A 72,089-nucleotide genomic window follows, 5' to 3' on the forward strand; every position below is an offset into this window, starting at 1 on the left:
TAATTCATCCATTAGTGCCTGTCTAGAATATTCTCATAATTCTTTTGACTTTTATCTCAAGACTTTAGAAAGAACCAGCCCAGCCATACACCACTCTTTATTAATGACATAGCTGTGGAGTCAGTTAGTAGCATCAAGTATCTGGGGGTGCAGATAACAAACAGTCTGACTTGGTCTCTTAATACTGTATCTTTGGTAAAACGAGCACAGCAGCATCTGTATTTTTTGCACCAGATGAGGAAGGCACATCTTCCACCTCCCATCCTTCTTACTTTCTATAGAGGCACTATAGAGAGTATATTGACCAACTGTATTTCTATCTGGTTTGGAGGTTATAGTGCCTTGGATAAGAAGTCTGTGCAGAAGGTGGTGAGGGCAGCAGAGAAGATAATTGGGATCTCGCTTCCTCTCATTCAGGACACAGCGCATACACACTGCCTGTCCAGAGCCCGAAATATTGTCTGGGAACACATGCTGGGTGTAGGACTGATATTTATTAGGGATAAAGATTAGAGGAGTGGAATGGGTAAAGCATGTATATTACATATTGTAGTAACTATGGTATTCTTATTTTATTGCTTGAGCCAATGCAACAAAATTTCATTTTAATGTACACTTTGGTGTATAGTGAAATGATAATAAGAGTTTATCTTATCTTAGTTCTTCCAACTACAGCTGGAAGAGGGGATTCATTCATAAGACCACATGATTAAAACATTCTGTATCCTGGAATGCAAAGGCTGATGTTCTGGACCACACTTCTATATTCATTTTTGGTGGGAGAAGTACACAATATGGAGAGTCAGTTTGGTCTAGTGGCTAAGGTGCTCAGCTAGAAACCAGGAGGCTGTGAGTTGTAGTCCCGCCTTAGGCATGAAAGCTGGCTGGGTGACCTTGGGCCAGTCACTCTCTCTCAGCCCACCCCACCCCACAGGGTTGTTGCTGTGGGGAAAATAGGAGGAGGAAGGAGTATTAGGTATGTTTGCCGCCTTGAGTTATTTATAAAAATAGTAAAGGTGGGAAATAAATAAATATTAACACAAATGCTTAAATAAATAAATATTCAGTTGGACAGAGCTGTCCCTGATCCCCAGCCCACTTTGACAGTCTAAAGTTGAATAAGTGGATACTGCTAGGGGCAAAATAAAGCTATGCCAAGAGCATTATGAAAAATATATCTTTTGGCAAGCAGATAGTAGCAACAGAAAAATGTAGTGGTTGGCATATAAAACAGTAAACTTGGCTTATTCTGAATTGCTATGGCTTTGAACACTCATAGACAGAGTTTTCATTTCGATAAGGAGAACTGCTTGGGGAAACTAATTTAAGGCATAAGGCTAGAAACCAGGAGAGTGTGAGTTCTAGTCCTGCCACACAAAACCAACTGGGTGACCTTGGGCCAGTCGTTCTCTCTCTGGGAAGAAGGCAATGGCAACCACTTCCAAAATCTTGCCAAGAAAACTGCAGGGACTTGTCCAGGCAATTGCCAGAATTCAACAATGATTCTAAGGCCCACAAAAGCAAAGTAGTGCCAATGAGCATGAGTATCAATATTCCTTTGGTATTTATCTGCTTTTCTAACTTAATTTTTGAAAGATTTAAAAATCATATTTAATATACAATACTTGAAAACCCATCATGATATAAAGCAAAGCACCACCCTCTACTATAATCGTTATTTCCAAGAATGCCTCAAGGCACCATATTTAGGCATATTTAGGGGATAAAAATGGTGGTTGACTGAAGCCTAATATTTTGTTTGGGCCAGAAATAAGAAAAAGATAAGCTGAGGTGGCAGGGAGCATCCTAACCAATCCCAAACAGTTGCCTTCCTATGGTTTAAAAGCTTTTTTTTTTTTGCTTAACATGCTTTGCCCATTCTAAAAATGTGTTTCTTCTCAGGTCACTGCTGTTGATTCACTGTGTAGGCTAGTCTTTCCCAATGTGATGTGTTACAAATATGCAGGAACTACAGCAGCTATTCTGGTTGAGAATTTTGGGACTTCTAGCCCCAATACCTCTGGAGAATACAAGGTTGGAGAACCCTGGTCTATATTGGGCTTCTGTTTGGGTTCTTTGTCTGTTTGTTAACTGTGAGATAGCCTCCAGTTTTGTGCATTTTTCACATGTATCCTTCTACAAGTACCCTTCTCCAGTATGGCACCAAGATATGTGGCCAGTAAGGCACCGAAATGTTGGACCTTGCCAGAAAAATCTGAAGAGCACCAGTTTGGGAAGGGCTGCCCTGTAGATTCATGTTTACAACTTTTGCACAAGCTCTTCAGCAGGATTCAGGGTTTGTGTGCTATTATATATTATACCAGGGCGGTCCTCCTGCTACTATCTCTGCTGCTTTTGACAGCACCCTCCTTCGCAAGAAATTAGCAGATGTTAGCTTTTCCTATCTTCTTGTTTTCCTGTCACGTGCTTCATTAAATATTTGCTTGAGATCAGAGCCAATTTAAAGAGAAGATATTGGCAACCATGAAAATATGAAAATTCTCACTGAAGAAGCTTCTGGACTATTTTTGTCTGCAAGGTCTGCTATCCACACTCTCCTTAAAAACATCAGCAGGACCACTTTAAATATCTCCATGATAATCTGCAGTCCACAAAGCAAGGCAGCATTTACATCATTAATGCTTTTTGGAAAAACAGAGCTGCAATTAGATCAGGTTGCTGTAGTGCTATCATGCAGTGAGCAACATTGCCACAACAACAACAACAACAAATATTATCCTTCCACTTTACCCCAAGCTGATATGTTCCAGAAATGTTGGGACATTCCCAGAATTTCCAGCCAATATTTATTTATTTATTTATTTACTATCCCGTCTTTATTTTATAAATAACTCAAGGCGGCGAACATACCTAATGCTCCTTCCTCCTCCTACTTTCCCCACAACAGCAACCCTGTGAGGTGGGTTGGGCTGAGAGAGAGTGACTGGCCCAAGGTCACCCAGCCGGCTTTCATGCCTAAGGCAGGACTAGAACTCTCTGACTCCTGGTTTCTAGCCCTTTGCCTTAACCACTAGACCAAACTGGCTCTCAGTATGGCTATTGGCAGGAAATTCTTGGAGTAGGGGACTCAGTTCATTATCATCATAATCACCTTCTGCATTTCTGTCCAGAAGGTGCTGTGAAGAAATAATAATCTTATATTTCCTGCTTGTAATGACAGCTTGCATAAAGTTTTGGTTCATTCGTCATCATAGCATCGGCAGATCTCAATTTTTCTGAACACTGAATGTAAGAAAAAAAATCATAATAGCAAGAGAAGTTCAGCAATAGAACCAACTACCTAGAGAAGTCATGGGCTCTTCATCACTGCAAATGTTCAGACAGAGGTTGGATAGCATTCAGTGGTAGATGCTCTAATTCAGATTCCTGTGTATAGAAAGGGGTTGGTCTTGATGGCCTAAATAGGCCCTTCCATTTCTATGAATCCAAAACTGCCAAATGATGTTGAATAAATAGATACAGAATGTGTAAAGTTCCCATTGTCTGTCCTCTGTCCTGTTTATGGACAATGTAAAATAAGGAAAAGTGGAAAGAAAAATCAGGACAGAATTCTCTGTTGCCAGTGCTGGAGACCTTTATTTGTTATGGTATGTTTTTGGTAGACAGGAGATTTGCAAGACAAAATGCAAATCCTTGTGCCGTACTTGGCCATGCAACAACAAACAGGCTTGTTTCTTTTGCCAGTTCTGGTACAGAAGTGGTGGTTTCTTCTCACTGTCTGCATTTAATGCTGTATTTAAAAGTGCACCCATGTATTTGTCTCTACGTGCAGTGGAGGTTTTTAGTAGCTTGTCCTTTAATAACAGACTGGGCTAGATAGACAGTTCAAACTGACAGAATTATATGGGTGTAGGCAGGCTAATACACTCTGCATGTGAGCAATGAGCCCTGATTTTTTAGATACTATCTCTTAGCTCTGAGAGATTCACTTCAACAAAGGACCTGGAAGATAAGGAAGTGCATTCTTCGGGAGGGGGAGCTGTTCTTTCTTTCTGTGTTTACCAACAGCTGTTTTCCTTTCTCTTATATTTTATCCTCTGCCTTCATGATCAAAATCTGCCAAGGTTAGTGCAGATTTTAAAAATCATTATGTTAGATGTGCTGTACTGAGAATATAGAATAGATACAAACCCAGCCTGAAAACACCTTTGTGGCTCTCAGCACAAGAAGCATTTTATAGACGACACATCATAAGCAAACGCAAATGGCTAACTTATCAAGAGGTACTAGAATTTTGTCAAGGGGAATGTAAAATAATATCAAGAGAAGAACTTGTGGCAGAGGGATATAGTTGTCAATGGTTCTCTTATTTAAAATTATTGGAAAGATTCAAAGTAAACAAAATAATTCAAGGTTTTGAACATTGTGTACAAATGATGAACATGTATTTGCTAAAATGTATAAACTTTTACTGAATTTTGAAACAGAAGAAGAAGAAGTAAAAGAATGTATCATAAAGTGGGCTAAATTTTTGGTTATAATATACAGATGGAACAATGGGAAAATATGTGGCTGAAAGGATTGAAATTTACACTATGTTTTAATCTTAAAGCGAATTTTTATAAAATGATGTACTGTTGATATATGTCACCAGAGAAACTATCTAGAATGTACAAAGGCACTTCAAATTTATACTGGAAATATGAACAACATGAAGGAACATTTTATCATGTTTGGTAGACATGTAAAAAAGCTAGAAAAGTCTGGATTCAAATACACTCACTGATTCAGAGGATTTTAAAATACAGTTGAGACCAGAGGTGTTTCTTTTGGGATTGATGGACAAAGAGTTAGAAAAAAGTCATGGAACTTTGCTCTTGTACATGATAACAGCAGCAAATATTTGGCATTACCCATAATGGAGGAATGGTTGGTGAAGATGATAGAATTTGCTGAGATGGCTAAATTAAATTCTATGATTAGAGAAAAGACAATATGTTTATTGCTGACTGGAAACCTCTTACGGACTTTTTGTGCAAAACAGAAAAAATGAACTTATGATTTATGGTATGATGATTAGGCAGGACAGATTATAGAAAGAAGAGAGTTGTTACCATAGAGTAAGAGGTAAATTTGTAATTGTACCTATAACTTCTGTAAAGAAGATCAGAAGGTTCTTCTTTGTATCTTTTTTCTTTCTGTTCTGTTTTTCTTTTACTTTTTTCCCTTTCTTGCACACTTAGCTTTCTCTTTGATTTTTCTTTTTCTTACTTTATATTAGTTTGTATTAGTTTGTATCTTCCTTCTTAAAAATCTTTAATAGTGTTTGTGTGTGTGTGTCACAAAAATCTGCCCAGGTTAGATGCCTTCTGGCATCTATTTTGTGGTTTATTTCCATCCCTTTTTTAAAAAGATGAGATTGTACCTGGGGAGCACCAGGTTGGCAGAGGATGCTGTAAGACAACATTTATTGGACCACCAAATTAGTCTTATTTCTCCTGTGAAAAATGCTTTTATTAGGTGACATCTATTCTACAGGCTTAGTCCATCAAGTTGTTAAATGATGGATTATATCATTATTATTCTAATATCACAATAATTGGGAGAGAGTGGGGGGGAAAGTTCACATATTGGTCAATGCTATCATACCTGTTCTTTGCAATTGTGTTTTAGAACTTTCTCGGAAATTCTGATGTAATTCTGCAAAATTTTGTCGTAGTGCCTGAACTGCTATACTGAGAAAATCTGGCATCAGTGATCAGAAAAACAAGGATAAGAAAAGCCAAGAGGAAGGCATGCAAAGGTCATCTAAGCAAGGCCTTTGGGAACAGTACAATCTACATACTACAACAATACAATATATATACAGAGAAAATCAAGATAAGAAAGAATATCCTTGAAAATAGCAAAATCAGAATTAGCCCATTTATAGAATTCTAGTTATACTGCATCATAGTATGTTTGGAAACTAGAAAAGGCCATTTTATATTCCAATTTAGTATAGGAATCCAAAATATAATATTCCCAACCAATGACTGCCTAGCTTTTTGTTAAAAAGTCGATGTATTGAAATTAATTCCTAGCTTATGATTTTCTTTGCCTTTTGCATGCTGGTATTGAGGTTTCTTCATATAACATCCTTGCTGCAGTTATCAAGGGCAATCCTTGATATTAAATGTTAGCATGGTGAAATCATATGTCAAAAATATGACATCCTCAGCAAAACATGATATGCGAATGCTAGACAGAGAAATAGTAAAAGCCCAAGGTCATTCAGTGACCTTGGTTGAGTCAGAAATTGAGCCAAGAATGCCTGTTTCATATCTGACATTGTTTCCACTATGCAATACTAGAGTGTTCACCTACTGCTTTTCCCAATATGGTGTTTCCTGGCTATACTGGCTAGGAATTCTGGAAATCAAAGGTGAACTCATCTGGAGGGCACCAGGTTTGGGAAGTCTGATCTGTTGTCTCTCTAGGCCAGTGTTTCTCAACCTCCACAACTTTAAGATGTATGGACTTCAACTCCCAGCATGCTGGCTGAGGAATTCTCGGAGTTGAAGTCCACACATCTTAAAGTTGCCAGGGTTGAGAAACACTGCTCTAGAGTGTTGTTTGCTGTTTATTTACTAGGGAAATTTGTACTATTTTTTTTGCTTCAGGGAAGGTTGATCTTTATAAAGAGTGACGTCTCTAGTGCAATCAGCTTTTCTTTTGGTAAAAAGAAAATCTGGAGCTCTCCAAATCTGTTGAACCAGAACTTCTACAATCCATAGCCAGCGTGACTGAACAAAATGTTCTTAAGTCTTCCCATCTAGAAAAGGGTGGCATTGGTGAAAGGGCATAACCTCCTATTCCCCAGAAGTGTACTACTGACCTTGTCTTCATTTGACTAGCCAGTGTTTTTTTTTCCCCTTTGCAATATGATGATAAATAAATAAATGGAACATAATTTGGGATAAATACTATATCACTTGTATCAGCCTCTGGGAAAGTTCAAAGGTGGACCTACTTCACTTGATACCTCATTACACAGTTATTCAGCATTTGTGGATTTGCAGCTGAATGAAAATGAGATGATAGGGAATTGTATCTGTGATGGTTCCATTCACATATACAAGCCCCAATTTGATGCTATAGCCATCAAGTGATGAGCAAGATTGTATGAAAGAAGCATTGCTCTTTGTCCTGACCAGAAATTATTTCCTCTTTTCAGGACTACTGTGAGCTAATGTTCTGTTTCGCCAACTGAGCTGTTAGTTGTGTCTCAATGAGATATGGTGAGATAGTGATGATACCGACTTTCTGTCCGCCTTTCATCTCTCCTTGATTTCACATTGAGAAGCTGCAAGCAAAAGCAGTGTGGCAATTCACTTGATCCAAATTCTACTCAGTATTATTCATGCATTTCCTTCTCAATATACACATTTGTTCACTTTCATTTAGCTAAAAACCTGTAAACTGCTGTGGTTCTTTCAGTTTTTCCTACTTTATTTTCATCCCCTTTTTTGTTTTTTTTTAGAAGGATGTATGGGGGGCGGTCATTTGTTAAAGAGGACTATTTTCTCCTATTTCTGCTCAGAACTAATCAATATGTATCTTATCTCTTCAGGGAAGTGTATGACAAAGTGCAAAGGAAAGGACAGTACAGTAGACAGAAGAGGGGGGCAAGGAAGGGAAACCCTGAGTTATTTGAGCCAGCTCCCTCAGAGCCATTTTAGCATGCAGCATTTTACCTGCAAAGGAAAGCTATAGGGGAGATGCTCATGGCTTTGCATGTTAAAAAAAAACCTCAGTGCATTTTTTTTGTGTGAACTGCACTCAAAGGAAAAAGTAGATACATTCTTTTGGTGGGATCACTAAGCCACCTGATTTTTAATGTGTGCCTGTGATAATAATGACACCATATAATCCAATGTGCCAAGTGAGTTCTACCTTAGCTTCCCCCTCCAAAACAAAGAGGTATAGATTTGGGGAGGTGAGGCAGGGAGGAGGTGTTGTTTTGTGAGCTCTATAGTTTCTAGTTATTTTGCAGGAAATGGAGAGGGCTGCCAATTTGCCGTTTCTTTCTCTGGTATTAAATTGTAAAGCCCCCCTGGGTGTTCCAATGGGCCTGGCTTCTGTCTTCATCACTGGAGCAGTGATACTGCACTGCCAAGGGGGGTGGGGAAACAGCCTCCTCAGTCCCCGGGGGAACAAACTGCTCATCAGAAGGACCGGTATCCAGGCAACCAGCCTCCCCTGCTTGAGACAAGCAGGAACAGCTGGGAGGTTGGAAATGAGGAGACACTCCTGCAAATGAGCGAGAAGGGAGGAGGGGAAATGGGGGGGGGAGAAGGTTGCTATTTCTGGCTACCTCTTTCTGCCCCATCACTCGTGCAATGTTTGCCCCAGCTATGAATGCCCAACACTTAACTGGGGGTGGGGTGGGGTGGGGTGGGGGTGGGGTAATATTGCTGTTGCTGTGATTCTGGTGAGCTACAACAGTTTCACACTCCTGGAAACATGCACCATTAAGTGTCTTTTTTTCAGGAAAGGAGACCTATCTGTGAGCTGGGGGGGTGCCTCCTAGGACTCTGAGAATAAATTCATAACAGTTTTAAATTCCATACACAAGAGAAACAAAAAAAACCATATTTCCAGCAAAGGAAGTTCATATTTCCAGCAAGGGAAAGTGCCCTTGAGCAAAGTGCATTGTTCTTCCTCTTCAGCCAAGTATTCCCATCAGGAAAAGACATTCAGATCAGAAGCCCCAGTTTATCTCCCCCACGTGAAAAATAACTGTTTTGTAACCTTATGGAAAGACTAGGGGGTTGAGGTGGGGGGGAGGCAGGGAGAGAAGAAGAGATGGAATAAACATCCATGTTGTCATCTACATATCAAATTCTTTGCTTTTGTATCATCCTACAAGGCACACTTAATAAGGAGACAAATGACATGGACAGCACACACGTAGCCATTGTATCTTTTGGTACCCAAATATAAATATTGCTTTTAAAATTAATCCCATGACTGAAAATGCCTGACTCTTATACTTCATGCAGAATATACTCTCATATTCTCCATGCAGTTTTTGCCACATAAACCCAAGCATACATTACCATTTGACGAAATAGTTTTAACTTTTATTTTTTTTTGTAAAGTATTTTGTAATGCTACGCAATAAAACTTGAAGGAATTAGCAGGATTTTTCATGTCAATAAATAAAATTTAATCTGTTATACAAGTTTTACTAGAGTAATCCAGACTGGTATTAGCTTTTAGGTGATACATGGGTATATACAGGTATCATATTATCTCATCGTAAAAGAACCACTGTTTGTGTGCATAAGAAAACATGGGTTTTGGCATATGATGTTGTGAAAAGCATTTGTATTAAAGAGATGATGATTTGTGTAGAATTTTCAAATGTTCGAAGCTTACCAGATCTAGTTCTAAATGTAATATCATATAGTATAATATAGTAATATAATAATATAAATATAGAATCAATTATTGTTGTATTATTTGGAGAGGGTGAGTAAATGGCTTATCTGGAGCCATCTAGTGAGGTCATAGCAGAGGCAAGATTTGAAATGAAAACATTCTAATGTATAACTCAATTACTTTTTTTAACCAATTAAACAAACATGTTTTCAATTACTAAATATAACAACACTAATATACAACAAGGCTTCTCCTAACACAATGTTCCTCAGATGTGTTGTGCTGCAAGTTCTATAATTCTCAATCGGCATGACCAGACAGTTGAGCAAAATCCTCATGTGTGTCACAGTACCTCATCTTTTTTTAAACTGATTGTTAGGTGTATCAAACAATCAACAAATCGTCACAACCAGTGGATCAACATTCGGATGATCTGAAAAAAAACAGACCCTGCACTTGCGGAAAAACACTAGGAAGAAAAAAAAGCTAGGCGTATCAAGCAAGTTTTTTGAAGGAATAACAAAACTGGATAAAAATGACACAGATTTCTCTACAACAGTTATATAGGGGGAGTGAAATTGCAAATATATTGTCATCTTGCAAACGTCTATGGCACATGTTGGATGGAATTTATAAAAACTGAAGCCCACTAGTTTTGCATGGTCATGCCCATGAAGTCACCAAGAGCTGAGCTGACATGAAGGAGATGTTATTTTACATCAATATTCTAAAGGCCTGAGGTAGAAGGGAAGGGAATACAGTAAGTTAAGGATTAGATTTAACAAAGACATGACTTAATGGGAGATGGAACTTAAATGTGGAAGAAAGACATGAACATTGTTCCCCACCTCCTTGCATGCACAGTATAGGAGTGCTATTAAGAATGACATGGATACTGCACCAGTGACTGGCCATTGTGTGGCTAATGAGGGTGTGGGAGTGCTTATCATTTTCACTGCATAGCTGCTCTCCCTGCCCGCCCCCCTTTGATTGTGCTATTGACACTGTTGCCAGGGAACTTTGTGCTCCTTAACTTTGGTCTTCTTAAATGGGTGATATTGAGGAAACATCTGCTATACTACCTGCACTTTCTCCTCAGTTTTCCTCCTTCCCCATCCCCCACCCGTAACTTTGTGTGGATGTGTCCTTGTGTATGGATATGCCCTTATATGAGTCAGAATGAATGATTATGGATAAACACAGGAGGAAGAGAAAGGGTTCAAGAGTTATTCCATTTCTTATACTATTGTTAGATTTTTGTTTAGTATAAGTAGTAAAAAGCAAAAGAAAGCAAATAATATCACGATAAGATCTGGCACACAGGGCTATCTTAATAAAACCAGGTTTTTGTTAGTCATTTTTTTCATAATTTGTTCATTTCTTTACTGAATTTTAAGTGCACATTTCTGAATCCCCCCCTCTCCTGGAAAATATGCCCATTCCTCTCAAGATCATATGTAGCGGATATGCAGAAGCACACTAGTGTTCTCCATGTGTTTCCACCACTTCTTCCTACTGGCTATACTGTGCAGGTACTGGCAGATCTGGTAGGGAAGTCTTTGTGGGGGGGATATTCCCCTGTTCTAGCATCTCTTGCCTCTTTCCTGGTGACTCTCTTGCATGCCCTACCTCTTCAAACATCTCGCCCACATAAAAGTGCCCTTCTAGACTTTTCTGGTGAAATTCTACTGACAAATCCACCAACTGCCTTTGCCAAGAGATAAGCAATAGATTGACAGGCTCTGGCAGAAACATTCCAGCACTAAAAATAAAAGTATGGCTCAACTATGAACAAGCCAGAGGCCTTTCCCGCACCCCCTCTTCTTTCTGCATTTTACCATCCCCCTGCCACACACACACACACACAAACACATACACATGCCTCGGGTGCTGCAATCACCAAGAGGACAAACATTCCCATGAGAAGTCCCATTGTAGCTCCTCGCCGTTCCCCTGTGGTCCTCTGCTGCCAGGAGCTGCAGCTGCTGAAAAACAATGGCAGAGAAAACAGATACCACACCTACCCCAGAAGCAACCCAAGAGCAGCTCTTTGAAATGGGTTGGATTCTGGATGAAAGTCAGTGACTGAATCCTGCCCTGTATTAATCAAATGTATTTCATTTTAGTGTTCTTTCCTTGATTGCTTTATGCAGAATAGCTTTGCCAATGTGGTACTCTCTGGCTGTGTTGGGCTGGATCTCCTCTCATCCCCATGAAGACTTGCCCAGTGGCCACAATGGTTAGGGATAGTGGCAGTTGTAGGCCAACATATATGGAGGGCTCTAGTTTGATAAATGGTGATTTAAATGGTCCTGTTTTTATCCAAAAGGAAAATTACTGTGAATTTAAGATGACTTCTACCAGAGAAAGATGAGACAGAAAAAAAGTATCTGCTTCCACAATGATATTCTCAGTTAATCCAAACTAACACTTACTTTAAAGGTAAATTATTTGCCCCATCACTACCACTCAGCCTTTTTTCAGATAATTTCAGTGTTCAAGCATCTTCCTTACAACAGTTTTTTTGTAGTGGCATGAGAAGTCCTTCACAGCTCATCTCTACTTTCAAAAGGCCTCGTGTTTGCTAGGCAATGATGATATCCAGCATCCACATAAAATGCCCCAGGTTTGTGGTGTACAAGGGTATGTAATGGGTGATCAAGCTTTGGTTGATAAAAAACACTGAGGGTTGAGCAGCAAGTGTTAGATGGCAGTTAAGACATCATCAGCATTTGATACTGTTATTTTAGCAAATACTAGGAAAATTGAGACTCACTGATTTCAACACAATGGAGTTTAAGACTGGAACCCTATGCTTACATATTCTGCACTCTGGTACGGTGGTAAATTCTCATGTCTGAGTAAACATTCCCAGGCTTACAGTATAGGCCACTTTAAATCTTAACATATTAAAAGACCTAGAAAGTTTAAAAAAAAAAAACAAGCAAACAAACATATACATCATTAACCAAATTCAGCAAAAACATTTTACAGAAGTCCTTTTAATATGACTGGTTCAGATAGTCTCAGAATAACTGTAGAACACATCTGGAAAATTCTAAAGGGTTCTTCTGCCTAGTGGCACACTTGCTAACTTAGAGATTCTGTTTCCACCATCATCTTCCAAACTTCAGCATCCCACAAAGACAGCAAGGGCATATTAGTTTCCTGCAAGGGAGTGGGCAATTCAAACTTTCCATAATGTCTTACAGTATTTGCACCCTTTTGAGAGTGCATCACCAAAACTGAGCTGCAGAATAACTGATTTCAGTCTTAATCCCACCATTACCTCCAAAGCTAAGTGTTGTCTAAAGACCCCCAACCTACAAGAAGTTCCCCACCCCTATCCTACAGAGGTGATTTAAAATATAGCACAATAATATTCTATCAAAAATTTGTCATTTTCTGAAAAGTTGAATGCTATATCTGGAAATTTTCTGTAGGCTTTGTCTTTCTGAATGGTCCCACTAAATATCTCGGAAAAGCTGCCACCAGTGAACAATATGAGGGATTTCCTTAACAAGTTCCTATTTTGCAAGTTTTCAGTTTTGTGTGAAGCCCAACATTCAGAAAGCAGTATCTGGCAAACAAAACCAACCAAATAATAAAAACAGACTTACTGTATATGGACTTTTATTGCAAGTCATTCACTAGACTATTTCACTATTAATAATGATCCCTGTAGCTACATTTCCACTGTTATAGGTGGTGATCAGTGCAGTCCCTTACATGTCTTAGGTACTGAATGAGCACATTTGAATCCTAAAAATTGCTGTTGTTTGGAAGTCGTCTGAAGATACATTCTTACAGAAGTCACTATCGTTTCTACCCACTGGCTGGAAGCTGCTTTCGCCATGTAGTTTGCCTGTCCTGAGCATAATCCTTTAGTGGCACAGTACACACAACCCATATCTGCTGGCATCAGAAGAGCTGGGAACAGAGTGAACACGCTTGTTCTTCTGTGCCCACATTTGTACTGCCACAGACGATGCAGATCTCTTAAACTGCTTCTGTCTGCATGGCATTTGTAAGGCAGAGCCCCAAGAAACTATCTGTTGCAGCCAAACATGGCGTTAGTGATGATTCTGTAGCAGGTAATTTGGAGCAGATTGTGACTTCATACAGGAGCCGAACATCCGTAAAGAGAGGCTGTAGCTGCAGTAAATTGGCAAAATTCCACAACCTAATGTTTTATTTTGAAGTGCAACAAAATGAACATCAGTGGAATAGGGTAATATATCTCTCCTCTTTAGGAAAGTGAAATATAAAAATTCATTATTTACGGAGTGCCATCTGTATGCTAGGCACACAGAACTGACAGAAAGAGAGAGAGAATCTCTACAGCCTTGACTGCAGGAGGCCATTTATTCCTTGCAATTTTTCCGGCACTGAAGTTAAAGATAGTTTTACAATTTCCTCTTAAGAATTATATAGGACACTTTTGCTATGGAATGCCTTGTAGAATAAACCTGTGAAACGGAATGCATTTAATGCTCACTGATTTGGCAAATCCTCCAAATAATAGGAGCCAAATTCTGTAAGATTAGGCATTACAGCATTAAGACTATAAAGTCTCCTAATCATCCTGTAGTAGACTGCAAGGGAGTGCCAGTGCATTGAGGAAGGACATGCTTCATGTTCTTTCCAGTATGGCGGGGAAGGGTGAATATTGCACATTTGAGCATATAATGTTTATGAATTCGTAAGTGCACACACATACACAGACACCAATGTCTGTGCACATGTGACCTCTGTTCCACAAATGGACACTGCACATGCTGCTCGGGATGAAAAATGCTTATCCATCTGTGCTCCATCCTAATCTCACCCAGCTTGAGGCTATAGATGCAGCAAAGGTCACCAAGATTTGGTTCCAACACAAGCTTTGGAAGCTGGTGAACATTTGCCTCAAAGAAGAAACAAACAATACTGGTCCTGGAGAGATTCTCCACCTCCAAAACTGAGATTTCTCAGTTATCCTTCTATTGAAGAGCTAACCTCAGAAAAATTGGATTTAGAGCGCAAAAGTCTATATCCAGCAGTGCAGTCTCTTACAGAACTCAAGAGTCCTCTACTGCAGCTGTTTGCATTCTTGGGGAGGGGTGGAGGTGAGTTTTCAAAGCAGTCCTTGATCTGAGGCTTTTCCCCCCTTGTTCCTTTGCTGCTATGGAGAATCACCTCTGAAGAAAAGCTTATTTTGTCTTGAGTTGCTCAGAAAATAATCTAAATTCTTCTGGACTTTTGGCAAAGAACCTGGATCATTTTAAACTTAATTGGGGTAAAAAATGGGGAGCTCATCCATCTCCAACTATAACCTGCCAAGGTACACACAGCCATGTCACTACTGATAAACTTAATATTCCTCTCCCCTGTTATTTTTCTGTTCCAGACAAGCAGCAAAATCAGGAAATATTATTGAATCCCTCTCTCTCTCTCTCTCTCTCTCTCTCTCTCTCTCTCTCTCTCTCTCTCTCTCTCTCTCTGTGTGTGTGTGTGCATGCACTTGTACACAGTAGGTGTACAGAATTTGGCTCCCATGTTGTGCAGTTGTTGATTCTTCAGTCAAGAATTAGATGAAATCTGACTGAAGTCAACAAAGTTGAGTTCTGTAGCAAAGCTGTAGAAAAGCAGAAGAAGAAAGATTTTCTTAAAAATGAGACTACTTCAAGCTGTGAAAGAAGCAGAAGAAAACATCACTTTGTACAGAATTATGTTGGACGTGTACATTTATCACTTGAGAAGATTAGCATCAGTGGTTGTCTTTTGTATCTAAAGGCTCATTCACGCATCCTGCTCATCATGGCAAAAATATGCCTTACTAACTTTTTAGGGGACACATCATGATGTCCCTTTCAATTCATCCCCTCTCACTGCAGAGGCAGCTTAAATTCATACATATTTAGCTATTCCAGTTTCAAAGTAAAGTTTCCCCTTTATTCTGAAAGAAGTTTTGCCATAGGAATGTTCTGCTACACTTTTTAACAAGGTTAGTGATCTTATCATGGTCTAAGACAGTGTTTCTCAACCTTGGCAGCTTGAAGATGTGTGGACTTCATCTCCCAGAATTCCCTAGCCAGTATAGGATCTCAGTCTAGGATCTGCCCAGTTCCTATTGGCTGTTCTAGGCTGCTGCAGGCATGTCCCCTTTCCTCTCATTGCTGGGCTCTGCTTCCCATTGTCATCTTGGCTTAGGCCTGGATGCCTGGCTCCTGCAGATGCGTCTGCCCTCAAAAGCACTTCAGCATTATGCAGCCTCCTTTTATACACAGATTGAGTGTACTAGATCTGTTTTTAAACACACAGTCTTGGTAATTGCACTAGACTCCAGAGTTTACTCGAGTGGGTGGCCATAAAAAAATAATTAATAACAATAATAAATAATGATAGACCTGTCTTTTAAAACATGGACTGGTGCTCAGTGTTCCCTCTAATTCCTGACATGCTGTCTGTGGAAAAAAATTGTTTTGTGCAGCCTTTTGCAAACCACCTATAAATGTGTCTGCCACATTATGAGTATAGGAGGAAATTGCAAATACAAATATGACAGCATAATAATTTTAGTTCTGCTTAATTTCCAATGTGTGCGTGTGTGTTTGTTTATTTATTACACTTATATGGTCACCTATCTTAAATACAATAATCCTAGGAGGCTCACAACGAAACCTGTAAAAACAATGATAAAACAATCATACCATTGTGTTCCAACTGATAATCGCAATCAATATTTTGTAAGCATTTAAAAATGTCTTGGGGGGGAGGAGAATTTGAGATTCTAATGAAAAAAATATTTTTTAAGAGAAAGAGAAAGAGGTCCAGATTTCAACTCCCAGAATTCCCCAGCCAACCATGCTGGCTGGGGAATTCTGGGAGTTGGTCCAGACCTCTTAAAGTTGCTAAGGTTGAGAAACAGTGGTATAGATAATATGGAAGATGAGCTTGATGGAGATATGCAGAAATGGTTATCTAAGCCAAAGGGTCTGAAGCATTTTTAAATCTCAGAACAAGATAACATTTGGAAGTGGCACAGGCAAATGCCTCTCTGAATCACTGAACTGTAAGAAGGAATCTTGCTGTCAGACTTGCATTATTCTGTTGTTATAGCCAATCTCAGTAAAACTAGTTTTAGCTTTCCTGTGGAGCTGATTTCTCGGTCTGCTCTACTTAGTGGCACTGACATGTGCTCAGGACACATGGTCCTTCTGGTTTTACTACTTTGGGGAAGGCAGCGGCCATCTCTGGTGCCTAACAGCCTTTACCCAATCTCACCCAACCACACATTATGGTAATGATTGGTGATTCCCTGCTGGAAGATGATGCTGGATGGGAAAGGACGAGTCACAAGCTTCTCCATTATTAGTGAAAAGACCTTTCTCTTTGCCAGGTCATAGGAAGGTTGTTAGAAAAAAAAATCTGAAAGTATTCATGGTCATATATTGATTCTAAATGGGAAATAGTTCAGTTGCTGGAATTTTTGCAGTCGAGTCCTTCTTCTCAATAAATCTCACAAGAGGTTCTGTGAGAATCATGTTTGGAAAGAATTGCTTTTAGTTTTGGGCAGCTGCCAAAGCAACCGAAAAAACTGCAAAGATAGCATCCATCCCCAGCCTTGTCACTAACATAGCCTGGTTTTCAGGGCAGCACAATTTTTGTCGCCATACTTTTCTGCTGACTCCAGGAGGAGGAAGACAGGTTAACGCTGCTCTGAGGAAAGGGCCTTTCTAAGCCATTGCTAGAGCTACAAGATCTAAGTTGTGAAAATCCTACAATCACTCAACAGCGGTGGAGTACAGAAATTTCTCCAACACTTTGCTTCCACGTAGTGGTTTTCTACTGACTGAATATTTTCCCACATCTCCTGAAACAGCATTTTTCAGCTGAATATATTCACACAATCAGTTGCCAATAATCAAGCACTGTTTCATAATGTGATGCGCATGTATGAACTAGCTCCATATTTTGCGATCAGATTAAAATAGATTGCTATGAAGAGGTTCCAGAGTCATCTGCTTACAGTATTATCATTTAAAATATGCCTTCTTGACTGAAGAAAATAAAAGTTGCAGGTGTCAAAACAAATGATATGGCTAGCACCAAAATCTAGGAATAGATCTGTGGGATCATTATGTGCTCAAAAGTGGAAAGGTTCGGCACTACCTACAATGGAGGAATGGTTGGTGAAGACGATGGAACTTGCAGAGATGGCTAAATTAATGTCCTCGATCAGAGGAAAGACAACAGCTATATTAATGGCTGACTGGAAACTCCTTATAGACTTTTTGCATGAAATGGAAAAAAATCTCTTATGACTTGTGGTTTGGATGATTAGAAAAAAAATGGGTAATAGAAAAAATGAGCTTTTTTTTTTTTGTAGTCATAGAGTAAGGGAGAATTTTGTAATCATATTTGCTGCAGAGAAAATCAGAAGCTTCTTTTTATTTCTTTTTATTCTTTATCACTGCACTTTTGCATTTTCCTTTTTCTTCTTCTCTTTCTTTCCTTTCTTTATATTCTGTTATTTGGTATTAGTTTTTATGTTTTCTTCAAAATTTTTAATAAAATTTATTGGAAAAAAACACCAAAATCTAGGAATAGATCCTCTTCCACCAATGAAGCAAATATTTGGAATTGCATGAGTTGCCTTTAATTTAAGCAGTTCTAAACTGGCTTCCCACAAGCAAAGTTGATGGAGAAACTGGCAGGAAGTCAGAAGACGTGATCATGTCAGGTCCTCGCTTAATGACCCACAGTGATTCACTTAACAATAGTAACCAGGGACTGCTGTTAACTGCTGTTGCTAAGCAGTGTGGTCATGTGACATTGCACTTTACAACCACATCACTTAGCAGTGGAAATTCTGGTCCCAATTTCCATTGTTAAGCGAGGACTACCCGTAAGGCCACACTTTCTGTCTTTTAGAAGGCAGTGAGTCAAATGCTTACAGCAAGGGATGACCCAGCCTTCAAGACAGGAGTGAAAATAGGATTTTCTAGTGACTTCACAAAGAAGTTAACTGGACTCACATCCTGAACTGTGGGTGTATAGCAAAATGAAAATATCTGTGCATTTATTGTATTTGTATCCTGCCTTTCCTTCAGAATACTCTGGTTATTCCCCTTTGACTTTCACAATCACCCTAGGAGGTGGGCTACACCCATTATGAAGGACCCTTCTCCATAACAGCCTCCCCATGGAGATATGGAGGGGCCCTACCCTCCTTGCCTTCCAGAGGGCCATTAAAACCTGGCTCAGGATAGAAGGTGAGCCCAGCATTTTGTGTGTGTTTTTGAGAGGGCATTATTATGGTGCTGATGGTGTGTTAGAGCTTTAATCTTGTGTTTTTATTATCTGTGTGTTTGTTAGCCAGCTAGGGTTCTTTTATATAATATAGGAGGCCTTTATATAATACAGGGCATTTTTCAAATAAGGAAAAGCTAAAGGAACAGCTATCCTTGTCCCTCCTTGACTCTAGGGCTATCTGTGCTCCCTGCCTATGCAGAGACAATGGATACCTTCACATTCCAGGTTGGCAAAGAAATTCATTTGACTGGTGTAGGCTGTTATGGCCAGCATCAATCAGGCAACAATAAGCTTTTGGGCCGAATGGCTGTGGTCTAGTTTTTTTGGTTTTCTGATGTTTCAACCAGCAGCTGTGTCTGGCATCTTCAGAGGCAAAGTATGCTGCTTTGTAGTGTACTTCCTGGCAGCTTGCAGACAACTGAACAGGGACAGACTGGGCTCTGGTATTTGAACCTGGCAAGCTGATCTCTGATTGGGCCGTGTCAAAGTAACTTCCAATTGTAGCTGAGCACAAGTTGAATATGGGCTTTTCTCCACTACTGGGCTGTAGTTTTATTCACCCATCCTTGAGTTGTCAGGAAATTATACTAGCATGAAACTTACTGTCCCATTGTCAATCCTTGTCCTACCTCTATTGCCTCTGTTCCTAGTTACTGCCAGTTACCTGGAATCCTTCCAAGGTAATGAATAAGAAAACCTGACTGATTTTATATACCTTAGGATTTCCCTCATACAGAACAATGCATTAAAATAAACAAGAAAAATAAAGGGAGAAATACTACCATAACACTGAGCTATGGATGACTTAAGCCTGTCTCACTTACTGACTTGGGATGAGATGAAAGCAACTTCATGGAGACCCAGCAGAAAAATTGTTGCTGGGGCATATTTGTGCCATGGTTAGGTACAAGGGGAGGGGGAGTCTACAGGTATTTAAAGAGGTAATTGCAATTTCAGACTGCAGCAATAAAAGTATATTTCCAAACGATTATAAGTAACTGATCCATTGTAATTCTGTATTGTTCAAATGCAACTCAAATACTGTGCCTATTTTTGGGCACCACGTTCTTACCACATTGTAAGAAACATTCAGAGAAACTGGAATAGGTACAAAGAAGGTCAACCTAAGGTAGCACTTTCCAAGTATTGAAGGGGTATCACACTGAAGGAAAACTGTTCTCTATCATCTCAGAAAGCAAGACACAGAAGTATGATCTTCCAGGAAGGCAGATTCTGCTTGGATGTTAAGAAAAGCCTTCTAACAGCAAGAGTCATTTAGGAATTGAAGAGTCTCAGGAGCTACTGCAGTTTGGATTCCTGCATTGAGCAGGATTTGATTGCATGAACTTCAAAATATAGAAAGGGGCCTCCTTATTCTGCTGTGTGCGGCCCTAGACTTCTGCCCCACACTCCTGCCTTGAAAGCACCACCGACTGCAGAAGTACTTTCCTCCAAGCGGTATTGCTTGCTTGCTTGCTTGATTTGTTTATTTATATTTCAAATTTCGTCACTGCCCATCTCACTCGAAGAGTAACTTCTTTTGTTTTTTGTTTTCCTAAGTAAACTTTTGATGAGAGCCAGTTTGGTGTAGTGGTTAAGGCCCCAGGCTAGAAACTAGGAGACCTTGAGTTCTAGTCCCGCCTTAGGCACAAAGCCAGCTGGATGACCTTGGGGCCAGTCACTCTCTCTCATGCCTAGGAAGCAGGGAATGGCAAACCACTTCTGGAAAAAAAAAACTTGCCAAGAAAACTGCAGGAACTTGTCCAGGCAGTCTCTGAGAATCGGACACAATTGAACAGATTTAAAAAAAAAACTTTTGACAGGTTTGACATCTGAAGCCTGATGCAACCGGCATGCCCTTAGAGGAGGTGGAAAGGCAGTCCCTGCTGTGCAAGGAGCAATGCAAATTCCTAACATTTACCAAGGTAAATTGAACAATGTCTTTCATCCTTTCCCTCTCCTTGCAGGGTCTTCAACAGAATGGAAAAGTGCAAGTAATGGAGAGACCTTTACTGGTGTCAATATTAATTACTTGAAACCAGGAGCCCAGCAGTCATCTTGCTGAGTAATTTGTCAGAAGCTGCTGCTGACTAAGCATGGGGAGGCCATCTTGAAGAGAGGAGCTCTTACGTAGAGTGGAAAAACGAATGGCTTTATTGTTCTATCCTCCCCTTACAACACAGATGCACAACCTGTCATCCAGGACCTACGTGGAATCCATTAGGAGTTCGTGCGTGGCCTCTACATTATCTTACTACTTACTCCTGCTGTTCCCTTTGTATATGAGGTGTGTTTGTGTGTGTGTCCATAAGCATACAAAAGAAAGAAAATGGAAGAGGTTTATTTTAGAGCTGGGAATTGATTGAGATATGAGGGTATAAGGGTCACTACAAATGTGAGGGTGTGTTAAAAATAGAGAAAAAAAATAGCATTATGTTGATCTTTAATTCAGATAGATAGATAGATAGATAGATAGATAGATAGATAGATAGATAGATAGAATATTATTTATTATATTTTAAACCTAAGTAATTAAAATCCTCTGCATAGGGAATACAGACTAAAAACATAATATGCCACAAATTCATAAAGTCAACAGCAGCACAGGGTAAAACTAGAATAAAAAGTGGCAAAGATCTAAAGGCATCAAAAGAGGTTCTTTAAATGCCTGGGAAAACAGAAAGATATTTACCTAGCATGGAAAAGACCCCAATGTCAGATAAACATCTCTGGGAGGAATGTTCCAAAACAGTGTTTCTCAACCTTGGCCACTTGAGGATGTGTGGACTTCAACTCCCAGAATTCCTCAGCCAGCAATGGATTGCTTAGCCAGTGCTTTGTTCTTGTTTTCCTTCATTTCTTTTCTTCCTGGTCCTCTGCTGCCATTTGACTCACTGTTCACTGGGTTCTAGTCTTCCAGATTGTACTCAGTCCTGCAGGTGAGGGAAGGCAAAGAGGTGGCAAAAGAAAAATCCAGCTCTGTATTTGACAGGCCCCCCAATTCATGAGTGGGTCCTCTTGGGCTCACCTGATAGTGAAAGCTAGAAGTGCTTGTTGCATTGTCTAGCTGCCATTTTAAGTTGTTCTCAGGAGCAATGCTCCATCACATTAGAAGCACTGTAAAAATCAAAACTATGGTTAGATCTAAGAGTTTCCTGGGCATCACCATAGACCCCATTGCTGAGGTATAGGTTCCTCAGCAGTGGTCCAGAATGCTGGATTTTGACACTACCCCTCTGGAGAGGGAAAAGAACTGGACTTTTTTCAGGACAGAATTTGGCCCCATGCAGGGCTTGTGCAAATCAGCCTGCTTTGCTTAGGACCTTAGATCTATGACCAGCACAAGTAAAGCCAGGAGAGAGGGACAGAAACGCTACCCAAACCAATCTAGTTCCTTCTCCATCTTCAGCTTTCTTTCTCTTACTCTCCTTAGCTCCAGCTGCTAGTTAAGAATACAAATGAAGGAAAAATGGCACAGTAGATTGGTTTTCTACATATGTGCAGAAAGATGTGAAAGGATTGTCCTGGTTACAGATTAAAGCCCCTTTCCCAAACCAAGAGCCTTTCATGTGCCTTAGACTACAACTCTCATTGGACTGGCACAGCAAGATGTTAATGGTTAAACAGCAGATTTCCAGCACATTTTTTTTCCTTTTCTCCAACTATTCTGTACTCCAGTAATAAAGATTGCAGAGTTCTTGTTCACAGCATTCAGCTCTGTGTTTGCTTGTAAAGAACACAATCTGAACTGACCCATTTTTTAAAAGCCTGCTGTCCAGACCAACATGACAATCTAATTTGCTGGATAATTTGCACCTCAGGATGACCACGGTTTCAAGCCTTGGCTCAACCATACTGTTTGTCAGGGCTGACGGGTTCATTGTTAAATCATAAATGGAATCTGAACAAACTTCAAAGCAGAGAAAGGGCAGCAGACATGTGACGCGGACTGGAGAAATAGTTTGCTTGCATACAAGAGCAGCAGGGAAACAAGCGCCAACCTGAATTCCATGCACTGAGGGAATTAGAAACATCACTGACTGAGCTGTGTCTGGAGAAAGCAAATCCCCAAACTTTCCTGAAACATTCTGACATTTTCCTCACTCACTGCTGCCAAGTTTGCTACTACTTCAAACAAAAGGCTTGGGACTGTACCCAAAGAATGGTCCAGCCAAGAAAAGCAGCTTAAAAGTTTGTGGAAAACCATACCGCCCTCTGTATGAATCCAGGTTACAGCCATAAAAAAGAGGAGGTGTCAGATGCTGTGAGCAGCATCCTTCACCATATCTTAGGGGAGGAAGACAACATAGGACAATGGTGGGCAAGCTGAGCTTATATCCCCAGAGCCCCTTCTGGTCACAGATGCCAAACAATAATTTTGCACGTTTCCCTACCATTTTGAGGCAACAAGTACATGAAGACTGCAGAGGTTTAACATATTTTTAAATAGGAAAAAACCCTCCCAAATCTCTCACTAAAATTTCAAGAAAGAAAAAAAACTGAATATCTTGGCCCCTTGCAGGGGCATCTGCCAGGCATGATGATCAAAAATATCAAGATGGTAGCCACAATTGCATGATTGGAGCCCTGTCCCTTTTTTATAAGTGTGAAATACATTGCACACACATTAAAGAGGGTCAAAGTTTCAGTTGCACAGTTGCAGTTCCCATCTTGACTCTTTTTACTCCCCCAATGGACACCCCTAGCTCCAGCCATTCAGATGACCCAGCCTGGCCATCCTTGCAGCATCGCTCTATCCTCTGAGGCCTTTGCCACCCCACAAAAAATTGGCCCCAGCCACCAAAAGTTTTCCCACCCAAGCTTAAGGGATGCAGGGAGCCTGCAAAGCACTAATTGGGTTGCCCTCAACGACTCTGTGCTCTCTCCAGCTTCTGCTGCATAACGCAACTACCCCACTGTCCCTAACAGTATGGTTGATCTGCATTCTTTATTATGTTTTATTTTAACAAGCCAGTATGGCTGCCTGTCTGGATTTTTTTAAAGTTAGCATCTGAACTAGACAGTTTGAAAACCTAAGTTTTAATGATTTCATCCTCTTACCACTGGAATGTTGAAAGGATTTTTAGAAATAAATGAAACAATCTGCTAAAAATTCCTCATCCAAATCCCACAAAAATGAAAATTGGAACTCCTCCCTTTTTTCTACATGAGAACCTTCCTGCTGAATATGGTCCCAACTGTGAAGCTATTTCCAGTTATGCCAGTCAGTCAGTGCCTAAGAAAAGAATGCAGAGCATGGCTTTTGGCATTCTTTCTGACCCCTTCAAAATAGGCCTGCTCTAGGTCATATGACTGGGAATTTTGGCAAAATTCCAAGCAGAGGCCCATCTGCCTCTCCCATAGGAATGTGCTGGGGATTCTTTGTCCAGATCTTCTTCTCCACTGTCCTTGGCCAGATCTAGCCCATTTTAAAACTCAATTTTTCTTTTGCCAGCTTTTTCTCTGTTCCAAATTTGGACCAGTTCCATTTTGTTTTCAAAAAGTTATCTCACTGATGAACAGACAAATCTAACCCCCTTTACATAATCTCTTTCAAGCATCCTGTAGGGTCAGAAAAAATAATGAGGCTATTTAAAACAATTAGAAATACAGAATGTTTGTATGTGTGCACACACAATCACACATCCATATTTCTCTACTGCATCTCCTATGAAGAGATCAATATACAGCTTGCAGTAGCTAAACTAGATCTAAAATGGATTTTTCCTTTTTTTCCAGTAAAAATACACAATCTGTAGGCAAGACAAGTACAGTGATAACGCACACACACACACACTCACTCAGCTAGGTTGCAGCACGTAGCCAATCTTGAGTGAGCTTGCAAACCTAAGTAGGGTTGACCCTGGTCTGTACTTGGACAGGGGATTGTGAATTCCATGGCTGTCAGATAGACTCAGAACATGAGTACAGCAATATACTAGAAGAGGCAATGCAAATCACTTCTGCAAATCACTTCTGTACTGCTGCCAAGAAAAAGGCATGGTGTCTACATAACTTCATTAGGAATCAAGCTCTATTCAAAGCGTACTTTACTTCATTCACACACATGCACACTCACCCACACCCACAAACACCATACTTGTCTGTACATACAATATACATAAAATCCCCCCCCTACAGACTCAGGGATGATTATGAATGTGTGTCTCTTAGGTTTAACCTACTTTATTTATTTTTAAATGTTTTAAGATACAACTTTTAAATAGCTTGTTTACTTAAATAAAATCAATCTGGGGCTAGGCAAAATATATTTTAAATTAGAGGAATTTAATCAACAGCAGCCAATACGCTCCAAAAGTGGAATTATTCCAAACTTTAACCTCTCAGGCTTCTACTTACATCCTCAATTTTCTCACTTTGCATCCTAAACAGGTAACAAATCAAAGTTATTTGTTTACAAAAATGCTCCTTATAAACAAGCAAAGTCAACTTAGAATTAGCTATCCTTATCTGATGTTTCTGACAAGAGCAATTTATAGATAGTAAAATATAAACAGCCTCTTTGATCACAGGATTATAGGCACTCTTTGGTGAACAGGACTGAAAAAAAAAGGTAAACCCTACATTCAGTTTTGGAATCTGTCTCGGAAATACGTCAGTGCCACCTGGAAAGAAAAACTGTCTGAAGCCAAGGACGAGTATAGATTCTGCCTTTTAAAGTTTAGTTTAATAACATAGCCTTATCTTATAGGACCCTTCTAACAATTACTGTAGCACAATATCTGGAAGTATTTTGATCACTTGAAAGGTAAATACTGAGTAATCTCAGTGGCTTTATCATACAGACAATAGATTTTAGAAGCATACCAGAATAAGGATTTGGCATGGATAGAATTGCTCTTTACATTCCAAATGATGTGTTCTTTATCTTTACATTTTGGTGTGAGTCTAAATCCCGTTCACTAAAGGTTTATCATTCAAATAACCTTGATTGGGGAATCTTGGGTGACTAAAACCTTTAGAGACTTGTTATAGAAGACTTGCCCAAGGAAAATACAATACCTATGCAGAGAGAGAGGAGACATTTCATTTCATTGTGCTGGTTTTGGACTTAAAGTACTTTATAAAGGAAACTCCCACTACTGTTTTGTGTAAGCTACTCTCACAAGCAAAGGATTAATTTTCTTTCACGGATGAACAGAATCATCCTGATTCCTCTCTGCAGTTGTGATTGGAGGAGTTTTGGTGTGTATGCTGTCTTAGCTTGTAGAATTATTGCTGCAGAGAAGCCATTCAAGCTGGTTGAATAATTCATTGGTGAATAAATATTCTTCGTGAGTTGTTTCTGCTAACTCAGAATAAGTCTCTATTGCCATTACTTTATCCAGTTTGCTCACTGAAAGAAATGTCTTTTTTCGTGGTTCAGTTAGGACAGCTGATCCAGGATTTATTGCTATCCTTTTTGCCCTTGGTCAAGTAGTATGTTGATGAAGATTCTCAGTCATCCAGGTGGAATTGTCTGTAGGTTGAGTCATGGTAACTGGATTTCTTTCTTTTTGGTTGAAACGTTTCGCTGCTTGTCCAAGCAGCTTCTTCAGTCTGGGCAAAGGTTGATAAGGGGACCCCATATATGTCTTCCAGGGTGGCTGGATTGTCCCTACACCTGAATGGCTTGTTAATTGTGCCATGAGGTGTGGATTGTCTTTGGGATGTCTTACTCCTAAAATCTCTCATTCATCCTCAAGTGGATCGTTAAGAGTGGCCTTCCTGGTGGTCTTAATCTTCCTGGGGACTGATGAAAGGGCAGCATGAAAAATGGGGGACAAGTTGTGTCTGAGGCCTCCGCCTGTATTGAGGGAAGGATTTTCCACTTTGGCATGAATGGATTCCTTAACCCCTCTCTCAAACCACCTATCTTCTCTGTCCAAAATGTGAACATTATTGTCCTCAAATGAGTGTCCTCAGGACACAATTTTCACACTTTTTTCATTTTCTTTTTTCTTGTGGTATTCTTTGTTTCATTCTTTTTATGTATTTTATGTTTATGTTGAAAAAATTAATAAAGCTTTAAAAAAAAAAAAAAGGGCTGTAAGGATTGGTATGTGAGCTGTGATCTATCATAAGAACTCTAAGAATATTATGTGAGGAAAGAAGTAAGGACCCAGGGCTCCTGAGAGAAGCAGTCACTAGGAAGGGAATTCACTGCCTGATAGGTTACAGCAGGTAGTCCTCGCATAACGACTGCAATTGGGACTGGAATTTTGGTTGCTAAGCAATGCATTTGTTAAGTGAGGCATCATGTGACTCAATCCAATTTTACAACCATTTTTACAGCAGTCATTAAGCGAATCAATGGTTCCCTACTGATGTGGCTTGTCGGAAGCCAGCTGGGAAGGTCGGAAATTGTGATCACGTGACCACAAGACACTGCAACCAGTCATAAAAGCAAGCCAGTTGCCAAGCATCCAAATTGCGATCACATGACCATGGGGTGGTGTGACAGTCCAAACTTTAAGGAGGGGTCATAGGTAACTTTTTTTAGCCCCAGTGTTATTTCCAAACCATCATTAAACTAATGGTGTTTAAGCGAGGACTACCTGTAGTACAAGAGACCAGCCCTTTCAACTGCAGTTCCAATTCCATGCGTTAAGGTCAAGGAAGTTAATTTTAGGACTTCACACTTTATCAGCAATCCATTTAGAAAAGAAGAAAAAATAGTGGCCACTGAAGCTAGGGTTTCAGTCTCCCTCCCAGTGAAAAGAGGATTGGGGGCAGGAGTAAAGGTCAGGGACCGGATGGAAGGAGATGGTCCACAGGGAAATGGCAGGATCATTGAAGCCATGTTATTTTAGGCCACCTCCGACATGGCCTAAAGTACCTTGCCTACACAATGGAGGCAGGATAAGACCGAGCACCTAATGCCTCAGCTGTGGGTGGATTATGAGTTACAGACAGTGGCACTTGGACATATCTTCTGGAAATAACTAGTGGGCTATCCTGTCTTCCTACTGTGGATTCTTCTTCTGTCATAAAGGGAACAGAAAACCGCAAACTAATCCAGTGGGGACTGACATGCTCAGGCACAGAATGTAGCCAAAGGGGAAGTGGAACACAGAGGTGGAGGGTGGGGGGATATGAAATGAAATACCCTGGAAAAAAGCATAACTGGCTTACTGAAATCCTTAGCATTCCACACTGCAACATTTTGTTGCAAATCCTACTCAGTTCTTCTTTAATGAAAGAGTAGAAATAAGTTGCTGTTTAAACCTGTTTCCTTTCACTCAGTGGCCAAACAATAGACATGTTATTATTCTATGTGCTGCTGCTATTTCCATTATCTTCAGCTACTATAAAGTCAGGCAGCTCATGGCTACTTGGTGCTGGGGAGCTTCCAGCTAGGGACATTTTATAATTGTGCCCAAGCTGCTTGTACTTCCACACAGCCTTCCCAGTGGGGCAGTATTTCCATATCATATCTAACATTGCTTGTCTCTTCCCCACAAAAATAATGGCTCCTCATGCTCTTTCATCTGAGCCAGAAAGTCTGGGGCCTTGGGGGCTGATTTGCAAGTTCCTTCTAGTCATGTCACCCCCTTCCTAACTCATTCTCCAAACGCCATTTAAGAAACAGCTGACAGGAGGTGGCACATGTGAAGCCCCACCCCCTTTGGATGACTAAGCCCTGAAACTTGCCAAATGATTTCAGTCCTCTAAACACCACTTCCTAATGATCTAAATCAGATCATCTTCAAGGCAGGAGTGGCTTCTGCCTGGCATGGAAGCAGCTGCTCTGCTTTGGCGGAAGACTTTGTTTACACCAGCCAAAAATAAAATGCACTCATGCTCAGTAAATACATTTTATCATACATAGTATGTCCCCTGAACAACTGTGTTGAAGTATTTACAGTTATGTGGATGGCGGTGAGAAATACCCTATCTCCTTAGACTTCTTTTGTTTTTAAACTGATTCTTCTCTTTTGTCAGCCAAGCTTGCCTGCCGTTTGGTTTAGAGAAGCAATAGCACAAATAGTACTCTGAATCTACAGGGGAAAAGAAATCACCTTGTTTTATTAAATAAGTGTCAGGTGAGTGGACTTCAGGATTTAGGATCAACTTTGATTTTTCACAAGAATCCCACCAACCAGAACTTGGTGTAAAAGACATAGACCTAGGACACTTGCACACGGTCATCGCTCTACCCACCCACCCCCACCTCTCTGAAGCATTTTCACACCGGCCTGCAGGTATCTTCACTTTGCCATCCTTGTAATGCTCAGCCCTCCCCCTCAGCTGACCAGCACTCCCTCCAACCCACCAATGAGGGTGTGCAAAAATCAGTTTTTGCCCAGTGCCCTTCACCGCTGTGCACTCCCCCCCCCCCCCCATCTTGTTGCTACCTCACTGCATTTATTTCAGCCTAGAAAACAGAGTGAAGTCATAGCTAGCACCCTGGTGCCTTGACTTCAACAGGAGGGAGAGAAAGGTGATGAATTATAAAAAGCGCAATGAAATGTTGGTGAGCCCACATGGCACCTTGTTTGGGCAGGGAGGGGAAGAGCCAAAGAAAAAAAGACAGGATGAGCTGAGAGTTCTCACCACCTGGAAACCACCCACTTTGCAGCTCCAGTGTGAAGGCTGCAGAACTGTTCTCACACCTTTCCTCCTGTACAGCAGCTGAGGTGGAAGAACTGCAGAAATCTGATGATGCCATGGGAATGCACTGGCCTTCATCTCAGCAGCCCAGACTGGGTCTGGTGTGCAGAGGAAATATTTTTGCTGTTTAGCAGTTTGGAATCAGAGACTCCCTTGTAGATCTCCTGCCAATCACCCAAAAATCTACCAATGAATTCCAGTCTTCTGCCTTTCCTGATTGTAAATTAGATTCAGAAACAACTCTGCTGGTTGTCTGCTGAAAACCACAGAAATTCTGTTCATTTATTGGTGTTATTCGCTATGCCTTTTCTCCTTTCCTTTCTTCAAGGCTTCAAGGTTGTGGATAAGATTCTCCCTTATAGCTTTAAAACAAAGATGAGGTAGGTTTGGCTGATAGGTAATGACTGATTCAAGATCACCCAGCCAGCTGGCTGCGTCTTTGAACCCGGCTGCCCCAGGATGTGCTATTTATACAATCTTCCCAAATTAGTGCCTCCAAAGATCTTGAGACTAAAACTCCTAAAATTCCCAATATGCCATTGGGGAAGGCCTGAAAAGTGTGACAGAAGGAATCCTGTGAGGGAGGTGTATTCTCTTCGGCTTCTCTTTTTTGCTGAAAATTCTAAGGGCAGCTGCAGCCACATGAGGAAAGCCTTCCTGTGCAATATAGCTAAATGACCAATGGAGAGATCTTGCAGGCTGGATTTGCACACCCCTGGCAAAATCAGTTTCATCCAGGATTTTCTGCAAGGAGTGTGAAATAAAAGGCATTCCCTTGGCAAGCAGAGTAGCACTAGATGGCACAGGATAGAGCTTCAGCTGTTCTAGCATGCCAACCCAAAACCTTTCTTTTGCATAGCAGCAGCTGAAGAACCCTGCAAGGAACCACCTTAAATCCAAAGCAAAAAATGAAGCAGGCATACTCAGCCAAAGATCATTTTGGAGTCATTCCAATATTTCACTCTCACTATTATTAATGGAGGAGAAAGGGAGGAAAGTCCCACCTTAATAGCCAGAAGTCAATATGGAAGATTCCGTCTGCACGGATATGATAGAGTAGCGCTGGCAGCTTAGGGAGGCTAGACAGACAGAGAGAACATTCTGTTTCTAATTCAAGCTCATCCTTCCTTTGCAGAGTCAAGGCAAGGTTAAGCCAGACTCTAAGAGATTTAAGGGAGTGGTGTTTTTATCCCATATCAAACATCGTTTGCCTTACCCCTTCTATCTACAGATTAGTTTTACAATTTAAGCTTGTCCGCAAGCCCCTCCTCTTCTCCGTCCTTCACCCCCCTCCCCTCATGCCTTCAGGGGAAAAGACAGCTGTTTCTAGAGAGAAGGTTATATTTGTGCTGCCCTGCCTTCTACCCTCTCTATAATTTTCCAGGCTCCGAGGTCTTTCTGTCAGGGGCCATCTGAAGGGTACATATCTCAATGGAGAGCCACCCACAGGAATTCACAAGATCAAAGCCTTCAGCAACACCTGATGAAAAAAAGGAGGAAAGGCAGAAAGGGAAGAATGTGCGAGGAGGAAATTGGGGGAAAAGAACTGTATGGACAAGTCAGGCTTTGAGACATCTATTATGGCAGCAGTTTCTACCAAAAAAGCTTTTACTAATAAGGACACTTTTCTATACTGATATCCTGGCAAGGTGACCCACAGTCTATTGTGGAACGTCCAGGATGGTAAAATATTACATAAATAGTATCTTATGTAAATATTACAGGACACCCATTCAGTGTATGAGAGCCAGTTTGGTGTAGTGGTTGAGACATTAGGCTCGAGACTGGGAGAGCATGAGTTGCAGTCCCACCTTGGGCACGAAGCCAGCTGGGTGACCTTGGGCCATCACGCTCTCTCAGCCCTGGGAAGCAGGCAAGGGCAAACCACTCCTGAAAGAGCAGGGACTTGTCCAGGCAGTTACCAGGGTGTGCACTGACTCGAAGGCACAAAAATATATGCATTCAGTATATAGGGAAGATGAGCCAGGCCATTAGTGGTGCTCACTGTTTCTCTGAAGGAAATGAGACTGATTAAAACAAAGCCCCCAATCAGAGGGGAGGTCCTACTTGTAATCATTTGAATGTGGATAGAAGCCAACAGAATGAGAGCAGAAAAGTTAGGAGCGGGCCCAATATGGCAGAATCGTGTATTAGTAGAGGAAAGCTCTACCGTTTGCTGCTTATCCCGCATAAGTGAATGTCAGAAAGGCGTACTCCCTGCAGATAGGTTGGTTCCAGTCTCAGCGTTAAGATCTCTAAAGCAAGGAATTGTAGAGAGAGAGCCACGTCAGTCTAGGGCGGCAAAAAACCAGGAGTCGCCTGGGACCACCTTTTCTGACTCACACATTTTATTAAAAAGCGCAACCACCTCTCCAAAGCATATTCTTTTTATAAAATGTGTGAGTCGGAAAAAGTGCTCCCAGACCCCACCCATAACCAGGAAGGGAGACATTTGCAGTCGCAGACTTTTTTATCGGGTTTGAGAATGCCTCCAGGAAAGAGAGAAAAAGTCCTGGCTGATTACAACCTGGAAGGTGTTCCACAGAATGGCTCCCCACTGGTCTCAAGTGATTTAGAGCCAGAAAGAAACTGGCATCTCTGAAAAGACAGATAATACAGGTTGATATTTCTGTCATATATGTCCTAACACTCATGTGTTTCATGACCTTTTCATTTTCTTTTCCGATGGCTTTCAGCATCAGGGCAACAGCAGAACACAACGTGGCTATTCCTCCTGACAAGGCCTCTGGGTGTTCTACATCTCCCAAACCAGGGTTTCTCAAACTTGGCAACTTTAAGATGTGTGGACTTCAACTCCCAGAATTCTGGGAGTTGAAGTCCACACATCTTAAGTTGCCAAGTTTGAGAAACACTATCCTAAACTGTACATCCTGTCGCCACCCCACCCCAACATTTTTCACTGATCAGCTTGACACAGTTCATGAGTGTTATGCAGCAACAGCTGCAGACAGTTTCCCATCAGTCTATTTTTGGTGCAGCAAGTTCTGTGTGTGTACGCGTGCGCGTGCACATGTGCGCCAGGCTGCATATATATTTAACTTCAGATGCTTTAATCCAAAGAGGTCAGGAAATGCGAGCAATGAAGGCTCTTATTGTGGAAGGCTGGAATGCGCTGAAATGTTGACATTGTCAGGCAAGAGGCCCCAGGCAGTGGAGGGTAATGCTGACCTCACTGCCTCACACTTGCTTTTGCCTGCCCCAGAGAAGCCAGCATTACAGCCAGTAACCCTTTGATGCCCAGCAGCCTTCAGAATACTATACACCTCCCTCTTTCTCTTTTGTTTTAAAGGCGTAACAATTTTCAAACCATCTATGCTATTTATGGGGAAGGACCTTCTAGGCCCTTTGGAAATAGATGACTGTCTTTGCAGGAAAATTGCCACATGATCTGTTTTATGAACTAGTTCTTCATCTTCCATTTGTACTAGGTAGGGTTCAGAAAATTTGCCTAATTCAGCTTTCCCCAACCTGTTGTGCTCGGCCTGTTGCCACTGCTGAGTTAAAGATCTATCCTCCCCTTCTTGGACTGGTAGGAAACGCAGTACTGTAGCATGAAGTTTGCTGTTCTTGTTGCTGATCGTTACCCTGCTTCTATTGCATCTTCCAAATCATTGCTGAATGGTGTTGTCCTGATTATGGGTGTACTGTGCAGCCTATGCAAAACAATTGGTTGATTCCTCTGTCTTTGCTGCTCTCCGTTTTCAGCACATCACAAGCCAGTGGGAAAACATCCGCCAGTCACAGCACAGTAGCAGGAACAGGGTAGTTTTCCTGCAGGACCATGTCCATCCTCTCTGTGTTTCTGCATCCCTCTTTCTATATCCCATTTTGGCCTAACCCAAGTAAAATAAACAATAGCAACAGACCAGAGTCATAAAGGTAATGGTTATGAGTAGCACTTTCATTTAGGATTTCTCCCCTCCTTCTTCCTTTATATAGGCAACAACTGACTTCCAGGTTCTTCTCCAGAATAGTTGGGTGCAAAATTCCAGGCAGGTACAGTAAACCCTTTGCTAACATCTTGTGGCCATCCAGACGTTGGCAGCCCAGGTTTGGTGAGCCTCTGTGAGGGGGAATAGTTTAGCCCTCTCGCTCCACTGTTACACTCTTTCAGCTTTGCACTAGACCAATAATGGACATGGATTTAAAACTCGTGCAGTATTGCTGGTTGAACAGTTTAATGTTCTTGCCCAGTTCTGCCTGACCAGAAGCTCCAGTCATACAGCTCCCACGCTTAGCTCTTTAGAGAAAGAACAGCAGAACGGTGACAGTCAAAGCTAACCAGGGTCAGGAGGTGAGGGGGTGTCCTGCAGCAGCCTGAAATGGCCAATAAGTGCCTGTCTGGTCCAACCTACTACAAGTTGCCTACTACCTTTGTCTCCAGTGTAACAGCTGGTGAAGTTACAGATTTAATACATTTTCCAGCTGTTGTTGGAGGATACTGTGAGCATAGGGGAGAAAACACTACCTTAATATCACTGTAAGGCAACAGCATGGGGACATAGTAGAAGAAAGATGTTGCCAGACCATGTCTGGGCCATGGCTAGGTGCAAAGGGGAAAGGCTGTATTTGTTAAACCAAAATATAGCCCAATATATTTTAATCTGTTTTGCAAACTCATCCTGTGTGATGTGTTTGTTGGCTTCCCATAGTCACAAACAACAGACAGTATTAGACTAGTAGAAAACTAGTTTAAGTGAATAAACCATGGGTAAGATAACCATGGATTTCAGGTAAATACAGCCTCAGAATGTCCAGTCAGTCCTGCAGAATGGTTGGGGATTCTGGGCGTTGTAATCCTAACACATCCTGGGGGCAAGAGGTTGGCAGAGGCTGATCTAATTGTATACAGCATAAAAACTGTACGGAATATTTGTTGTATTATCATACAGTAACAGGAAGACACTGGGTATATTACATCCAGTTAAGTTCCTCATGGAGGACACATTCTACAATAACAAAGCCATCACAAAGAAAACCCTGTCCTATATGACCATCTTTTTGATGGGTTTTGCGTGATTCTATTGTCCCTATTAAAAAGGAAGCTCTCAATCATTGTTGGCACTCATATTAATAACAACAACAACCAAAGGCATTCCTACACTGCCATCATTTCGACTCACTAGTCCTTCAAAAGCAGTCTGAAGTCAACCAAAAATCTTCATTATCACTGTCCTCAAAAGTGCTAAGATCATCATTGCTCCTTCCAACAATAGTAGAGTGCAAAGAATGGAATTCAGTCAGTGCTCTTTGTCTTCTTTGTCCATTTCTAGACTACTATGAGTTCATTTCCCTGGTGATTTCCAAAAGTGTCTGAACTGTTCCAAATACGGGAGTGTTGCAAAGCCACTACTATCTTCCAGCCACATTTAATGGCAAGTCCCCAAATCCGAAATAGACTTCCCATAAAATCTGCAAAGCTACAGCATTTTTAATGCAATATTGTCTCCAGTGCAATTCTTACCGTGCTAAGGGCTCAAAATAAATCAATACACGTGCCAAACCAGTAGGTTAGGATCACTCTGGTGCAGAGCTGATTTTAGAGTGGTATAAGAACCACATGCAGAATTACCCAAAGTTCGATGTTTGCTTATGAACTTATATTGCCTTGAGTGATTATTATCATTCAACTAAGCACTGGTTGTTATCTGCCCAGCACTGAGTTATTATCTCATTCCTACAAAAACTATGATTGGGTAAATCATTCTTGTGCCCAATTTCAGGGAGAGAAAAAGCAGGCAGATATGAAATGATGCCTTAAGAAAAAGGAGCTAGAGAAAATCATAGTCCTGATCTACATTACCTTTCTCTGCAGCAGCAGAACAGCCAGAGAGAAACCCAGAGAAAACAAAAACAGAACATGCACTTTCGGACCAAGGATTTAACATTCAATACTGCGGTAGTTTCTGAGTATTTCCTAGTCATACTCACTCCACTCCTGGCTTCCACTAAGACTCAGTTGCACCCTGCCTAGTTTCTGGTTGGCCCGGCTGGGTTTTGAATTGAATCAGAATGTATTCATTTTTAATTATATACTCCCTGCGGTCTTAAAAAACAAAAGGTGGTAACCTATTTCACAATGTCATAAATGTTGTAAGCCATTCGGCATCAAAATTATCCTCTTTTCTGAAGTGTTTATGTGTATCCCAATACTTGATGAAGGATAATGGATTGTAAAAAGAATGTTTTACAGTACGATAAGTTAAGGAAGCACACTATATCTCTGTAAATAATTAAGAAATACTAACATTATGATAACGAGCAAAAAAGACTCACCAAATGCAGAATGCAAGGTTCCCTTGGGCTACAATAAAGATATATTATTCCTCCCCTAATAGAGGCCAAGCCATGCTTTATGAGGATTGATGGATAGGTTTGACCCTCTGCAACATTGTTCCTAAGTGGAGTATTCTAATCTTTGGCAAAGCTGTTGTTGTTGTTGTTGTTTTGGTTCCTTCAAGTCATTTTTGACTCCTGATGATTGCCCGGACTAGTCCCTGCAGTTTTTTTGGCAAGGTTTTTCAGAAGTGATTTGCCATTGCCTCCTTCCTAGGACTGAGAGAAAGTGACTGGCCCAAGGACACCCAGCTGGCTTTGTGCCCAAGGCGGGATTAGAACTCACAGTCTCCCAGTTTCTAGCCTGGTGCCTTAACCACTACACCAAACTGGTTCTCTTTTTAATTCATATCAGTAAACTGTAAAGATGCCATCAAGCCAAGCTTGATTTCTTCTATATAATTTTATTAAGGATTTTGATTTCAATAGTAAAAACTAACTAAACTTAAAGAAAAAAAGAATTGTAAGAAAGAATAAAAAGTGCAAGAAAAAAGAAAAAGAAAGAAAAGAGAACATAAAGAATATGATACAGAAAAAGAAAAGAAATATGTAAATAAGTGACTTCCAACCTTCATTACAAGTACAGACAAATATAGTAACTCTTCACCCCTATAAGGTTATGAACAGATATCTCTTCATCCCATATCCCATCCCTTATCTATAAGCAAATCCATAAAACATTAACATTTCAATCCTGGTGTCAGCAAAAAGTCTATAAAGTGTTGCCAGAACTTTGCAAAAAAAACCCTCTTATTTTAACCTTGATCAAATAAACCAAATTTATATTCCTTCTTTTTACTTCTAACAGCCTTAATCTTTAGTTCATTCAAATATTGTCATAGGATTTGATTTCTCTTCAATTCTGCTTTATCCCATCACACAGACTTCTTCAAGGGCTTAGCAAGCCTCTGTTGCAGATTCAATAAGAAAACATTTTCTAGGTCATTCTCTTGGTTTGTCATTTGTATGACAAGCCAAGTTTGTCCAAGTCAGTAAAGCATCCTTTTCCAGATCACTCTCCTGGCCTTTCACCTGTAGCTCCACCTTCCGTACTCTCTCTGTCCTGTCAGGCAAAACTTGCTCCACATCTGTCATTCCCTCATTTGGACATAATCTATCCATAGAATCAGACATATTTACTGACATTGTTGATGTTGTAGCTACTAATTTCTGGCTCCATTCTTCAAAGATCTCCTTTAATATTTCCAATATTAAACATTATTATGTTTTGTGTCATTTTGTAAGTCTCAATTAACTGACACCAAAAGCTGGCTTGTATTTTTTTTCTTCTGCTTAGAATCTTTAGTTCCCTCTAGTGTCCAGTTTCTAAAATCATAAAGTTGTTATGTTATGAGCCAAGTTAGCCAAAATAATTCTGGTTCGCACAAGAAGCTATTTACAGTATTTTTTTTTGTAGTTGATTCCAAAATCTTATAGTAAAAGTCAATATTCCTAATTTAACTGGACCCTTAATCCATTTGTAACATTCTTAGATCAAAATCTTATTTAGCTTTTTGCTGTTTATTTCAAATCCTTTAAATTCTTAAGTTTGTAATTAATTTTTCTTTTGTTCAGAGTTGAAGTGAAACTCACCCAGTGACTTTTTAAACTTGTCATTCAGAAGGTCTCTAATAGCTTTAAGATGGTTAATAGGCAATTTCTGAAAGTGATTAGAAAGTGAGGCTTGCAGACTTTAAAAGTTGTGAGCAAGATGGTTAATCCCTTCATCTCCCGGTGCTCAAACCTGCAGAAGACCTCTGTCCTGCAGTCTTCTCATGAGGAGCAGCTGTCTGGAGCACATGTGGGCTATCTCCCATCCTCTCCTTATTTGGAGAGGTTTCAAAGGACCGGTCTACTCACTGGTTCTTTGGTCTTTGCCATGGTTGTCAGCTCTGCTTTCGCGGAAACATCTTCAGTTCACCATGCCTCCCCTGGAAGTCTCAAGTCAGCCTTGTTTTCTAATAACTGATTCAATTTCCTTTGCAACTATACAGAGGTGATTTACCATTGCCTTCTTCTGGGGGAGTTTTTCAACTTTCCAGTCTAGTCCATAGCCCTGCAATTTTCTAGTGACCCCCGGTGCAAGTAGTAATCGGCCCAACCCTGTTTGGCTTTTCTCAGATAAGCATTGTCACTTGAGCTGTGTAATTTGTAGAGAACAAGAGGAAAATATTTGGGCTATGTAAGGTACTACATCTTTTCAAAGTTTTGGCATGGCTATTATGAAGACACCCCCATACTCCCCATTTACCTGTGCATGAGAGCATAGGCACAGATAATTCTTCTACTGGGATTGTTGCCAGACCAAAGCAGGCCATTCTGTCTGTGAGATTCTGTCTCTTGGCAGTAGTAGAGAGTGACATAATGTTGTGAGGCTAGAAAGGTTGGAAACTGACTTTTATAGAGATAGTAACCTACAATTTTTAAAGTCTTATTTTCAATTTGAAATGGCCTATATTTTTGCCAGGTTTTTTTGTTGTTGATATTTTGACAAGAGAAAGGATATTTGTTTTCTTACAGTTGGTTTGAATTCACAAGCTAAAAGCTAAGGAGTATATAGTACATATTGTCCCATGCACAGATCTGGTGAGTAACTCTAGCAATATATACAGTACAGCACACTAGTCCTTTCCAGGGTGGAGAGAGAATAGCTCTAGGGATCCAGGTTAACAAAAAAAGTGCAGAGCAGACAGACATGATCTCATCTTGTGTACAACTAGAAGAACTGGTCCAATCTTCCACTGGTCATAATTCCTGATCATAGCTCTCAATGGCAGGAATATACATCTAATGTGAACCAAAAACTTGCATCATTAAATACACCATTGATATACTACAATCAGAAAATAAAAGTGGGTGCAATAGGAACATGCAATCATTTTTGCTACCAACAGGAATATCTACAGAGGTTAAGTTTCATCTGAGGTGCAGCATTCATTTGAGAGCCAGTGTTATAGTGCACTGCTGGATTAGGAGTGGGGCATCCAGGTTCTTGTCCACCCTCAGCCAGAGAAGCTCACTGGATGACTTTGGGCCAATCACGGTCTCCCAGCCCAACCTATCTCAGGCTTATTAATGTGGGAGTAAAAGGAGAAGGGAGTATTACGTATGTTGCCTTGAGCTCCTGTACTAAAAAGGTGAGATATAAATCTAGTAAATAAGTAAGTTATGAAAAGTCAAAGGGAAGACTCTTGCTTAGTGGTAGAATAACTGCTTGCATACAGAAAATCCAAATCCAATGCCTGACATCTCTATGTTGGATTGAGAAAGACTCCAATCGGAACGTCTAGATAACTGCTTCCTATTAATGTGGACAATACTATTTTGGTAGACTAATAGTTCTATAGTATCAGGATGTTCCTGTGCATTATTACCATGAAAATGTGCATGGAGCTCATATTATCTCAGCATAAGTTCACCATTACAATATTCTAGCAGAAATTCAGAATACAAATGTTCAACTGACTTCATACATCCGGTTGATCTGCTTGACCCGAAACCTTTCTCAGTTCCCAAGCAAGATCTAACTCTATTTTTAAGCAAAATAGAATGGGAAATCCCAACCTTGTAAACAAAATTAGCACATGATGACGCCAGTTTATACGTAGTGATCATATACACCACAGGAAATAGCTGAGTGGAAAAAAGAGACAATAATTTGAAGGTTTCCTGGTAGCCTTTTCAGACTAGATTAAAGATGACTGAATCCTACCCACCCACCCCCCTTCTTCCTTTTTTAACTTTTTTAGCTTGCTTTGGACAGTTGTTGCTGCTTTTTGAAATTTAATCATTTGTAAAGCATCACATGCATCAAGCAAGGAGTGTCTTATTCAGAGATATTTAAATTGTGCTGCTGATCTAGACAGACAGACACACACACACACACACACTATGCTAAACCCAGATTTTGTGGGGTATCATGAAATGGCCTTTTTGCTCTTGCACCTAACTATGGAAGAAACATATTGTTTTTGTTGTATTTTCATGATGTTGCCTCTTCTTGTCCCCACCCCTTGAGTGAAACAGCCTTAATTCATCCTTAGTTGCACCAGTATTGAAGTGGCATTTTCCTCTGATTCCATCACTATCAAAGAGAAGCCTCAAAGGCTGTAAAATCTGTCACATTTTATCACTCATTAATTTGGAGATAATCAGTGTGGTAAATACAGGGGAGGCACAGGGTGGCGAACTTGGGACCCACGGATACAGAAGGTGACAGCTGTCCACACTGCTGTCCTTGCGTCATAGCCTCAGCAAACCTGGGATAAGCATGGGATAAGGCTACCCAAAGAGCTTTTCTCTTTGCTGCTGATAGAAGCTATAGTGGAGGAGTAGTGTGGAACAGGAAGGATGGAGGATCCCCTGGAGCATGCTGGCTGGGGAATTCTGGGAGTTGAAGTCCACACATCTTAAAGTTGCCAAGGCTGAAAAGCTGCCCTGGAGCATAACAAAATGATCTTAGAATACTCTTAAGCCTTATACTGTAGAAGCTTTAGTGGTTATTTGTTCATGTTGTCCCCCTCTAGTCTGAAGTTCTCCATTTCAGGCTTCTAAATTTAATCCCAGGAAAACAGCAGGAATTTCTGATGAGCAGGGCTCCTTTTTTTCACCGCTCCTCTTGCAGCTGTTCCACCATTTCTGCTCCTGATATATGCTTGGCTCTCCTGCCTGGAAAGAGAAGTCCCTCAAGAGAAGGTGGCAATCCTAGACCTCAGGCAAGGAACTGATGGAAAAGAATTCCAGAAAGTGAAAAGTAATTTTTATGGATCGTTGAGGATGGAGGCCGTCATTGACACCTGAACTCTTTTACTATACGGGGGATGTTGGCCTCAGGGCCCAAAAAAATCTATTCTGGAGGTATCAGCAAATTTCATGCTGGCATAATTTTCTGCCAAGTCAATGGCACTTAACTCAGCAGCAGGAAAAGGTCCGAGGACAGTGATTACCAGGACCAGCCCTGGATACTTTTCTGCCCAAGGACAAAATATTGTCCATGTTTCTTCTGTGATCAGAAACAAACTGGAAAAGCAGATGACCCATATTTTAACACTAGCTAAGCAACAGGGTCCTCCAACACATGATGTGCCACCTTACTTTGCCTAAGGGTAGGTTGTCCCTGCTAGATCCCCTCTTGAGGAAAGAAGGAATTTGGAAAAGAGATGAGTCACCAGATGGGAATTTGAAGATGGGAAAGGAAGCCTGAGCAGAGGCAGCTCTTTTCTCGCCTTTTCCAATTCTTGTTTTGCCTTGTCCCCCATTCCCTAAGCAAGCCGGTCCCTAGATGTGCTGCTCAACAAGCTGCAGGACAGACAGCAGGGCAGGGAGAAATGAAGCCATAGTTGCAAATTTCCCTGCTTCATTAAGAACATCCCAAACTTCGGAATGAAACCTGAGATCAGGCCATGGTCATCATTGTTAAAGATCAAACTTTCCTGATCCAAACCTCTCCAGTTTGCTTGGCTTCCCATCATCTCCTAGACACCAGGCTGTTCTGAAGACGTAATCCAGCCCATTTTGAAGGCATGCAATTGGGAAAGATTGAGGAATAAAAGAATCTAAGAAATCTGCTCAGGGCAATGTATGTAATCATATGACCATTATTTAGGAAGAACTGTAGAATGTGTCTACTTGTTCAGTTTAGCCAGGAGATGCACAGGTCAAGTGTTCAATGGTTTTGCAGTGAAGCTCAACCCTTTTGTGCCCTGACTCACCCCTTCTCCCTCCCCCGGAGCATTGCATGGATTCAAAGGCAAGAATCTTGAGCTGCAGGTGTGACAAGGGTACAGTCGAAACTAAAGGAAGAAGTGGGGGGAGGATAATAAATCACACCTGTCCCAGTGAGTCACCAAGAATTCAAGTTAAACTCTTTGAAAACTTCCAGCCTTGAAAGCAAAGCAGAGCAACAAAGGAACATCAGCTAGCAAGCAGCAGGTCTTATAAAGCAACAACCGCAATCAAGTAGCAGCCTAAGTGCTTTGTGATCAGTAACATTTCTGGAAAAGGCATCCCCTTAGTCACATATGCATTTCCTGGCACAGATTAACAGCTACTGGGGGACATTTTGCAGCAATGATTAGAAAAGGATTGGTGTCAAAAGCTTTAGAGTAGAAAAAGATACCACCCCTTTGTCTCAGTGGTCAGAGAGCCAGGGCTCAGGGCTGTCTGCAGGGGTGGTCAAAAAAGTCATGATGACAGCTGTGCACTTGAAGCCATACTCTTCTTTTAATGCAACTCACATAAAAAAGAGGCAGGATTTTGATCCTGTGGTTACAACTATCACCTTGGCCTTTTTAACCCCTATCCTCCCCTACACCAACCCAGAAACCCCTGCCAAGGCCTCACAGGTCTGAGCAAGGGAAAGGGTGGCCCATGTTAGCCAGCCAGGCAAGGGAGGGAATCGGGTGGTGGCAGCACAGAGCAAACTGGCCTAACCTAACAGGCTCAAAGCATTGCCTAGAACTGACCTAGCGTGCTTGATTTCCCCTGCCTTCCAGCACATAGTACTTGGCACGTTCAAAACACACCCTGTTATAGAGTAGGGTTGTGCAGTAGGTTAATTTATTTATTTATGGTTCAGGGTGTCACAGAAATTCGGATAATTTCATAAACTGTAATTCAGTTAAGTGTGTGTGTGTGTGTATAAAATTCCCTTCTCACCCTACGGGTGGTGTGTGTCTTATACCAGAGGCCTGGGAGTTTGAGGGTTCTGCGCAGTATGCTGTTCCTAGCACTTCACTCTTCTGGACAGAGAGCTCTGATGATGCTCCTGGGATCTGTTGGAGCCACTCTCCCAGCTTGGGGGTCACTGCCCCGAGTGCTCCTACCACCACTGGAACCACTTTGGCCTTCACTTTCCACATCCTCTCTAGTTCCTCCTTCAGGCCCTGGTACTTCTCCAGCTTCTCATACTCCTTCTTCCTGATGTTGCTGTCACTTGGCACCGCTACATCTGTCACCACTGCTGTCTTCTGGTCCTTCTCTGCCACCACAATGTCTGGTTGGTTGGCCAATACTTGCCTGTCCATCTGCATTTGGAAGTCCCACAGGATCTTAGCCCTTTTACACAAACTAGTTTTACACAAACTAGTTAAACTTACACAAACTAGTTAGACACAATTGTGAGCCTTATTTATTTTTATCCTGTCCTTCCTCTAAGAAGGCTGAACTGAGTACAATAAACCTGTAAGATAGGTCTGGGAGATAATGAGGGGCCCAAAGTTCTTAAGTGAACATCATAGTTGAGTCATTTTTTGTTTTTAACACACAGGTTCCTTCATGCCAGTCTGGCACTCTAACCATGGAAATTGCACCTACTGTTCCAGTGTAGCTCTCTCTTAACCTGATATCTTGAGACTGCTTGGCCCTATCATTAGGCTGGAGGAGACAGCTTATTTTTAGCATCGAATGTGGGACTGCCTTAAAGGTAGCAAACTGTCAACCACATAGTTAATGCTGTTGTTATTGTTACTATTACACTGTAAGTGTTCAGTCCGTGGGTCATTTTGCCACCCTCAAGGCCAACTTAAAGATATTGGCAGCACCAAAGAAGTTCAAACAAGGGCAAGAATAGGACGGCAGGGAAAGGAATAGTCAGGATAGGCTTAACATGACTATATATTGAGGGTCAGGGCAGTAGGAATCCATTTCTCAGCTGCAGGCATTCTCATTATGGTTGTTCTGTAACTGGGTTTGATTGCCTGTGTTTGCATCTCCCCTTTTAGATGCCCCTTTAACTTTATCTTAATCAGAAGCATGAACAGGTGGTTGAGTTAGGTTCAAATGGCCTTTTGAAATTCTTCAGCAAATTAGCAGGCAGGGAAATTGGAGAGATGATTATTCAGAATTTTCCCAAAGGAGTTCTCCAACAGTTTCTCAAGGGCAAGATTCTCCCATGACAGTGATGATGACAACAGCAACATTCCTGGAAAAGCCCAAGGGAAAGGATCGTGGTGATCATGCTTTTCCCCCTGCCTTGGAAAGGGCCAGCTGAAGAAGTGCCCCATGATCTGCAATGATTTACACCAGAATTTCTCAACCTTGGCAACTTTAGGATTTGTGGACTTCAACTCCCAGAATTCCTCAGCCAGCATTGCTGGCTGGGGAATCCTGGAAGTTAAAGTCTACACATCTTAAAGTTGCCAAGGTTGAGAAACACTGGTTTATACAATAATAGCAGTTAGTCTTTAAAGTGCCCCGACTTTTTGTTCTTTTGCAGCAAGAAATGACCCCAGCTGCTCCCTTGAAGCTGTTGTTTCTCTCTGCCGATCAAGTCATCATGAAGGACCTGATTGAATTCATTTTTTCCTCTACACTGGCAACCCAGAAGCAAAGATTTGTGAGGATCTTGAGAGCAGTAGGATGAAATGTGGGTTAACCATTTTTCAGGGGATAAGATTCTTGTGCCTTTACAACCTGACAAGGTACTTGGTTCAATGGGGGAAACTTCTCCTGGCAGCTTGCCAGAAAAATATATTGCCTAGAAATGGGTACGCCATGTTGTATGTTGTACTTCAGTCAGCTCGGGAGGTGGTCAAGGCACAAGATCCAGGGAAAAGAAAAAAAAGAATGTAATAAATAACAAGCAGTATTTCCTTTCTTTCGACCAGTATTGGTACTGTTGTTTAAAAAAAAAAACCTAGGAGAGTCGTAACTGGAATGATGCTGTTGCATTCCTTAACTGGAATGCCCTTCTAATCTCCTTGCATTCCAGAACTGTGTTTTGAAGAAGCTGGTTACCTATGGCAACAGCTGAAAAAGAATATTACAGGCAAATTTTCAGAATCACAGGCTTTCTGGTCTATGTGCTTATTATGCACTTCCAGGCCCCATTAAAAAGAACGAAATCATTTAAAAGTCACCATGAATTGCAAGCAAGACATTTAGAAACAGGTAAAACAGTTTTGGAGAAACAAGTATGGAAAGAACACCCATACAAATCAGACATGTTTGAATCTATTTTTGTCAAGTCCTTCATCCAAAGACAGCAGCAGTATAAATAATAAACCAGACTTGTAAATGAGGAAACAGTGCAGATGTTCGGAGTGTCAATTGCAAGCAAATCTGTAAGTCCCCATTCATTTCCAGGTGAGGAAAGTTTTCAGATTATAAAAATATGTAGATGTGGTTTAAATATCATGTATGACTTTGGAATTTGCAAAGAGTTTTCACTCTATTTTCAAAGAAGCTTTCATTAGTAAAGCACTGGTGGTGGGGTATGCAGCAACACATGTGGATAGATGTGAACAAACCATTTAAATGTACACAACCCAGATTTCTGTTAATTGCAGTTCAAGCCCCATTTATCTAAATTTCTCCTTGACCGAAACAGGTTTCAAGTCTCCCAATCACAATAGGTTTAACCCCTTTTCATTGCAGTCAGAATTTAGGTTAGGGTTACAAGGTGTTCTTCTGGAGATGGTATCCAGTACTCCAAGGTACCGAAAGCAGAACAGACGTCTTCAGCCTGGTACCACCCAGCTAGCACAGCCAAAGGAACGAAGGGTCCGTATCTGGAGAACATTAGGTTGGGGAAACCTAGTGTGGCCATTGGGTGGGTTTAGGGCTCCCATAACAGGTCTGCAAATCTCAGAATAGCCATTAAATGGCAGCTCTTAATTTATTATTTATTTATTATTCACATTTCTATCACCGCCCATTTCCCCCTAAAAGGGGGACTCTGGGCAGCTAAAAGGGGGACTCTGGGCGGACTCCAGAGCTCCTAATTTCCTGTATCTCTTTGCTGTCACCTACAGGCCATCCAACTTTTACATTCCAGATATTGTAGTCTTGGATGAGTTCACGTATCAAGTCAAGCCATAATATGATTTATATGGTTTTGCTTTAGTGTGATACATAAACCAGCCACTTTAATTTATGAACCAGGGTTTCTGGCCTATTATTATATATGGATGAGACCGTAAATGCTTTGTTTAACAAATTAGGCTAAAACAAACCACGGCATTTCTTCTCTTAAACCAGTTTGTTTATTCTTGACCAAAATTAAAGTTTTACTATGCACAATAAAATCAGAAAGACAGTTGAGGAATGGAGTAAGAAGTACAGTGATACATATTTTTCAGAGTCTCAGTAACAGAGGGTGAGAAACCAGCAATCAATGTGCATTTCTCTACAGGAGAAGGAAATTAATATTATCATAATCAAGATAATTTTTCTAATGTAGAAAACGTAAGATCAATTAATTCTAAACCTTGGCTTAACTTCTTACAAAGCATCACACATAATTTACATCTGTCTCTGAGGAATGGCATGTGACCTTGTATCCCACACCTTTTTACTGAGTAAGCTGTGCTCCATGTTATCATCTTCTAATTTTAATGCTTGAAGGAAATACTGTACTTCCATGGTCATGAGAAGCAAAATGTTATCCAGAGGTTGATCTATCCAAGTTCAAAGTCACAGTTGTTGGAAATCTGTATTTCCAGTAACAGTAGGGATCTGCCACAGGAGTAAATATCTGAAGTGTTCATAAAGGATGTCCCTGTAAGATCCCTTCTAGAAGCTCTTTGAAGGATGGCATTGTTCACAGTGACTGCTGGAATATTGTATTCTGGAGAAATGAAGGGATGAGTAAAATATAACATTTATTTCTATAAATGCTCATTCTTCTTTAATGAAGAATAACTATTATTTACAATTTGGCTTTTTTTTTCTTGATTTCTTGCTTTTTCCTGTTATGAGAAAGTATTTTAATCTATTGATCAGACTGGGATATATCTGTGATTTTTTTCTCCCTCCTTCCTGGAGCTACAAGTAGAGGTTAATGGAGTAGCATATAGTTATACAAATTACCTAATGAACCAGAGAGAGGTTGTAGAGGAGCCAAGCCTTTGATGAGAACATAGTAGATTAAAGATCTCTGAAATTTATAAGAGAGAAAGAGGGATGGGACATTTTTAGAGCTGTCAACTGATTAAAGACATTCAACTGATTAAGAATATGAGTATTATTTTAGTGAATTAATGGAATATACATCAATACATGTGCAAGAAACTAGCCAATTGGGCTTTCTTTGATAGACAAGCAGATCTGCAATGGGAGAAGAAGGCCCAGGCTATCCACCCCTAAATATTATCTGCCCTCCACCCCAATTTTAGATAGCCTTTAAAGGATCAGATAAGCTTTCCCTTACTTTTTCAGCTCTCTCCAACATTTAGGCTCTTTAGGCAAGTCCAGCCAGTAGGGACTGTCTCTTCTAAACAATAATACTGTCAAGACAGGACTTTGGAAGAGAAATCCAGGACACAGTTCATCATAACAAATAGAAGAAATGCAGTGTAACTGGTTTCCTCCATGTTGAAGTAAGTGAAAGAATACACATTACAACAGAATGGATCATCTGAATCTCCTTGTTGAGATCCTTGAAGGCACCTCTGACCATGATTGTGTAAAACTGACAGCAGAATTTCTTGCCATTTTGACCAGGAAACAGATGAAAGTATAAAATAAGCCCTATTTGTATCAGAAAACAAACCTTTCAAAAATATTTTCCTGTACTTGAACTCTGCCCTCAGCCTCTAAAAAGATGTTAAGTGTGTATCCTGGCCATCAAAAAGTAATCCACCCTTCATGTAAAAGATGGGGTGGAATAAATGGGTAAAGTAGGCATTGGTGAATAAAACAGTCCAAGAGACCATTTGCAGAGACAGCATTATGGTAAAACTGGACAGCCATTAGAGAAGAGCTGTAGAGACACGACCTTAAATGTTCTCAGTGCTTGAATTTGCTTCTGCTTGATTTGAAGGTTATTTTCTCAAAGCTCCCTGTTAAGATCAACCCTGAGAGATGGAAAAAACACCATTTGATTCTGTCTAATTCCCAGTTCTCCAAGTTCTAGATCCATCTGCCATATTCAACTCCTGCCCCAGAAATTCTGCCATAACCTTTTCTTTGATCTCCAGATTCTTCCAGCTTTTGCTCCATTGCCCAGTTGCAATCATTAAAAATGGAGTATTTACATCAAAATGTCCTGCTTTTCTGTAATCTATTCTGTCTATAACTGGGAAGTCAAAAAACATCCTGGAAGAAGGTAATGGCAAAATGTTTCCACATTGCTGCCAAGAACATGTCACTGACATTATTGGGAGTTGTGTTCAACTTGAAGGAAACTTACTTTAGTTAAAGTCTCTAGTATGTCACATTTTACTATAAAGACTCCTTCATCTGTGCACAGTCAAGCCTTTTGCCAGTCCCAGACATCAGCATTACATCATCCTGGATTTGCTGAAAGATTGGGCAGGATACATGCTGTGAAAATTCTTCTAACTACACAATATTTAGTGTGCCATTTGTTTAGTTAGACCATTCCTTTGTTTGCCTCCACCATTGCTCAAGCAAGATACTAAAGTGCCAAAGAGAGAAAGAAGATAAGGCTACACAGATTTCCTGCTGGGGGCCTAAGAGAGGACTGGAGAAGGAGCTTTTGTTCAGCTGTGCGTGTTAGCATCTCCTTTTCCACCGTTTCCTGAAAACAAGGCCGGGGGAAAGAAAAATCACACAGACACATAACATTTTTCCATTTGCAGAGTGAACAGGGAAAAATAATGGGCTTGGGGGAGGGAGGGGGAGGCATCAGATATCTGCTTAGTCTTCAGAGAAAGGAAAAATGCTTGGGCGCCTGATCTGCCATAAATTGCATCTGGTGGTTGGAGCTACAGCAAGTTATTAAAGCGACTGCATTAAAGTCATAATTCAGCAGGTCAGCAGTAAGCCGACTCTGCAGTCTCCCCTCCATCATCCCTCCCTAACACATTTTCTGAGAGGGCTAAACTCCAGTGGCCTGAATCAGCTCTTACTGCAGTGCTTAATGACTTTCCTCCCCCTTAAAGGAGCTGAAGCAGGGAGGGAAGGGAAGCAAGCCAGTCTGCAGACAGTATCACCTATATGCACAAAAGGATGGTGCTGTCCATCCAGGATAAGCTGGGAGGAGGAGAAATTCCCCTATCCATTTTTTGTCCCCGATCTGGAAAGAGGAAGAAACTGCACTCAAGGCCTCCTATTTCAAAAGAAATTTAATTTGACTTGACTAAGGATGAAAAAGAAGACACAATATGTTGCTGAGTGGCTGCTGATGTGGGGAGAAATAATAACAGTTATTGTTATTATTTGGATTCTTAGAACCTGTTCAATTAGAGGTTTTCACAGCAGAGCTTTGTATAGCTGCCTGATACTATTGCTTAAAAAAAAAAAACTTGGCTGAAACCCAGCGTCAAAATTTGCAGGGAATCCAGGTAGATCTATTCAATTTCAACCAAACTGCTGCTGTAACTGGCTATATAGTCCTACTTCCTTCCAACACTTAATCCACTTTGGCTCCAAAACAGTTTTTGTGGATCTAATATATGTTAGAAAACTGGGGGCATGTTCAGGCTGAAGATTTTTTCAGATGAGGATGCCTGACAAGCAAGCTGCTTCAGGATATCCCAAATCTACACACAAACTATGTAAAACTGCCTTATACAAATCCAACCCACTGCTCCATCTTGTTCCATCTGGGCATCATCATGACTTGTAGCAGCTCCAGAGCTTCAGGCAGATGATTCTCAGAAGCATCTTCTATGTAAATATTCTTTCAAGAAAGATAAAGAATCGAACCTGGAAGCTTCTGTGTGCAGTTCTGGTACTGATGACTTATTTCTTTATAATTCCTTTCTGTCTGCATTGATCCCAGATGCCTCAGTGTCCTACAGTCCTGTGGGGCTGGGGAAACTGAGCTGATTAAACCCTATGAAGAGAGTTTTTCTTTTTCAGCATTTCCTATGACCTGTGGTGAGTGGGGAATTGTCCCATTGTCAGGAAGACCTAATTCATCCCATTTCTTGGGACCCCCACCCTCCCCTCCTCTGATCAAGGCACCATAATGCCTTGCCACCATCTCCCATCCTCCTCAGTCACTCAAGGACAGCTTCATTTCTCCAAAGTGGCTAGCTGAGGTTCCCCCACCCACCCACCCCCAATTTGTTCTTCCCTACTGCAAAATACAACACAGCAAGTGAAGAATGAAGGCACTACCTAGCTGCCATTTTTGACATTCTCCCTTTGGCCCACTGAAAGGATGACTGGATGACTCCCTGGGGGAAAATGGCACACAGCAATGAGGACATTCACAGGTGGCACAAATCTACTGCATAAGTTCTGAGAAGCATGGCAGTAACCATAGAAGTCTCCTGAGTCCTAAAATCCTTCTATCGATTTCCCGCTGCAGGCGGAGTGTTGCAAGGGAAGCGCAGGTTGCATAGTCCAAACAAGGGATTATCGTTCACACAAAACTCCCTGCAATCTTTTTTCTTTTTCCCCAGGCATGTCTTCATTTTCAACTGGCTTCTGCAAAGCTGTTTGCTAAAGAACTGTATATGCTGTATTATGGTACTCTGCTATCTGGAAGCAGCCCGAGTTACAAAACCTTCAGTAAGATTTACAGAAAGGAGTGTGAGCTGGCCACAAATAATAGACATAACAACAAAACTGAAGTCCTGCCTGTACAATCAGCAGGAATCTGATCTGTCTGTCCCGGGATTTTGGTTTGCTAACGGAATCAAAGGTCTGCTGTGCTGCTTACAAGAAAGTCCTTGCATAGTCAATTTATGATCCAATCTGACAAGAAAAACAGGAGAAGGTAAAGGATGAAGGAGAAAAATACAGAGCAAGAATAATGACAGAAAGTCAATTATGTGCAGTCACTTGGAATACTGTGTCTAAGAATATATGGTCAGAATTAATTCCAGACTTACTCTGGGGTATGTTTGCAACTAAGATCCAGTATCCATGTTGGTCCATGGATAAGTAATAATCTCAGTGTTCATAATGCAGTATTACAAGTTTCACCCCCCCAAAATTTTTCAGGCTGATGTTCCAGACATAATATTGTAGGTCATATCAAAGATGTGCATTACTAGTTTAAAATAATAGATTTAATCAGTACAAACGCTGTATGATAACAGATTTTTAGAGGTGACTTGGATGGCATTTTCTTCCTCTTCACTCAAATTTAAAGATATGCAATATGGATACTGCCAAAAAATCACCAGTTTTAAAAGTGTATTTGATTGCAAAGGCAGTCAGTTTCTTGCCTGTTTATATAAGGAGCCAGCCTTCTGCTTGCTGGGTCTTCTATTGACTGTTGCAGGAATGACTGCAGAGGCAGCGGGGAGTCACAAGCTGGAGGGGGGCAGGGGGGCGGGGGGGGGGGAGTCTCTTGACAGCACCTCGCAAGATTCCAAGAAATGGCTATGCACTTCCAATTCCGCAATTCCCGGGTCTTCTCTCAGGCACTCTAAGGGCAAACAGAATGTCTTGCAACCTGCTGGGTTGTAGTCCTCCACTGAGAATGGAACGTGCCCTTGACATGTGGGGGTGGGTGGGGGCCTGAAATCCACCACACTGGAAATCTTCTGAAGAAAGAATATCCAAACAATCACACTGCTTCCTGCGCCTGTGACTCAGCTTTGTCTGAATGCCGTGTCGACTAATGGGGGCAGGTGAAGGGGGCAGGAAGGAGGTCAGATCCACCCAGCAACCATCCTTTCGCATAGCAGATGAAACTGGACTCAAATTTAGGGTGAGTTTGGCTGGCATTCAAATATAGATTAAGAATTAGGAGGAAATAAGTTATCCTTTATATAGGGGATAGACAAAAGCTTTGCAGCTGGAGCACACTTTTTAACTCTTTGTTTGGGCCACTGAAGGCGTGATGGTAGTAGGATGTGGCATGATGATGGATGGGACAGAATTTAGGGCTTTTTTTTCAATTGTGGGGCTTTGCAATTATAATATAGGTGCATTAAGACTACTGGAGGCTTAACACACTTATTTTGTTCTCCCCCAGGTTTTAAAGTAAAACTGTCCTGCCATTTTTCAGAATTTTGCCTCCCTGTGACTTGGAGGTTGAGGGGGGGGGGACTTGTGGGTTGGTCACCCTGCTTTAGATAAACCAGTAGTAAAACTGTAACAGAATGAAGTCTGCCACCCATGCAATTCCAGGAAAGTAACCTGTCTGGAACGTTCTTTCTGAAAGATAGCAGAGAAGGATAGCATAGAAACCTAATAGTAAATAAACAATTGTGGAAAATGTTTCAACAACTAGGTATTTTTGTAAGATCTATCAGTTTCTATGTAGTGGTTAGGTGGAAGTAAGGAAAATCCCTTTGGATTGAAGACTGCCCATGCTCCTAAAACAGGCAAAGATAAGAGATCTTCCTTATGATGCTCATGGTTTATGGATGAAACGACAGAGGCAGGCAGCGACCCAGCTACACAACTTTGGCTGTCGATCGCATGCAAGCCACTAGTGCTGCCTCCATTCCTTCTTCATCTCATATTTTGAGGGAGGAGGCAGCATCACTGTGTCACCTTTAATGATTTTTCCAAGATCTCTGAAAAGGACTTTTGAGGGAACAAAATGACATATGAAGGTGTTTTATAGCAAAACAGGTAAGGCCATTTTGTTCATTTAACTTAGCACTGTTCCTTGTGGCCATCATCAAAGGAGAAAGGCCTCAGTTGCTCATTGAATTTAGGTCCCTGCAACTTGTTGCTTTTTGACTAGACATGTCAGAAACAGTCACAAAGCAGGAGTTCTATGTAATGGACGTGTAACATTTTTATCTATGATCTTAATTTGCTTCATGTATATAAACACCCCAAAAGTGTGAAGTACTTGAGTCAGATGTAAACATACATTACACAGCATGAAACACTTACCCAGATTTTAACAGTAGTTAACTACAGTTGCAGATGCCTGAATGTTGCAAAGCCAGCTTTGTCTCTGTATGCAAAATGGCTCTGAGTCAATTAAGGCTGGAACCCTGTGCATGCTCACCTGAGGGAAATCTCCAGTGAAAACAAGTCAGCCTGATTTCCGAATAAAAACACTTTGCCATGGAGTACGTATTTCCTATTCTTTACAGGGTTGGAATTAATTTCAGAAGATAATGAAATACTGTCTTCAGAGATACAAATGTATTCTTTTCCAATAAAATAAATTACCATTGTGTACTCTATAATGAACAATAAATCTAATACTACAGTAATCTAATGATCAAACCATAAACAAGAAGGAAGATTTTCTCCTCCTCCTCCTCCTAAGACAAGAGTAACCTTGAGGTGCAATCTAAAATCAAAGCATGGTTGCAAAAGACAAGTCCTGCAGATCCGTATTTCTCTGTGAATCACGGCTCTAATCCTTCCCTGCTATTTTCTCTCACCTCCCCAGAAGCAGCAGGAGAGGATCAGTGCCACAAAAGAAAAGGAAAAAATATTGCCTGTGCTGCATATGTAATGCTCGTCTTTGCTTTCCTGCAACCTAATATCCATTCCGCCCATAATCTAAGCATCTCTGAAGGTCAATCGAACAGACATAGCCTACCTGGGCCACCAGTCTCTGGAGCAGTGTTTCTCAACCCTGACAACTTTAAGATGTGTGGACTTCAACTCCCAGAATTCCCCAGCCAGTATATGCTGGCTAGGGAATTCTGGGAGTTGAAGTCCACACATCTTAAAATTGCCAAGGTTGAGAAACACTGCTCTGGAGGACCACTAGATGGCAGCAAAGAAATACGTAATACTTTTAAGTCTCTGCTGCCATCTCCTGGTTGTCCAGATATTGGTAGCCCAGATATGGTAAGCGTCAATCAAATGAGCATCACAGCCAGCCATGATAGCAGAGGAAATCTAAAAATACAGCCCTGCCTGCAACCTTCCTGGTCCTCTTTGCTCAGTGCTCACTTCAAGCACTAAAGGCAGTTTGGGAAGCACTTCATTTCGAAGACAAGTGGGTGAAGGCACAAGATGAATCTCCATAATGGTAGGTGAGGAAATGACCCTGCCCTGCACATGCAATACATGCCTATATTTGGAAGGGAGTGTTACAGAAACAAGCTGGCCATCAACTATCCCCCAAAATTCTCCCATACAAATGTTGATACCTAGTTTGTCTAGATCTTTTTACTGGTATTTGGTTTCATTATTTCATACCTGATCACCAATATTTTGCATTATTTGATTGCTAACATGCAATGGCATTTAATATTTGGCAGTTTTGACAGCTATTTGCAGAAAACTCTTAGCTTGAGGAGTCCCAAAGCAAAGTATCCTTGGTGAACAATGGGCTTGCTAAGCTTTCCATCTGGGCCCCAAAACAGGATTGTGTAAAGGAAGATGATCAACTACTAGTGCTGAGCTGGGGTGGGATGGAATTAAGTGGAGCCTCAGTAATGAAGTTTGTAGGGGTGCCATTGAGGACCCTGGAAGTTGCCTAAAAATGACACGTGGTGATACTTGCCCCAACCTTCAGAGATAAATTTATAGGTTGACCTCTGTGCCAAATCCTGCACTGCAGTCTCAAAATCCTACTCACCACAGCATTGCAGTGCATATTCCACATGCATGTTAAATTCACCCAGATTGCTGTTGGACATCTCCAATCAGAGTCCACTTGATTTGATGGCTTGACCTCAAATCACTCAATGTTCCCTTTGACTACTCATGATGGAAGAAAGTCATTAGAATAGCAATGATTCTCTGCACTAAATAACTCTTGCAACTTCTGAGGCCAGACTGTTCACTTTGCTCAAGGTATGTCTTTGAATGCCACACTTGGCTTTTCTTTTCAAAAAGAAAAATGATCTCTGGGATCTCCGCTTAAGATCAGCAGTGCGGCATAAACAGTTTTAAACCCTTTGTAATTGCTGTTTTTCCAATGAATATCCCACCCCTAAATCTGAAGCTGCCTTTTGTTTCTACTAGCAGTTTTCAAAGTTTTCAGAAGAAAGTGTGTGGGCTGCAAAGGGTTAACCCCCACCCCCACTGCATTGTGACTGAGATTGGGGGGGTTATGCAACTGCTTTTCATTAAATTGACTCTGAGAATGTGGAAAATTCCAGGGACATTTAGAAAGATGTAAAAAAAGATTTTATTGGACCTACCATCAAATGTTACAGAGTGAAGTGTTTGTGCTAAGGGTGTCATTGACTGAAATGCTTTTTCAGAAGTACTTCATTTTTTCCCCCCTACCCCCTTGTCTATTTTTCATTCATCCATCCAACAGTAAACAAGCATTCCGTACCCACTAAGCATACTCTATAATCCCAGGGCAGTGGGAAGGGGCAGAGGTGAGGAGGTCCACATTAGATTTTTTTCTATAGCCTTTTCATAATTCAATGAACTGAGTTTGCCCAGGTGAGATAGATCCCATGCTGGCCACAACATCTGCACTGGTCTGGAAAATACGTTCTCTGTTAGTAAGGAGAGTAATGTTGTTTGACATGAAAGAACCCCACAAATCCTCAGGAAAAATAGGTTTTTATTCTTATGTGATAATTAACATACAATGGCATTTTGTACCAATAACATTTGATAGATACAATGGGGAGCATTCCTGGGGTTTGACAGCTTATGAGAATTTGCTGAGACCGACATTGTAGCACCAAATTCCAAAAAAATCTAAATCCCTCAGAATTTGAGTTTTCAGTTCCAAAATAACTTTAAAAATCCACATCCGAAAAGTAAATTTAATTTTTGCTTCAGTGCTTCTTATTCAAAATTGAGAGCAATGAAATTACAAAGCATGACCGTTCTGAATATCTATTCATTTCCTAATTTCTTGCTCCTCTTGCCTTCATTCCAGTCTGGGCCATCAAGCCAGACTGGAGGCTCTTTGCCTGCGGTTGTGTCATTCTCGTTTGGCTCTGCTCCACAAAGAAACATCCCGAAGGTCTTTGCTACAAACCTGCCCTCTAATCTCCATGATGTTGCTGCTGTGGTGGGAGTATTTATGGCTCCCGTCTTACATTACCATCTCCAAAACATCACACAAAACAAGAGCGTAAAGAACTCTCCACCCCCCCCCACCTCCCTCTAAGTTGAAATGACATTTCTACAAGAACTATTTTCATCCAATGAGGGTAAGAAACAAACATCCGCTCCGTTCCACTTGTATGGATACCGTACTCTGCCATCCACTATCGCTTTTCTCCTCCCGCCATTTCGTTTCTTCTGGGTACGTTTATGTATAAGCCCAAATGTTTGTCCTAAAATCTCTTGGTTGCAGTCATAAATCAAAAATAATTCTACTTGTAGTGTTTAGATATAACACCCTTTCATTGACCAATGTTAAACACTTCATTCATACACAGATGTCAGTGCAATTATTTCAAGATACTTCTTTTCAGTTTCTGTATTAATCACCCTAGACTAAGATCATCCATGCACTTATTCTTTTCTTTGTCAATAAAACTTGCTCAGCATTCATTCTCAAATTCATTTCCTACTGAGATTTTCTTGGCTCATTTTTTCAGTGGGTGTGTTGATAGTAATCTTAGCCTATTTTCAAATATACCCTTTGCTGTCTGGATTATTGAGCACACGTCGTATGTCTCCAACTTAAAAAATAAAAATACTTCGTGGATGTGTGTTTGTGTGAAACCATACATGTGAAATCTTGTGAATACCAAAGAGAAGAGGTTGGGAAATTTTATAGTTAAGGATTGTTTACAGAAAAAAATGATTTTTTAAAATATGAAAATGTTCCCTAGTATTTATCCTAGTTAATCTTTATTAAATTCCTATCTTGCTTTTTCCATCCTATTTTACTTCTGAGGTAAGTCAGATTAAGAGAAAAGGTGATTAGAGTAAAGTCACCCAACTGGGATTTGGCCTGGGGTCTCCCTGACCCTAGACCAGCCTTTCTCAACCTTTTGACCCTGGAAGAACTCTTGAAATATTTTTCAGGCCTTGGGGAACCCCTGCACATTCAGGCTCAAATATAGGCCAGAATTACAAAAATACTATATTTGTTTCATGTGTAGGCCTGTACGTATGCATTAACACTGTCCTTAAACTAAAAATAATGAAACTTAGCTCTTCAATGTGAAGTTGCCTGAATTTGAAATAATTTTTTAACTAAATCGGGATCTCCCAGGGAACTCCTAGTGACCTCTCGTGGAATCCTGGTTGAGAAACCCTGGGCTAGTTGATGTTTTGCTCTTGTAATGACTGAAATATTCTAGGTCAGTGTTCCTCAACCTTAGCAACTTCAAGATATCTGGACTTCAACTCCCAGAATTCCCCAGCCAGCATGGCTGGCTGGGGAATTCTGGGAGTTCAAGTCCAGACATCTTAAAGTTGCTAAGGTTGAGGAACACTGTTCTAGGTAATACTGGAGGCTTTCTGAGCCTTGTTGATTCCATAGTTAGGAATCTACCTCAAAGCTCAAAAGAAACCAACAAGAGACTGATGAAACTTCTTCAAGTTAAAGAATAATTCATTGGTGCTAAGCCACAGCCACCATGGTGACATACGTCATCTGAATGGTTTTCTTTGCTTCCCTTTTCATCCTGAATCAGGCTGTGATACAGAGGCATGGCACTCTTGGCACCAGTTTTCCATTCATTAAGGTGAGTTGAGGGGGAAGCACAAAGCAAACCAAAACAGAAAGGAGTGAAAGAGTACAGGGGAAAGCAGCAAATACCGCCCCCCAAAATCAGGAGAGTCTCCAGGGAGGGGGTCAAAAAAGTCAAGGAGGCAGCCACAGTCATGCAACTGAAGCCCCACCCTTTTGATGTGTGGCCACCATCTTGACTTTTTTGACCATCTTGCAAACGGTCCTGCCCCAATTACTGATCTGTCATCGGACAATCACATTCTGACTGCTTGTCCTTAAAGAAAAGTTTAAATAAACTGTGGCAAATCATATAAAAGGCTGTAAGGACTGTTCACGTCTCCACATATATATACTAGCTCCTTCAAAATAGTTCAAGGAGTTAGTACAGGTAGACCTCACCACGCTGTGTGGCTTGTTTCCATTTAGCCCCCCCCCCTTTCCTGTTTCACACACTTTGCCAAGACATGCATCGGTTGTTGCCTCATTCAAAAGTCACAACACTTCACATTATTAGTCTGGATGTTGTTCACCCTCCATTGTCTCAGCCCTCCTTTTTCATTATAGAGATACAGTAAAGCTAATTTATGGAGCAAAGCCTTCATTTGCTCCCCCCCACACACACACACACCATTTCTCTACTCCACACATGCATATACACGCCTATAGCATATTCACTTTACACTTCAACTGTTTCCAATTTTTATACTCCTCCCCAGAGTAATCGGCCAGCGAGGGTCAAAATGTTACACGTGGGCAATCAGCAAGCCATCACAAATCTCAGCTCATGTAAAATGAAATTAAAATGCACCAAGCCACTGTGGTTCAAAATGGAAATCTTTTGTTGAGCAGATTCCCAAACCGAGGGAGAGAGAGAGAGAGAAAATAAACTCTATGGAAGTTATAAATATATTAATCATAAAGCCATTAGGTTTAATTTCTCATGTAAACATTTAAGCCAATTATTTGGAAGCTGGAATAAAGCATTCTGGGATATCCAGTAAATGCTGCTCCTTTCCTGCTTCCTGCATTCACTACGGAGGGAAGAGGGGCCATCGGATTTTGTTGTTGTTCTCATCTGCAGGAAAATAGCGAGGACCCCGGTTGCCAATTATGGATGAGGCAGGAGGAAAGCCTTCAATCTCTGAGGCAAAAGCATCCCTAAATAAATTCTACGTCTGAGTCAGGGAACTGAACTCCTGCAAACACTGTCAGTCTTGAACTGGCACAAGGCTTGAAATGTTTCCCTTCTGTTTGACATGTGCTTTCATTAGCATGTTTCTGGTCTGCTATAGCTGGCTAGCAGGACAGCCCTTTAAACAAAGCGCTCTTTATCCTGCAGAAATTGCGTTAAGGGGAGGGGCATCCCCTCTATCCTGCCCCTGGGGGACAAGACGGGTTGCTATCGGAATAGCTTCTGGGAGGCCAATGGCCGAGAAAGAAATACATGGCCCAATTTCTCAAGGCTGGCACTAGCAGAAAAAACAAAACCCTTTTTCCGAGTAGGTGTTAATTAGGCTGATTCCTTTAGCATTTCCTAGTCCTAAATATTTTCATTCCCTGCAGATTTTCCAGTAGTGTGAAAGTTGTGTTGCAGAAGTCACTTGCTGCTACCTCACGTTTGAAAGATTTTAACTCACTTCTTTTGCATGTCATATGATAGCACGAGACTAAAACCCTGTTACTTCTTAAAGCAACTCACGTCATTCTAGCGAAACACGCATAGAGCACATCAGTACAAAGGTGGCCCACACAGGTAAAATGATTTGTTTTTTCATTTAAAATAAAGCAGGTGGAGTAGGACCAGACACACACAAACATGCAGACATTTACACGTCCATGCATTTTACTGTATCTTTCGTGACTGGTAGATTCCTGCACTAGAACATTTAGTATAAGAGGCTTTAATATCATGTCCCACTTGCAAGCGAGATTTTCCTGTAAGGGTTCAGGTGGGGAACCTTTGGCCCTCCAGATGTTGTTAGCTTCCAGTTCCCATAGTCCTAGCCAGCTTGGACAATGGTCAGGGATGAAAGGAACTGAAGTCCAGCAACATCTGGAGAGCCACCTTCCAGATGAAACCCCTTCATTTTCAGAAGCTTCTGTGGCTTAGCGTCTTCCATATCTCAAGGAAACCCTCTGTTTAGTCATCAAAAAGCTGTGGAGTACATGATGCATTAGACAAGCCATTCATGTTGTTCATATCCTTCTTCTGAGCTGGAAAGTACAAGTCTACAATGAAATCGCAATCAATTCCCTAAAAAGAAAGGAAAATGGTAATGGAGCAAAGTAGAAAGTAACCAATTACTAAAAGGCACAAAAGTGCTATCACATAATGAGAGCAGGGGAGGGAAGTGATAATAATAAATCTTGGAGAATACGAAATTTATGATGAATTTTTAGGATCTTAGGAGGCTAATGGAAAATATGAGAGACTTCTGATACATCATTTATCAGTAAACCAAAGGAAGTTCAATCCACTGTCCCCACTAAATCACTGTCATTCATTCTAGTTTCCTTCATACCAGTGAAGAATAACATTTACCCTGACTGGTTTGTAAACGTCCAAAATAACAGCTTTGTAATACAAACATTTCTGACATTTGCTGTAACATATAGGCTAAAAATTGCCTGTCAGCAGTCTTCCTGTCTGCACACCAGGGACACATGAACTCATAAAGCTTCCTTGTGCTGCACAGTTTCAGTATAACAGACCCCCACCCCCAATCAAATGCCTTTGGGATGGGCTGACTACAGCTCCCATCATCCCCAATCACCCAGAGCATGTCTGAGTATGGCTGATCTAACCCTATGATATTAGTCCCTGTTGCAGATTTTCCTAAATGGTTTGCTTAGAATTATTTTCACCTGAGATAGAAGGTATCAGCCCTGTGTGCAAAGCTCTCTGCAAAAGAAATGGAAGATGTACATATGCAGTTGAAGGGGGGCAGATATGCCCAGGCCCTCAGGGTGCATAGGGACTTGGAGGCCTAATGCAAAACAGAGGGGGGGCTTACATCCAGGGTTCAGTGACGCTCTTATGACCTGATACCTAACTGCATAATAAAAGTAAGTAACAGAGATGGAACAATGCCGCAGCGGGAAGTGGTGGAGACAGTTAAAATATTCCCTGCAGCAAACACCTTCCCTAACCAATTCAAGATTTACTGGAAAATGTCGGAAAGCTGGATCTAGGAGGGCACTGTTAAAATAAACAAGCAAAACTGCAAGTTACAGATAGGATCTGGACAATGAAATCTAAACATGGTTTGTATCTGTCCAAGTGGAAATCCTACTTTTGTCTGGCAGATTTTTTTTTCTTTCTCCACAAAGAAGAAAAAATGCACTTTTGTTTGTTTCTTCCTTAACCAGATTTTTTTTTTAAAAAAATTACATATTAAGAATATGCAAAAGAGGCATTTGAAAAAGACAAAGAAAAAAACCAATGGAATAAACTCCAGGCATAGGAAGTAGTAACCAAAATCTTATCAGAACAAACTTTTTAAAATTTTCTTAGGGAATGTGAAAAGGGTTGGGCCCAATAGCCCAGTTCCACTGACAGGCTGTAGATGTTTTTAAAAAAAAATTCTATCCTGTCCTTATTATTTTTATAAATAATTCAAGGCGGTGAACATACCAAATACTCCTTCCTCCTCCTATTTTCTTCACAACAACCCTGTGAGGTGCGTTGGGCTAAGAGAGAGTGACTGGCCCAAGGTCACCCAGCCGGCTTTCATGCCTAAGGCGGGACTAGAACTCACAGTCTCCTGGCTTCTAGCCCATTGCCTTAACCACTGGACCAAACTGGCTCTAAATATACAAAAAATATAGACCCAAAAGATAAGCCAAGGGGAGGGAGGGAGGACACACAACTATGTTGCCTCCTCAAAGCCCCCCAAGCTTGTGCGCCACTAAATCATGGTAGCACACTTCTTTCCTGCTAGTTTAGGAAGGTAGATGGAAGGATATGATGAGGTGAGAGAGTAATGTAGGAGATCCTATTTGCAGATTTTACATGTCCTGCATTTTCTGGGAGTCTCTAACAATGGTCCCTTGTGCCCTTGTCACTTCATCACAGGTCTCCTGTAATTTTTTATGCATAGGACTGCCCCCGAAGACCATTCAGTGCAGCAGTTTGTTTAATGGCAGGCAAGACCTGTTATAATCACGTAATGCCTTTGTTGCAGGAACTGCATTGGTTGTTGGTTTGCTTCTGGGTGCAATCCAACATGCTGGTCACCACTAATAAAGCCCTATATGGATTGGGACCCAGGAATTGTGAGGCCCTCTAATCCAGGTAAAATCTGCCTAATCGAGTCTAGCAGAGAGGGCTGCTATGAGTCCCGCCCCACTGGGAGATACAACAGGAGGGGGCCTGAAAGGGAGCATACTCTGCTCGGTCGCCCTCCTCTGGAACAGCTGAAAAGAAGTTAAACGCTGCTTTTTGGCAGAGCCTTTGGAGACTGAAAGGTGGAATGTGTCATAAGGATGTTTTTCTGATAAGCGAGAGTAATGTACTGTGTTGGTAATGCTGGGTTATTGGCTATTTATTGAAATACTGATTTCACTGTACTTTTATTGTCTTTTGTTACACTGATGTTGCATGGTATTGGATTGTGGAAGCCACTTAAGAGTCATGCGATGGAAGCAGCAGATAAGGTTTGGAAACAAGCAACAAACAAACATCTTTGGTTCTCAGATTTTAAGAAGGGGGAGTGGATAAACATGGTGGGTTGCAGGACAGAGTCATTCCTGTTTTTGATTAATCAGCAATTCTAAGAAAGCCACAGTGCGACTATGTTGAATCACAGGGCACGGATGTTTTCTTCAGACTGAGAATGGGCATCTGGGCACAAGGAATTATCATGTGGAAACCTCACTTGTATGTCTGTCACTGTGACGTCATAACCAAGCAAGGATTTCCTAGCAAAATAATGGATGCGGGAAACAGCTCTAAGCAGTTCTGGCCTGGCGTGCTTCAGCCATCCATTACTTAGTCATTCAACAAGATGCCATTTATAACGGATTCATTCATACTCCTGGGTTGTTTATACAATAACAGGCTTACAGATGATCAGGGAGTCTGAAAGTCTGCATGGCTATGATCTCACCCAATGTGTGGAAAAACTGTCTAGCTTAGAATCCACAGACATCTTCAGACTCAGTGGTTGCCAAATGACCAAGAAAAGCCCTGCCTGATCTGCTCCTGAACTATAAACAGAGATCTGATTAAACAGAGAGACAGCTTGTTGTGTCAAGGAGGTAAGAACAGCCAAGTCCTCTTTAAGATTCAGCTCTTAAGCCAGCGCTGTCTCCTCCTTTTCTCCTCCTCGTTATCTTATGTTCTTTTCCCCTCACTTTAAACTTTGGATTTAGCTTTCTTGAGGCCTTTCACTTGTATATGGTAATTCCCATCTCAAAACAGTGGGAAACTGTGCTGCCCATTTTTAGAAGTTGTGCCCCTGAAGTAGGGCAGCCTTATCAGAGATAATACAAGAATAACACAGTGGGACCAGACCAATGACCCAGCATTCTGTCTCCACAGCAGCCTACCAGAAGCTCACAAACAGCTGGCAATGCCTTTAAAGTATACTGCCTATGATTCTGAATAAGCATCAAGACCATTAGTTGCTGATTGCCTAATGCTCCATGAATCTGTTCTTTTTTGAAACCATTCAAATCGAGGGTCATCACTCTATCTAATGGCAGAACACATTAGATAGTAAGATAACGGTAGGCCACATAAAAAGGAATTTGGAGTCACCTAAAGCCCAGGGGTCATGGGTTGTCTGTTGTGTACTAACTTATGGGGCTTGTACAGCATTTAAAGGAACAGCTACAAAAGCCAGTTCAACAGTTGGCATATCTAGTGCAGCATTCCAATAACGTTCAGCTTTTATTTTATAAAATAGTATGTTCCTAATCCTCATGGCCACATGAGGTCCCATGAGTGTGGTCCAATAAAAGCATGGAGCCAGCAAGGGTACATAAGAAGTAATTTTTAAATCCTTGTTGCTAGTTTTCAAGACAGCATCAAAGGTATGTCAAGAGTCCATGAATGGGGATAAAATAGGAACGTGGATCTGAAATTATTCCACAAACTGTGGATTGTAAAGCCGGCTGGGTGACCTTGGGCCAGCCACTCTCTCAGCCCAACTCACCTCACAGGGTTGTTGTGGGGAAAAGAGGAGGAAGGAGTATTAGGTATGTTCCCTACCTTGCATTATTTATAAAAAATAATAAAGGCGGGATATATAGTTTTAAGGTTTCTGTGGGGAAAAGAGGAGGAAGGAGTATTAGGTATGTTCCCTACCTTGCATTATTTATAAAAAATAATAAAGGCGGGATATATAGTTTTAAGGTTTCTGTGGGTTCAAGGAATATATATATATATATATATATATATATATATATATATATATATATATATATTCCTTGAACCCACAGAAACCTTAAAACTGACCTAGAGAGTTTCACTAATACCTCAATGCAGGATTTTTATATTCAGAAAAAAAAAATCCCAAGTTGAGATAAACTTCTTCCCAAATAAAAGGTCACTATGCCACCTGATCCTATATATCCTTTCATACAAGAAATCCCCTGTATTCATCAAGACTTGCTCCTGAATAACTGAGCTTAGTCTCTAATTAATCTGATAACATAGCATGAAATGCAGAAGTGGCATCTTTAAGTACAAAGATGTCAGTGAGGTTATTCCATTTCCAGAGGCAAGCCATCAAAATAGCATCCTTTCCTACCTACTCCAGCTGACAACTTTAAACCAATGCTTATAGCTAACCCTTAACGCCAGTTTGATCTGCCAGAGAGCGTTTACCACCAGTACATAAATAACTTCATCTGCTGATCAAACTTCTCTTAAAGGCCAAAGGTCCTTTCTCTAGCCAGCTGGCAACCTATCTGCCAACCTCTGAAACAGCCTGGCAGAGGGTCAAAGTCAGGCCTCCAACATTCTTCCCACCTCCTTTGCCCAGCTTGAAATTCTGGAGCCTGACATTGCTGGATTCTCCCCTTCCTCCCTTCCTGCCCATCCTCTAGTGCAGCATCAAGTCAACTCTGAAACTCAAAAGAACAATCAGGTTTCTCTCCTTAACAAGCAGAGGCAGGAACATGGATTAGAAACCTAGCACTCTGGGAACCATCTACACAAATGACCTTTTCTACCAAGCAGAGGAAAGAGAGCAGGTCTTCACTGCTCTCGAGGTACCAGACCAACCTGTCATATGAAGCCTTCTGTCAACGAATACCTGGAGCTCAAGTTGGGAGGGGGGCCGAGTGATTTCTCCTCATTCTCTCCTCCCGGGCCTAAGCAGAAGCCCCATGTATGGCATTGGAGCCTATCTACATGGGATGTTGAATGGGACATAGGAAAGTGAGGGTCCTGCTCATGTACAAAGAGGCAGCCCCAGAGCTGAGAAAGAGCAATCTGTGTTGTTTTACCAGGCGTGATTTTGACTGGGGGTGCTGGTGGCATAACACACAAGAACTCTGGACTTAGAGGTAGCCACCAAAAGTCACCACCAAATTGTGATTTTTAATGTGACAGAAAAGAGAAATTATTAAGTATCTGTGGCCAATTACTAATTTTAAATTAAAATACAGTAATATAATGTAAGTAGACATCACATTAGAAAATGTTCTGGTGCTGCCTATGTCTTTCTCCTGGGCCAAACAGCTGTTTGACACTTGGCCAAATGAAAAATGGGGCATCCCATTATAGATGGTGCCATTCCTTAATTTAAAAGATAAGAGATGCCTGTCCCTTCTTCTGGATAGATGATACTGCATTTTCAGAACACTATGTTGATCTGATTTGGCAGGCAGGCAGAACATGAGGTAACCATGGATGCCTGTGATGGGTGGGTCATGCCTGAATAGCAGATTACAGTTTCTCATCCATTTAAATGTTAAGTCTATTAATCCAGAGAAATCCAGAAAAAGTTCATTCATTTCTATAGTTCCTGTTTCTAAAAACATCTGCAACTTTAAATGAACATATTGGAAATTGAGTAATTTTATTTTTGGCAAGACCTTAAGCCCTACCATGTTGTGATATGATTCCTAAAGTAATAATCTGTTACAGGTGGTCTTCATTTAATGACCACTTATTCAGCGATGTTCGAACTTGCAATGGCGCTGAATGAGTGGTGTTTATGACCAGTCCTCGAAGTTTCAGCCGTCACAGCATCCCACGGTCACATGGTTGCCATTTGTAACCTTCTTTGCCAGCTTCCTACAAGCAAAGTCAATGGGGAAGCCAGCAGGAGGTCACAAATGGCAACCACATGACATCCTCGCTTCACAACCCGTGGAGATTTGCTTAACAGCAGCAACTGGGAAGTGCAGAAACTGCCATCACTAAGTGACACAGTCACATGACACTGCACTTACAACTGCATTGCTTAGCAACAGTAATTCCGGGCCCAAATGCTGTCGTTAACTGAGGACTACCTGTATTGCAGGAATGGCTGGTTTACATAGAAGAGAGTTTTGAAATGCTTTAACAGCAAAGCCATCATCTCCATCTGCAGTAGCATCTTTTATGTTTTTATGTGTATTCATCAATATCTATGATACGATCTATGGTAGCCAAGAATCAGGAGTCTAGTAGCACCACCTTTTCACTGCATTGCATCTGATGAAGCTCACAAAAGATAGAGATGGATTACATGCCATCAAGTTGTTTTTGACTCCTAGCGACCACATAGATTGATTTTCTCCATGATGATCTATCCTGAACCTGGTCTTTCAAGTCTCCCAACAGTACACTCATCACCACTGTAACTGAGTCCATCCACCTTGCTGCTGGTTGTCCTCTCCTCTTTCTTTCCACCTTTCCCAGCACTAGAACCTTTTCCAGAGAGCTGGGTCTTCGCATGATGTGTCTGAAGTAGGATAGCTTGAGCTTGGTCATTTGTGCCTTGAGAACTCTGGATTGATTTGTTCGATGATCCATCCATTTGTTTTCTTGGCTGTCCACTATACTCAGGAGTCCTTTCCAACACCAAAGTTCAAAGGTGTCAATACTATCTACCCTGCTTCTTTTCTTACACAAAAGCTTAGCCTCTTAATGAAATGTGTTAGCCTGAAAAGGTGCTACTAGATCCCTTCTGATTTTCAGAGTACTACAAATAACTTTCTTCAGTCTGCCTTCCAATATGAAACCTTTCCCCAACCAACTGCTTTCAGACAGCTTGGACTACGTTGCCCCATCATCCCCAGCTAGCATTACAGGGAAGGTCACAATGTAGACAAAAAATACAGAACATCTACGCCTTTCCTTCTCTTCTCCCTGCCCCAGTGTACACGTTCCTACATGTGGGCTTTCTCTTCCGTTCTCCCCACCTTCTCAAATTCACAGCTGCTATTTTTAGCACATTCCACACTTCGAGGAACTACAAATCTCTCTAACATGTGAGCCTACAGAGGTAGGCTTTATTTTTAAATATTTTCTGAAATATTCTTCTCTTCCCACATCCATGTTATATTTATCTATTCATGTGTTATGTGTGTATATGTATATTCATGTGTGTGAAAGGTCCCCTGTGCAAGCACCGAGTCATGTCTGACCCTTTGGAGGGACGCCACTTTCACGACATTTTCTTGGCAGACTACAGCAGGGTGGTTTGCCATTGCCTTTCCCAGTCGTCACCTTCCCCAGCAAGCTGGGGAATGTTGTTGTTTATTCGTTTAGTCGCTTCCGACTCTTAGTGACTTCATGGACCAGCCCACGCCAGAGCTTCCTGTCGGCCGTCAACACCCCCAGCTCCCCCAGGGACGAGTCCGTCACCTCTAGAATATCATCCATCCACCTTGCCCTTGGTCGGCCCCTATTCCTTTTGCCCTCCACTCTCCCTAGCATCAGCATCTTCTCCAGGGTGTCCTGTCTTCTCATTATGTGGCCAAAGTATTTCAGTTTTGCCTTGAATATCATTCCCTCAAGTGAGCAGTCTGGCTTTATTTCCTGGAGGATGGACTGGTTGGATCTTATTGCAGTCCAAGGCACTCTCAGAATTTTCCTCCAACACCACAGTTCAAAAGCATCTATCTTCTTTCTCTCAGCCTTCCTTATGGTCCAGCTCTCGCAGCCATATGTTACTACGGGGAACACCATTGCTTTAACTATGCGGACCTTTGTTATCAGTGTGATGTCTCTGCTCTTAACTATTTTATCGAGATTTGTCATTGCTCTTCTCCCAAGGATTAAGCGTCTTCTGATTTCCTGACTGCAGTCAGCATCTGCAGTAATCTTCGCACCTAGAAATACAAAGTCTTTCACTGCTTCTACATTTTCTCCCTCTATTTGCCAGTTATCAATCAAGCTGGTTGCCATAATCTTGGTTTTTTTGAGGTTTAGCTGCAAGCCAGCTTTTGCACTTTCTTCTTTCACCTTCATCATAAGGCTCCTCAGTTCCTCTTCGCTTTCAGCCATCAAAGTGGTATCATCTGCATATCTGAGATCGTTAATGTTTCTTCCAGCGATTTTAACTCCAGCCTTGGATTCCTCAAGCCCAGCATGTCGCATGATGTGTTCTGCATACAAGTTGAATAGGTAGGGTGAGAGTATACAGCCCTGCCGTACTCCTTTCCCAATCTTAAACCAGTCCGTTGTTCCGTGGTCTGTTCTTACTGTTGCTACTTGGTCGTTATACAGATTCTTCAGGAGGCATACAAGATGACTTGGTATCCCCATATCACTAAGAACTTGCCACAATTTGTTATGGTCCACACAGTCAAAGGCTTTAGAATAGTCAATAAAACAGAAATAGATGTTTTTCTGAAACTCCCTGGCTTTTTCCATTATCCAGCAGATATTGGCAATATGGTCCCTAGTTCTTCTGCCTTTTCTAAACCCAGGTTGTACCTCTGGCAATTCTTGCTCCATGAATTGCTGAAGTCTACCTTGCAGGATCTTGAGCATTACCTTACTGGCATGTGAAATGAGTGCCACTGTTCGATAGTTTGAACATTCTTTAGTGTCCCCCTTTTTTGGTATGGGGATATAAGTTGATTTTTTCCAGTCTGATGGCCATTCTTGTGTTTTCCAAATTTGCTGGCGTATAGTATGCATTACCTTGACAGCATCATCTTGCAAGATTTTGAACAGTTCAGCTGGGATGCCGTCGCCTCCTGCTGCCTTGTTATTAGCAATGCTTCTTAAGGCCCACTCAACCTCACTCTTCAGGATGTCTGGCTCTAGCTCACTGACCACACCGTCAAAGCTATCCCCGATATTGTTATCCTTCCTATACAGGTCTTCTGTATATTCTTGCCACCTTTTCTTGATCTCTTCTTCTCCTGTTAGGTCCTTGCCATCTTTGTTTTTGATCATACCCATTTTGGCCTGGAATTTACCTCCGATGTTTCTAATTTTCTGGAAGAGGTCCCTTGTCCTTCCTATTCTATTGTCTTCTTCCACTTCCACGCATTGCTTGTTTAAAAATAATTCCTTATCTCTTCTGGCTAACCTCTGGAATTTTGCATTTAATTGGGCATATCTCCCCCTATCACTGTTGCCTTTTGCTTTCCTTCTTTCTTGGGCTACTTCTAGTGTCTCAGCAGACAGCCATTTTGCCTTCTTGGTTTTCTCTTTCTTTGGCATGTATTTTGTTGCCGCCTCCTGAACAATGCTGCCAACTTCTGTCCAGAGTTCTTCCGGGACCCTATCTACTAAGTCCAGTGCCTTAAATCTATTCTTCACCTCCACTGCATATTCCTTAGGAATATTCGTGAGCTCATATCTAGCTGATCTGGGGGTCTTCCCTAAGCTCTTTAGTCTGATCCTAAATTGTGCAAGAAGGAGTTCGTGATCTGAACTACAGTCAGCTCCAGGTCTTGTTTTTACCGACTGTACAGATGTCCGCCACCTTTGGCTGCAAAGGATGTAGTCAATCTGATTTCGGTGTTGTCCATCTGGTGAAGTCCATGTATAAAGCCGTCTCTTAGGTTGTTGGAAGAGAGAGTGTGTTATGCAGAGTGAATTGTCTTGGCAAAATTCTATCAGCCTATGTCCTGCTTCGTTTTGTTCTCCCAGGCCATACTTACCTGTAATTCCAGGTGTCATTTGACTGCCCACCTTAGCATTCCAGTCTCCTGTGATGAAAATAACATCTCTTTTAGGTGTGTTGTCCAGTAGGTGCTGCAGATCCTCATAGAACTGCTCTACTTCAGCTTCTTCAGCATTTGTGGTTGGGGCGTATATTTGGATCACTGTGATGTTAGATAGCTTGCCCTGAATTCGAATTGAGATCATTCTGTCGTTTTTTGGATTGTATCCAAGCACTGCTTTAGCCACTTTACTATTAATTATGAAGGCTACTCCATTTCTTCTGTGGTCCTCTTGTCCACAGTAGTAGATCTGGTGGTCATTTGATGTGAAGTGGCCCATTCCAGTCCATTTCAGTTCACTGACGCCCAAAATGTCTATCTTTAATTTTGACATCTCACCAATAACCACATCCAATTTGCCCTGGCTCATAGATCTTACATTCCAGCTTCCAACGGTGTGTTGATCCTTAGAACATTGGATTCGCCGTTCACCACCAGCACCGTCGGCCGCTAGCCGTCCTTTCGGCTTTGAGCTAGCTGTGTCATCACGTCTGGGGCTAGTTGAACTCATCCTCTGTTCCTCCCCAGTAGCATTTTGACCATCTTCCGACCTGGGGGTCTCATCTTCCGATGGTATACCGACATATCTCTGGTTGTACTGATCCATTTAGTTTTCATGGCAAGAATACTGGGGTGGGTTGCCATTACCTTCCCCAGGGATCGCATTTAGTCTGACCTCTCTGTCATGACCTTCCCGTCTTGGGTGGCCCTTCACGGTTTAGCTCATGGCATCATTGAGGTGCTCAAGCTCCAGCACCACGACAAGGTAACGATCCTTTGCTGAAGCTACTGTACTTAGGAATGTTCAAAGGTCATGCATCAAATGAATAAGGACATATTTAGAAGAAAATGTCAACAATCAATTTGAACTTTTAATTTAATTTATATAATAAATTGTCTAGGGGGTCTGAATTTTGGTACCTTTGTATATAACCTTCAATCATTCAACTGTTTTGTTACTGACTCCTTTACCTGCTGACCTTCCAGTTTTTCATAATTTGATAATCAGGACACTCAGTTTTATCATGGGCTGTAAGTGCACTCATTCAGCTACATGTAGCTATGGATTGCTTTCAGAGTTCCCAGTTCAAGATGGGGAGCTTGGATGGGTGGAGGAGTTGGGCCAGCAATGCATACCCATCGTCTTCTACACACATCTGACATCTGGATCCTTACAATGGTTTAGAATCAAAGAATTCTGATTGTAAGAATTTACTCCCATTACTAGAACTTAATAGAATGCATAGTGTTCTCCCCAAAAAAAGATCCATTTTTTTTCTTTGAGCTTTTGTAAGTATAACTGGGTGGAGGCCAGGAAAGAGAGCTCCAAATCCATCTCCTATGCACCATTTTTTTTTACAGGGAGCTGTCATTACCAGAGCTGACTAACATGGCTAGATAGGATCTGTTCCCCTAAAGTTCAGTCCTTAAACAAAGCAAATTAGCCATTGCTGCCATAAAACAAGCATGGCCCAGCTATTCTATGTTGAGGGCACAGTCCCTTAGGCATCATTCACAAAAGCTGGACATAAATACAGGTAAAGACTCCTTTCAGTCAGCCTGAATTCTCACTGACTTCATGGAAAGGTTCACAATGTTTTCTTGGCAATAATATGGAAATGGATAGCCACTGAATTCTTCCAATATGTTTTTTCAACCTCCCAGTTCCAACAACAGCCTCAGGCTCCCCTGGAAGTCTCCCACAATCCAGAATTAATCAGGTCTGATCCTGCCCACTTGCTTGAGATAAGCCAAACTTGGGTTGGCGTTGCTATCTCTGCAAGGATACTGATGGTACCAGGGGCCACATAAAGAATAGATCTGGTCAAAACATAATGTTGGTAGAGTTGCCATTAAGTCCTTTTTGTTGTTTTTCTTGTTTCAACAACTCTTCCTTTTCTCTTTCTTCTTATCCCTCCCCATGCAGACTGCTATGAAAGATGGCTCCCATCAGGGATCTTTTGAAGAGGGTTTTTGAATTTAGGCTGAGGACCCTGTCAAATTAGGTTGGAGGCTGTGTGCCACCCTAAAATGTAGATCACCTCCTTCTGACCTAAGGTCTGAGGGATTTTTCTTCACATATTTCTTTCCTTTTGGAAACAGCACTAAAAAGAAGCCCAGGGCTTTTAGTGGTTTATGACTCAGTGTATTTCACAGATATATAATTAAGCCTCCCAGTCATGTGATGAAATCGGAGATATTACATTTCATGACTGAAGGGGAAAGGTTAAGAAATTTGGCCAAAGCAAATGCCTCTCTCAAAATCAGAAAGGAAATAAAGGCATTCTATTTACAAAAGGTACAACCCTTACCCTAGATTCAGACCTGAGAAAATCCCTGCCATGAATCAGGTACTTCTTCCGCTAATTCAACAAGCTGCAGAAATAGTGCTATGCTGCACATAGTAAGACATGCAAAAATGGATTTGTGTATAACATTATAAGGCATCTAGATATCACACCTGCTCCCTGAACTTGTCCAGACAACGCTGTGAATTGCACCTCTTTTCTCAAAAGATGGAGGGAGATGGAGGGAAGAGATTTTCAAAAATGACAGAGTTTTCACTATGAAGTATTTTCAAGCCCTAGCCTGTAAAAAGTAGGTAAGTTGCATTTTTTGGAAAAAAAAAAAATGCAAGCAAAAAAACTGATGGTTTTATATTAACAAATGTTTGGCTCTTCCAAGGTCCACAAATGGAGAGGGAAAAAAAATAACAAGGGAAGTAGCATCCTTTTCTAGGTTTTAGATTTCATCTAAAGAAACCCTTTTTCGCACTTCAGTTCAACACAAATACTCTTACCAATTGTTACAATAATATAATATCCTATCGATCTTACTAGGCTGCCTATCCACTGGGCTCCAATTATAAAATACTATCTGTTAAAAAAGGTGTGTCATGTTGTATCCACATAGTCAG

The sequence above is a fragment of the Candoia aspera genome, chromosome 1 (assembly GCF_035149785.1).
Source record: "Candoia aspera isolate rCanAsp1 chromosome 1, rCanAsp1.hap2, whole genome shotgun sequence".
NCBI lineage: Eukaryota > Metazoa > Chordata > Lepidosauria > Squamata > Boidae > Candoia > Candoia aspera.